This window comes from Sciurus carolinensis, chromosome 11 (genome assembly GCF_902686445.1).
Source record: "Sciurus carolinensis chromosome 11, mSciCar1.2, whole genome shotgun sequence".
Taxonomy (NCBI): Eukaryota; Metazoa; Chordata; class Mammalia; order Rodentia; family Sciuridae; genus Sciurus; species Sciurus carolinensis.
In genome coordinates, this window is record NC_062223.1 from 114308081 (window position 1) to 114380169 (window position 72089).

The 72089-nt window shown below is 37.0% G+C and overlaps 1 protein-coding gene and 2 pseudogenes across 3 annotated transcripts; 1 reads left to right on the forward strand and 2 right to left on the reverse strand.

Annotated features, from left to right (window-relative positions):
• Nucleotides 1–2355: 2355 nt before the first annotated feature.
• LOC124959660 (NADH dehydrogenase [ubiquinone] 1 alpha subcomplex subunit 8-like) lies at nucleotides 2356–9875 on the reverse strand (annotated as a pseudogene).
• Nucleotides 9876–21029: 11154 nt separating this feature from the next.
• LOC124960357 (NXPE family member 4-like) lies at nucleotides 21030–35730 on the reverse strand. 3 transcript variants are annotated; one of them, XM_047519089.1, is made up of 5 exons: nucleotides 35635–35730; nucleotides 26537–27270; nucleotides 26000–26061; nucleotides 24463–24666; nucleotides 21030–21577 (listed from the first exon to the last, which is right to left on the reverse strand). In XM_047519089.1, exons 1-5 carry the CDS (start codon nucleotides 35728–35730, stop codon nucleotides 21042–21044), a joined length of 1632 nt encoding a protein of 543 aa, XP_047375045.1. In that variant the 3' UTR covers nucleotides 21030–21041. The 3 variants fall into 3 exon arrangements, with proteins under 3 accessions (XP_047375045.1, XP_047375044.1, XP_047375046.1); XM_047519088.1 differs by having other exon boundaries at nucleotides 24463–24669; XM_047519090.1 differs by lacking the exon at nucleotides 35635–35730 and having other exon boundaries at nucleotides 24463–24669; nucleotides 26905–26945.
• A 6892-nt stretch (nucleotides 35731–42622) lies between these two features.
• Nucleotides 42623–44916, forward strand: LOC124959661 (ferric-chelate reductase 1-like; annotated as a pseudogene).
• The last annotated feature ends 27173 nt before the right edge of the window (nucleotides 44917–72089 follow it).

Below are 72089 nucleotides of genomic sequence, written 5' to 3' on the forward strand. Positions count from 1 at the left end.
GTGTGTGTGTGTGTGTGTGTGTGTGTGTGTGTGTGTAAATGGAGGCAGGTAAGAAAGGGCAAGGGAAGAATGGGTGCTTAGGTGCTAGGTACAACAGACATAAGCATTACCCTGTTCTCTGTTATGGAGAGTCTTTAGGTCCAGTCCTATGAAAAGAAAGGTAGTATGTTTTCATCTTCATTGAGACTTAATCATAGAGATAGTTAATGTGTAAAAGAAATTTGGTGACTTGCTTCATTGGAGATAATGAGGAAGAAAGAGAAACTCAACCATGCTTTTACATGCTCAGAGTCATGCCCTATGGATCAGGAGCCAAAAGTTGCATACTGTGTAAGCATCCGGAATGCATGTTATTTTTCCATGGTTGGTGTTTACTTTTACTTTCTCTAAGCATATTTTTTAAAAGCTAAGAAAAACTCTAAACTTGACTTAGAAAACTGCTAAGAAAGGGATTGCTCAGAATCTAGCATTTCACTGTCATAAAGTGTAGGGAAAACAAGTCACTTACTGGGTAGGAGAATAGGCTTTGGAGAATGGAAAGTGAAAAGGAAGTGGATTGAAGCTTTTGGAAAGTGGCAAAATGAACAAAGATTCTGGGACTGATAGGTGTTTCAGGTCTTGGCTCACAGTTCTGGGATTTGTGGTGATAGTTTCCTTTTGAAAATTCTCAAAATGGCCCATGAAGAGACCCTGATAGTTCTTTCTAAGCAATGAAGTGTTTTTGCCATCTCAGTGGAGAACAAGGAGACCAGGGAGTGAGCATTTGTTTGTGAGCAGGAGGAGAAAGGCATGGTGTGGCTGCCGCCAAGACTGATAGGGGAAACGTGGGCACCGAGGAGGAGGCTGTTCAACCAGGGCTTCCAGGAACTGATGGTCAGAGTGTGGAGAGGGAGGACTCCTCCGCCCTGAGCAGTGTACACTGAGGCATCTCTGATCATGAGGTCAAGTGGAGATGACCTGTAAGAGTTGACTTTTTAGAAAGATTGCTCACGTGCAGTGCAGAGTGGGTTCAAGGAGCATATGATTGATGAAGGGAGGGAGATCAGGTGGGAAGCCATTATAGTCATATAAGTGAGATCATGGTGGTGGTCACAATTAGAATGGCAGCAGTGGACATGGAGGGAAGTGGATGATTGCAATGACTCTTAAATGGTGGAATCTGTTGAACAAGATATGGGAGATGACGTAGCCTGATGTTATCATACACTTACCAAGGAATCTTTTTTCAGTGAAGCATCTATGAACACATAGCAGAGATAGTTTTCCACAGAGTATATTTTATAAAACCTATGTCTATACTAAAATAGATGACCAAATGTTATAATACCAGTTGTTACGGAGAAGTAGAGACATGTTATTAGAACTCCACCGTGTGCAGCCCTCTTTTATTGAAGATGTCAAGGGAAAAGCAAACTATGGTGTGGAGTCATGAAAAGGGTAAAGGAGGCATCTGAGAGGATCACGCTCAGTATTGAAACAGGCGATGTAACTCGGCCTGGGAGCACCTCTCATTGCATTAAAAAGTATACTCACTTACGGAAAAGGCTTTTTTTCTTGACAGTAAGATAAGCAATTTCTTGGTTTGTGGTGGTCACATGGGTCAGGGCCTCACAGGGCATGTGTGTAGGTTTCTCGCAGTAGAAGTCTTCCTGGTCTCTCCCAGACAGGTATGTGCATAGTTCAGTGCTAGAGTTCAGGGTCAGACCACATTCAGTGAAGACTTGGGATGTGCCATTAACAAATTTATCTTTTTTTTTTTTTTCCTTTAAAATTTTTAATGGACAGGAAATGGTATAGAATAATTGCCAAGTCACATAAATTAGTTTTTTTGTTAATGTTTGTTGCAGAAGACATGTTTGGGTAACCTTAAGATGGTGGCTAGTGTTGAGCCAAGAGGTGGCACATAGTGTTAACACAGCATGATATACTTTTGCCTGATTAGTTAATGTCTCCTTTGTGCTAGTGGTCAACAGATGTTCCTTATTCTTAATTAGTACCATAGCGCATGCTCCAACCATGCTACTTAATCCTAAGATGATTGGCTGTCTTAGGTATATAAGACACACACCTATAGGAAGCACCATTGTATAAGTAGCACCTCTGATAGATAGCAGAAGGCAGATGGCAGATCACAGATCACGGGATGCACCATAGACATGCCTTTAGCACGCACTTCTAGCACGCACTTTTAAGAAGAAGCAGTAGGACTCTAAAAAGAAGTAGCATTTCTGAAAGTGTAGCCTCTCCGATAAGCAAAGATTCTCTCTTAAGCAAAGACTCTTATGCAAAGTGTTTCTCTCTCTCTCCTCTCAGAGCCTCTCTTCCTAGGGAGTAAACAAGCAAGAAAGCAGCCCACTAAAAAGAAAGATAGTAGAAGTAGTTCTTTCCAGTCCATCTCCGATAAATACCCACGCAATTGTTGCTGCAGGCGGTAACAATATCCGCGCGACTGTTGCCACAGGTGGCGACAGTTTGTGATTCAGGAAAGGACACACTATCGGCGGATGCAAACCACATGGGCGTTTTCACCAGCTGTCTGGGCGCGTGACCGAGCATGAGCCCTTGACCCATCTCTACATGGTCTAGAAAAAAAAGGCGGCTGCCATGCTTGGCAGTCTTCAGATCTCCTTCTATCTCAGGGTTGGGCTCTGGTCTTGCTCTTGAGTGATAGGGATTCTCCCGTAAAGGCCGATCTCTTCACTTTGGTGACCTTTGACAGTTCTCCCAGGTCAGGCCGCACCCAGCCCAATTTGTGCAGCACACAATCCTCAAACTTTGCCTGCTGTTTGCGACAGTAACGGAATAACTGCAGGCCAGAATGATCGATGCAGGTCCAGTATGCTGTAAAAGGTTCCGCACAGTGACACTTTATCTGCCTGAAGAATTCCAGAGCACACTTATTGACCATCTTGCCTTCCTCTAAACACCGCCTCGGATCCTTCCCAGTGGCACAGCATGAACTCCTTATTGGGCTTATCACACTGAGCCCCATAGTGAGAGGCTGCAGCTTTCAGCACAGTAGAGCTGACTTTCACCTCCTCCGCTTTCAGCTCTTCCAGAGTGTGCAGCGCCACTATCCCCGGCAAGTCGCCTTCAGCCGCTTCGCCCCCGTCTCCTTGAACTCCCCTTAAGACCGCCGTGGCCCAGCCTCCAAATTTACCTTTGAAAATAACTTTATCTTAGCCTTGGTTCCTTGCCCTTCAGAGAGCCGACACCCCTTCACTGGGGTGGATGAGCAGGAGCGACAGGGACACCTGGCTAGTGATGCAGGGAGTTGGATAAGTTTAGAGCAGACAAAACTGAAAGGATAAGATATGTGACGTATGATGAAATGAACGTGTTCCCGGTCATTTGTACTCACCATGAGTTTGAAATTTTATTTACGTTTGATGAGAAATATTATTTAAATTTCCTGAAAGTTTTACATACAATGTCAACATTTATGTTTTTACCTCAATATTTTACAGAATGAATGAACAGGTGTAGAAAACCATATTCAATACAAGAAATATAACTCAAGAATAAATAAGGATGATAAATTGATGTCAATGCATTTGCTCTTCCTTTTCAGATCCACCTTATAGTCAATAATTAATTTCTGTTAGTTCTACCTCAAAATATCTTTCACCTCTGACGAGCAGTCTTTTCCTCCCCAGCAACCATGACTTATTTCCTGATTGCTGTATTCTCCTCAAGGTTGAGGATGTTCTTCAGGCTTCATGAGGTCAGCCCTGCTTCCTCTGCGTTTAATTTTCTCCTTTGTAGTCAAGTCAGTTCTAAAGAAAAACTCTACTCACGTCTATTTTTAAAGCTGTAAGGAAAGAATGAGATATAATTAAAATTAAAGATGAACAGAACCTGACTTGAATCCTTGAGAAAACTTAGAAGACTGACAAACCTTTGGCAAAACCAAACAAGATATATAGAGATATGCAAATAAATAAATTTCAAACAAGAATCTTCTTTTATATATCTGTAAAATAGAAAACAGAATCTTAATTTTCACAATAGATGATAGAAAAATTGGTATAAAATAATTATGAAATGTCCAAAGTATTCATAGCTATGTAATCATGATGATAAACATTTTTACATTTACCCACCTCCAAAAGTCACAAACTGAGGAGTTTTTATTGGTGAGTACAAATATTGCTAACTTGTATAATGAGCAAAAACTGTCCAGTTCATTTAACATGATCTGAATATATTTGATACTACAATTTGATAAGCAAGGAAAAGTGTAAGTCTATTTCACTCATGACTATGAGCTTTTAAATTCTCTTTCCCCATAAATATACATATAAAATCTCTGAAAATCCATAGTTTAGTGAGATAGGGGCCTGTGTGTGTGTGTGTGTGTGTGTGTGTGTGTGTTTGCCATGTCTGTTTATGAATTAACTCAGGAATGTGATGATAGCTCAAGAAAGAAAAGTCCCTCAGTATAATTTGTATCTTAACAGATTAAGGACAAAATCTCATGATTTTTAAATTGTTTTCAAATTTATTGGATTGGGACTGTGGTTGTCCAAAATACATTTGATATATTCCAAAATTTATTTAGCATTAAAGGTCAATAAGTGTAAAGCCTGTAACACTTTCAACGTCAGGAGCAAGACAAGAATGTTGGCCAGAATCTGAACTCACGTTCAATACATTAGAATTTATGAGCATTAAAATCAAGCAAACCAACCCACAGAGGTATGAGAATTATAAGGGAAGATGTGGACTATCTTTTTACCCATTTTCTCTTCTTTATTTTGTTTTTTTAGATATAGTAAATGACTAAAAGAAAATCAGAGTTAGCAAGTTATTAGAGTTAAAGAGTCAGTTCTGGGCCAAATACAATTTAAACATATGACATTGATAGCATTATCTATACCAAAAATGAATAATGGAAAATGTAATAGGATGTTAAGTTCTGATCTTGATGAAACAATTTTAAAATACCTTAATGAAAAGAAAGGTATATAACTTTGAAATGTAGAAGGGATTCATATAAAATGGTTCATTGTTCTAAAAATAATTTAAACATACTCTATATCTAAATATATTCTAAAGAGGATGTTCTTGTGTGGGACAAAGGGACCTGATTAACTGATCCTAAAATTTTGTGAAAGGTAATAGTCTATTAATATCTAGGAATTATTTTAAAAAGTACTAACCCTGGCATAAATTACTGTAATCAAAACAGGATTATACAAATGTAATATCAATGAAGTAAACCGATCAAATAGAAAAAATTCCTCTAGAAAAGGCCTGTTTATGTATACAAGTTTATTATATGTTAGTGACAAAATTAGGAATCAGAAAATTACACTTAGCAAATTGTACTGAGAAAATTATTTACTCTATGAAAAAAACTCAAAGCTATATATCCCATGTTGAGCAATAAAATATATGATTGAAAGATCTAAATAGAAATATTTCAATTAAAAATACAAAATAAAAATGTTCATTATCCATTCATCTGTTAAAGAGCATCTAGGCTGGTTCCACAATCTAGCTATTGTGAACTGAGCTGCTATAAACATTGATGTGGCTGTGTTACTGTAGTTTGCTGATTTTAGGTCCTTTGGGTATAAACTGAGTAGTGGGATAACTGGGTCAAAAGGTGGGTCCATTCCAAGTTTTCTGAGGAATCTCCACACTGCTTTTGAGAGTGGCTGCACCAATTTGCAACTCCACCAGCAATGTATGAGTGTGCCTTTTTCCCCACATCCATGCCAACATCTATTATTATTTGTGTTCTTGATAAAAGCCATTCTAATTGGGGTAAGATGAAATCTTAGAGTTGTTTTAATTTGCATGTCTTTAATTACTAGAGATGTTGAACACTTTTTCATATATTTATTAATTGCCTGTGCGTCTTCTTCTGTAAAGTGTTTGTCCAGGTCCTTGGCCCATTTATTGATTGGGTTCTTTGTATTTTTGTTGTAAAGTTTTGTAAGTTCTTTATAAATTTTGGAGATATCTGGAGTGCGTGTGGAAAAGATTTTCTCCCACTCTGTAGGCTCTCTCTTCACATTCTCAATTGTATCCTTTGCTGAGAAAAAACTAGATGCCCTTCAACAGATGAATGGATAAAGAAACTCTGGTATATATACATAATGGAATACTATTCAGCCATAAAGAAGAATAATTTTATGGCATTTGCAAATAAATGGATGGAATTGGAGAATATCATGCTAAGTGAAATAAGCCAAGCCTAAAAAACCAAAGGCCTAATGTTTTCCCTGATAAGTGGAGGATGATATATAATGGGGTTGGGGGTAGGAGTAGGGAATGAAAGAATAATGGGGGAACCTTAGAATATGTAGAAGAAAATGAGGGGGCGTATGAAAAATGGTGGAATGAGACAGATGACAGATATCATTGCCCTATGTACATGTATGATTACATGAATGGTATGAATCTGCATTGTGCACAACCATAGAAACGAAATTATGTACCCCATTTGTGTACAATGAATCAAAATGCAGTCTGTAAAAAATTAAAAGCTAAATTTAAAAAAATGTTCAGTTTCTTGATTACCTCAAACCAGGAAGTATTTCTTGAATAAGACTGCAAAAATTATAAAAAAGATTTTACATATTCAATTACTTCAAAAATGAAAGTTTTATTTAATAAAGAACCATAGAAAAGCTAAAAGACAAAAAGTGGGATAAACTATATGTAACATCTAAATTCAGAAACTGTTACCTGGAATATAATATTAGGACTAAAAAGAAAAAGGAAAATGTCATTAAATCAATAGAAAAGTCAAAATGAATATAAATTGAAAGCATGTATAAAATTATTACATTATTAGGTGTATTGGGAAGAAAAGGATGTGGTTTATTTAGGAGAATGAATAAATTAAACTATGTATTTTCATACAATGGACTATAAGCAGTTCCCCTGAACTAGATATCATGAACTAGATTTACATATAGCGACATGACTAGATTTCAAAAAGCAATTTTGAATAAAAACTATACAGATTAAGATAAATGCCACACACACTTCAGATAGAGCACTTATCTTCAAAATCTATAAAGAACGTACAAAACTTTACACCAAAAATACAAAGTACACAATCAATAAATGGACAAAGGAATTGGACAGACACTTCACAGAAGAAGACATACAGTCAGCTAATAAATATATGAAAAAGTGTTCAACATCTCTAGTAATTAGAGAAATGCAAATTAAAACAACTCTAAGATTTCATCTTACTCCAATTAGAAAGGCTATTATCAAGAACACAAACAATAATACATGTTGAAGTGGATGTGAGGAAAAGGCACACTCATACATTGCTGTTGGAGTTGCAAATTGGTGCAGCCACTCTGGAAAGCAGTGTGGATAATCCTCAGAAAACTTGGAATGGACCCACCTTTTGACCTGGTTATCTTATTCCTCAGTTTATGCCCAAAGGACTTAAAATCAGCATAGTACAGTAACACAGTCACATCAATGTTTATAGAAGCTCAATTTAAAATAGCTAGATTGTGGAACCAACCTAGATGCCCTTCAACAGATGAATGGATAAAGAAACTGTGGTATATATACATAATGGAATATTATTCAGTCATAAAGAAGAATAGTATTATGGCATTTGTAGATAAATGGATGGAATTGGAGAATATCATGCTAAGTGAAATAAGCCAATCCCAAGACCGAATATTTTCCCTGATAAGTGGCTGATGATATATAATGGGGGTGGGGGTGTAGAAAGTGAGAGAAGAATGGAGGAACTTTGGATTATGTAGAGGGAAATGAGAGGGGGTATGAAAAATGGTGGAATGAGACAGACATTACCCTATGTACATGTACGATGACGCAAATGGTATGAATCTACATCGTGCACAACCATAGAAATAAAATGATGTACCCCATTTGTGTACAATGAATCAAAATGCATTCTGTAAAAAATAAGTAAATAAATAAATTCCAAAAATGATAAATGCTCTGTACTTATACAAAGAAGCTTTAGTTTGCCTTAATAGAGTTATCTTTGCCAAAAGCAAAACAACAATAGTAGCAAAAGGCACAGGTGGAATTTGTTCAATTAACCTGGAGGAATCCATGCACCTAGCACTCACCTCTTCATCCCTGACTTAGCTATCACGGGCATCTCACCAGATGCCAAAGAAAGAGTTGCTTTAATCAATAAATACATGCTTAATGAATAAAAAAATAACAGTGCAATGCAGTTGTAAATAAAAGCATTCACCTTTCTTCAAGATTTCAAGGTAAAGAGACTATAGGCAAGAGGTCCAGAGGAAGAACATTTGGCAATTTGGTTAACAATCCAAGAGGCATAGAAAACGATGTTTTTATGTTGTGTGAGAACAAGATGTCATCCTATTAAGGCATTCAGATGCTCTGAAAGAATGCTTTTGTTTTTCCAAGGGAAGACTTTCTGCTAAATGGAACACTCCCTGACTTAGCTCCACTCTTCTTGAGTTTTGAATTGAACCTTCTGCCAGTTTTACCTCAATGATATTTATCATTTTATATAAATCTTTGAAATGTATGTATATCCCATTATCAACAGCCTTTTCTTTAAAAATTTGGTCCCCTCTTCAGTTGTTGTATCTTTTGTTTAGAATAGAAAGTGTCATATTTAAATAACTCTTCATTTTCCTCTCCAAAAAAACAAATAAAATAAAAAGATAAATGCACATGCTAACACATTATTAAATATCTTTCAAGGCCACACATATGTGTATTGAGTAAGAGCTGGAATACTCCGAGGAATCAATAGAGTGGAATACATGCCTGTGGGAATAGGGGAAGGAGAATATGGGTGGGGAATAAGTTTTTTTTAAAGTCCATAAACTAAACCATAAATGATTTCTGTTTCCTGTCTACCCAAGTGACTTGTGACTGGCTCTTCTTCAGAAAGCAATTTTCAACTCTGAATCAAATACCAAAACAGCTATAATAATGACAACAGAAACAACACCCTATTTTGGATTAGCTCTATTTTGTAAATTGCCCCTTGTAAAGGTGTTCTTTGCTTTCTCCTTTGTTCAGTGTTGTAAATTCTAAGGAAGACTACCTTTGAATGACCGAGATAGTCAACTCTTGCATGAAAAGGCGCTAGAGAAACACTGACTCCGAGATAACCTCATCAGTAATATTCCTTTAGTTTTTCAGAGCCCAGGACATCTGATGGTCTTCAGATTACATAAAAATGTGGGCCGAGGACTTGCTCACCTTGTTCACTAATTAAAACTGGAATAATGTTTAATTTGCAGAGAATGAATGTGTTTGATTAAAGAATTCTAGGGATTGACTTAGGAGATGAAAGTTGGTTGCTATCTCACGGATGTTCCTACAGAAAAGAAAACAGGTCTCTAAGGAACCTCCATACTTCTTTCCATAATGGTTGTGTCATTTTGCCTTCCTATCAGTAGTATATGAGTGTACCTTTTTCCCCACATCCTCACCAACATTTTGAAGTATCATATTTAAGGGCATGATGAGAGTCCTAGGAAAGACAACTCAAGAGACAGAGTCATGTGAGATGTGATTTTCTTTTGTGTGTGTGTATCTTTATTTTATTTATTTTATTTTTTATTTCATATTGGATTAGCAACTTTTCTTTTTCCATATTTTTATTGGTACATTATAGTTGCAAATAATGGTGGGATTCATTATTACTATACTCATTGTTTTATTTTTTATGCGTAATTTACTCCTGAGATTTGGTTCCTCCTTGGAGAAATATTTTCTTCCTCCTTCTCCCAACCAATGACCCCATCACCAAACCCTTTGCCTGTTGGCTGTTTCTTATCCAAGTTCTGTTTAGGATTGCAACCTCCTTCTTCCGTGACCTCTGAAATGGGAGGCAGATGCCCCTCCAACCTTCTCTCACTGCACTCCATAGTTTCTCAGTCATAACACTTACCACAATCCCACTTAGCACCATTGCACCGAGAATCAGAATAGTGAATTTATCTGCATGTCTTTGTGGGCAGACTTGGGATAGTTGATGGAGCTACAAGAATTTGTTACCAAATGTAATCTATAAATGCACTTGGTGAAATTCGATTCTGTTAACTGGGCAAGTAAACAGAACAAGAGGGCCCAGTATGAAATTTGGAAGTGGCAACTCCTTTAGAATCAAATTATTCTGTGTAAAAGAAAAGAGATGATTCAACAAGTTTATATAGTACATGAGAAAAAGTGAAGAGAAAAGATAAGAAGAGGTAGTAAGGGGGCAAATTAGGAAGCAGAGAAACAGAGAGACAGGAGCTCCTCCCCACCACTTCCATGTAAAGTGGTTGTGGAAATAGAAAGAATGTATCTTTAAAGAGCTTATTATGGGATTTAAAATCTAAAGCCCTTCCTCTCTGTTCCTTAATGACCCCCCAGTGAAGTCTAAACTGTGTAAAAATACTTTTGTGTAAGTGGATTCATTTAGTAGAATACAAAAAGGTTCTTTTGAATCTGATTGGTGCAGAACAAAACCAGGTATTTCCATGCAAAATGCCATAGCAAAAAGGGTTAATTTAGAGCTGGTTAACTTTTGAAGAGTTGTTGCTGGCCCCGCAGCAACAATCCTGCGGGAAGGAATCGGAGGTGGACTGGGAATGAACTACTTCTATTATCTTTATCTGGGCTACTTCCTTGCTTGCTTGCTTGTTCACTAGTTTATAGAGGAAGAGAGGCTTTGCTTAGAGGAAGAGAGGCTTTGCTTAGAGGAAAAGAGACTTAGAGGAAGAGAGGCTTGCTTAATTTTAGAGGTGCTACGCTTTCAGAGAGGCTAGCTTTCAGAGGTCTACTGCTTCTTAAAGGTGGGTCGCTTCTTGGAGGTGTGGGGTGCGGCATGAGTCCTGTGGACTGCAGCCTGCGTCCTGCATCCTGCAACCTGCGACCTGCGACCTGTGACCTAGAGGTGTGTGCTTAGTCCCGCGTTCTGCGATCTGTGATCTGTGACCTGTGACTCCAACCCAGGTGATGAGAATGTCTTATATACCTAAGGCAGCCAATCAGTTCAGGATTAGCACGATTGGAGCACACGCCACCCACCGTACCAATTAAAAATGAGGAACATCTGTTGACCACTAGCACAGAAGAGACATCAACCAATCAGGCAAAGGTAGATCACGCCATGTTAACACTAATTATACGCCACCTCTTGGCCCAATGCCAGCTGCCATCTTAGAGCTACTTAAACATGTCTCTACAGAGAGTGGAGGATAAATTGCTTAAGCAGGATGCAGTGCACAGTCACAATTCATATTAAATCACTGTCTTATGATTGGATTCTGATTTCCCAACAGCTCAAGCATGGTGTGGGGGAACTTGTAGAGGTGTTGAATTCTGGGTCCAGATCAGTGTTGGGATGAAATGAGTGAATTCATCAAAGAGGACACCAGGGAAACTCCAGTCTACATATTGCAATAATTTGTTTACTTCCTGATTGCCAAAGACTGTCAATTACTAAAAATTGGAATAGTGTCTATCTCAGCATTATATGCCCAGTGCTAAGCACAGTGACTGACAAACATACTATTTGTTGGATGAATCAAAAAATCAGAATCCTGCTTTTCAATTTCTCTCTGCTGAAATTACATATTTTCTCAGAATTTAATAATAGCATGTCTAATAGGGCAAAACCTCAGTGTCAAAATGTTACTGAGTACCCCTCACCTCCCCATCCTGAGCCTAACACAGGTTTTCTGACTTTTAAGTGAATTCCATAATGTGAGTCACAATGATTAGTCTGATTCATTTTTTGATACTTAGAAAGTAGTTCATATCGATAAGTTTCAGCAATACTGAATTTAAACAAAGCATGATTACCTTTGCTCTTTGGTGCATCTTTGACTCTCAACCTCCTTTCCTAGGTCTTTGAGCTTATTCTTTTTATTCACTCATTTAAAAATTACTGAGCACTTACCTAATATGTGCCCAGGTGCTGTGGAATATACTGAAGATAAAGTGAACCAACAAAATGAATGACATAAATATTCATGAGGAATAGAATAGGTTAGCGGAAACACTAGTTTCTTGTTGGTCTCTGGATAAACCTTATTCCTCCATGCTTCCATTGCCTGCACCTACCTTGTTTCCTTGTTTGTCACTGCATTTCTTCTCTTTTTCTCCTCACAGTGGTTCAGCCTGGTTACATCTACCTGGTCCTGTGTCTGTCACCTCTATTGCTGCCTGGTTCAGGCATTGCCAACATATCGCTTACAAACTGCTTTTGTCAAAGCAAAAAATCTGTGTTAAAGCATAGTTACACACACTGCAAGCATTTTGAGAGCACAGTTTAAGGAGTGTTGACAATCTCACATGCCTGAGCAGTCACCACATTCAACATACCTAATATTACCATTACCCTCCAGATTTCCAGGTCAATTGTCCTTCTCTGTCAGTCAGCATGCTCTCCTTTTTTTTTTTTTTTTTTTTTTTACAACTTTTCATTTCTATGGTTGTACACAATGTAGATTCGCACCATACATGTACATAGGTAATACTGTCTGTTTCATTCTACTATCTTTATGTTCCCCACCCCCTCCCAACCCTTTTTCCTCTATACCATCCAAAGTTCTTTCATTCTTCTCTTCCCCTCACAACCCCCCCCCATTATATATTGTCATACACTTATCAGAGAAAACATTCAAACTTTGATTTTATGGGCTTGGCCTATTTCACTTAGCATGATATTTTCCAGCTTCATCCATTTACCAGCAAATGCCATAATTTTCTTCTTCTTCGTGGCTGAGTAATATTCCATTGTGTATATATACCACAGTTTTTTTTATCCATTCATCTGTTGAAGGGCATCTAGGTTGGTTCCACAATCTTGCTATTGTGAACTGAGCAGCTATGAACATTGATGTGGCTGCATCACTGTAGTATGCTGATTTTAAGTCCTTTGGGTATAAACCAAGGAGTGGGATAGCTGGGTCAAATGGTGGTTCCATTCCAAGCTTTCTGAGGAATCTCCACACTGCTTTCCAGAGCGGCTGCACCAATTTGCAACTCCACAAACAATGTATGAGTGTACCTTTTCCCCCACATTCACACCAACACTTATTATTGCTTGTGTTCTTGATAATAGCCATTCTAATTTGAGTTAGATGAAATCTTAGGGTGGTTTTAATTTGCATTTCTCTAATTACTAGATATGATGAGCACTATTTCATGTATTTGTTGATCACCTGTATATCTTCTTCTGTGAAGTGTCTGCCCATTTCCTTAGCCCATTTATTGATTGGGTTCTTTGTATTATGGGTGTAAAGTTTTATAAGTTCTTTATAAACTTTGGAGATGAGTGCTCTGTCTGAAGTATGTGTGTGGAAAAGATTTTCTCCCACTCTGTAGGTTCTATTTTCACATTATTGATTGTTTCCTTTGCTGAGAAAAAGCTTTTTAGTTTGAATATATTCCATTTATTGATTCTTGCTTTTATTTTTGTGCTCTGGGGGTCTTGTTAAGGAAGTCTGGTCCTAAACCAAAATGATGACGATTCAGGCCTACTTTTTCTTCTATTTGGTGAAGGATCTCAGGTCTAATTCCTAGATCTTTGATTAATTTTGAGTTGAGTTTTGTACAGGGTGAGAGATAGGGATTTAATTTCATCTTACTGCATATGGATTTCCAATTTTGCCAGCCCTATTTGTTGAAGAGGCTATCTTTTCTCCATTGTATGTTTTTGGCACCTTTGTCTACTATGAGATAACTGTACTTATGTGAGTTTGTCTCCGTGTTTTATATTCTGCACCATTGGTCTACCTGTCTATTTTGGTGCCAATACCATGCTGTTTGTGTTACTATTGCTCTATAGTAGATTTTAAAGTCTGGTATTGTAATACCTCCTGCATCACTCTTCCTGCCCAGGACTGCTTTGGCTATTCTGGGTCTTTTGTTCTTCCAGATAAATTTCATGATTGCTTTCTGTTTCTATAAGAAATGTCATAGGGGTTTTAATTGGAATTGTGTTAAATCTATATAGCGCCTCTGGAAGTATGGCCATTTTGATAATATTAATTCTGCCTATCCAATAACAAGGGAGATCTTTCCATCTTCTAAGGTCTTCTTTAATTTCTTTATTTAATGTTTTGTAGTTTTCATTGTAGAGACCTTTCACCTCTTTGGTTAGATTGATTTCCAAGTATTTTATTTTTTTGAGGTTATTGCAAATGGAGTTGTTTTCCTCATTTCCCTTCCAGATGTTTCATTGTTTATGTATAAAAATGCTTTAGATTTATGCATGTTGATTTTATATCCTGCCATTTTGCTGAATTCATTGATGAGGTCTAGAAGTTTTCTGGAGGAGTTTTTTGGATCCTCTAAATAGAGATTCATGTCATCAGCAAATAGTGACAACTTGAGTTCCTCTTTTCCTATTCATATCCCTTTAATTTCTTTAGTTTGTCTAATTGCTCTGGCTAGTATTTCAAGGACGATGTTGAATAGAAGTGGTGAAAGAGGGCATCACTCTCTTGTTCCAGTTTTTAAAGGGAAAGCTTTCAGTTTTTCTCCATTGAGAATGATGTTGGCTGTGTGCTTAGCATAAATAGCCTTTATAATGTTCAGGTATGTTCCTACTCTCCCTATTTTTTCTAGTGTTTTGAGCATGAAGGGGTATTATATTTTGTCGAACGCTTTTTCTGCATCAATTGAAATAGCCATATGATTATTATCCTTAAGTCTATTGATATTATGGATTACATTTATTGATTTATGAATGTTGAACCAACCTTGCATTCCCGGGATGAACCCCACTTGACCGTGGTGCACTATCTTCTTAATATGTTTTTGGAAACAGATTGTCAGGATTTTATTAAGGATTTTTGCATCTATATTCATCAAAGATGTTGGTCTAAAATTTTCTTTCCTTGATGTGTCTTTTCCTGGTTTGGGTATGAGGTTGATATTAGCTTCATAGAATGAGTTTGATAGGGTTCCCTCCTTTTCTATTTCATGGAATACTTTGAGAAGTGAATTCTTCTTTGAAAGTCTTGTAGAACTTGGCTGAGAATCCATCTGGTCCTGGGCTTTTCTTGGTTGGTAGGTTTTTGATGGCTTCTTCTATTTCATTGCTTGATATTGATCTGTTTAAATTGTGTATGTCCTCCTGGTTCAGTTTGGGAGGATCATATGTCTCTAGAAATTTGTCAATGACTGGTATTTTCTATTTTGTTGGAATATAGATTTTCAAAGCAGCTTCTCATTATGTTATGTATTTCAGTGGTGTCTATTGTGATATTTCCTTTTTCATCACAAATTTTAGTAATTTGAGTTTTCTCTCTCCTTCTCTCTGTTAATGTGGCTAAGGGTTTGTCTATTTTGTTTACTTTTTTGAAGAACCAACTTTTTGTTTTATCAATTTTTTGAATTGTTTCTTTTGTTTCAATTTCATTGATTTCAGCTCTGATTTTAATTATTTCCTGTCTTCTACTACTTTTACTGTTATTCTGTTCTTCTTTTTCTAGAACTTTGAGCTGTAATGTTAGGTCATTTAGTTGTTGACTTTTTATTTTTTCAATGTATGACCTCAGTGCAATGAACTTTCCTCTTAGTACTGCTTTCATAGTGTCCCAGAGATTTTGATATGCTGTATCGTTGTTCTCATTGACCTCTAAAAATGTTTTTATCTCCTCCTTGATGTTTTCTGTTATCCATGCTTCATTCAGTAACATATTATTTAGTCTCCAGGTATTGGAGTAATTTCTGGTTTTTATTTTGTCATTGATTTTTAATTTCATTCCATTATGATCTGATAGAATGCAAGGCAGTATCTCTATTTTTTTTGTATTTACTAAGGGCTGCTTTGTGGCATAACATGCTTTATTTTTGAGAAGGTTCCATGTGCTGCTGAGAAGAAAGTGAATTCGCTCCTTGATGGATGGAATATTCTATATATGTCTGTTAAGTCTAAGTTATTGATTGTGTTATTGAGTTCTATGGTTTCTTTGTTTAGTTTTTGTTTGTAAGATCTATCCAGTGGTGACAGTGGTGTGTTAAAGTCACCCAGAATTATTGTGTTGTGATCTATGTGATTCCTGGAATTGAGAAGGATTTGTTTGATGTACATGGACGCACCATTGTTTGGGGCATAAATATTTACCATTGTTATGACTTCCTGATTTATGGTTTCCTTAAGCAGTATGAAATGTCCTTCTTTATCCCTTCTGACTGACTTTGGCTTGAAGTCCACTTTATCTGATATAAGGATGGAAACCCCCGCTTTTTTACTGAGTCCATGTGAATGGTAGGTTTTTTCCCATCCTTTCACCTTTAGTCTGTGGATGTCTTTTTCTATGAGATGAGTCTCTTGCAGGCAGCATATTGTTGGGTCTTTCTTTTTAATCCATTCTGCCAGTCTATGTCTTTTGATTGATGAGTTTAGGCCATTAATGTTCAGGGTTGTTATTAAGATATGATTTGTATTCCCAGTCATTTGGGTTTATTTTTGATTTTTAACTTGACTTGGTTTCTCCTTTGAATGGTTTTTCCTTTAAGGTAGTTCCTCCCTTTGCTGACCTACATTGTTGTTTTTCATTTCCTGCTCATGGAATGTTTTGTTGAGAATATTCTGTAGTGCAGGCTTTCTATTTGTAAATTCTTTTAATTCTGCTTCTTGACCTTGGCAATCACAGACCTGGTTTCCAGTACTACAGATGAGATTTATTTTCCTTGGGTTTCATGTAAATGGAATCATGTGTCTGTAACCAGTTTGTGATATTGTGAATAGATGCTGTGAATATTCCTATACAGTTCTCTATACAAAATTTTCATTTCCTTTTGGTAAATACCCAAGAGTGGAATGACTGATTCACAAGTTAAGTAGATGTTTAACTTTTGGTATGTCTACCAAAACCAGCTGGACTGTATGGCTTTTATTTCATCTGCAGATATATTTTGGGAGAACTGCTCTAGTAATAATATTGAGTCTTCCAACTTATGAACACAGTTTTTTCCAAGCCTATTAAGGTGATGTGGGAAATGTTTGTCCAAGATGTCTCTGCCACTTTGTGCTGCTGGAATGTCCTGGTCTGTCACATTTCACACTACCGTTGATATATCTATGTGGTCTTATCTTACTATTTGTTTTTTATTTTATTTACCTCTTCTCTATTTCATTGTCTCCCTGTTTGTCTCTTTTTGCATTAATCAGAAAATTTCAAATTATTCTTTTGCCGTCCTCCGTTAGCTTTACAGATATACTAGCTGCTTTGTAATCTGTATTTTAGATGTTTCAGCATGTATCTCTGACTTTATATTGTCTAATATAAATTTGAACTTGTAATAATTCCTAGGAATGAAGGACCTTACAAAACTATAACCCATCTATGTTTAACTCCCACACACTATTTTTTGTTATTTTAATTCTAGAATGATATAGTTATTATTAGTGCTACATAATATGTAATTGCATTATTTGTATAATCCTTATTCTTTCAGTTATGTACACTTATTTTTTCCTCCTATCTTTTTATAATGTTTGGAGCATTTTTCTTGTTTGGAGAACTATCTTTAATATTCTGAGTGTCTAAATCGGTTGGTGGCAAATTCTCAAAATTACATTTACCCTTCTTATTTTACTTTCATTTTTGAGGTATATTTTTGTTGAGTATAATTCTGTTTTCTAGGTGTTTTTCTTGTTTCTTTTCCATTTCCTCTTTGTGTTTTGGTAGGAGAGAGCATCAGCACTTTGAATATGTAACTTATTTTCTTCTTACTTCCCTAATAACTCTTTGCTCATCTCTTGCCTTCTCTTGGGTTCTTGTATCTCAAGCCCTCACTGTCTGGGCAGATTTTTGATGCTTCAAATAGATTAAAAATAAAATTATTCAGCTTTTCTAGTTGTTCTTAAAGGGTGTTTCCAAGCTAATCTGCTATTTTTGGACATGAATTGTATATACACATATGTGTATATATTCATACTATAGAATATTTTTATGTTATAATATTGTGTTTCATTTTATTTTTATTTAATTTTCTAAATAGACTCTTGTGGCCGATATATAGGAATACCAATGCTGTGTTTTTATGGTGCTTTCATGTCGGCAAACATCCAGAACAAAGATGATTAGAAGTGGCCATTCTAGACACCTTCATCATGTTCCCACTGTTAGTTTCAGTCTTTCGTGATCTTTTATTAAATATGTGACATTGTAGTGCATGATGTTGTGTGCCTTCTGTTGTATGCCTTCGGTTGGGTTGAAGAAGTTCTCTTCTGAAAAACAGTTTGCAGAATGTTTTCTTATCAATGGAAGGAAATGGGGTTACTGTCAAAATCATCTTTTCCTGATTCACCGATGTAGTTGTCTGATTCCTTTTACTTATATCTTTAAATGTGGTGAATTGCATTAATATATTTTCTAAAGCTGAACGATGCTACCACTGCTGGTTGAAATCCAACTGGGTCATAATGTAGATTATAGTTTTAACACAATTCTGTTGCACTGTTGGTAAGAGTACAAATTAATGCAGTCATTTTGAAAGCAGTTGGACTGTTCTCTGTTTTCCTTCTTTTCTTTTTTGTAAGTTCTGTGTAGTCCTTAGTTGAAGCAATCCAATTTGAGTGTTACAGAGGATTTGTTGGTTAGATCCATAAAGAATCACATACAAAATTTTATTTTTTTTGATTGTGTATTGTGTGTAGTTGTAGGGAATTGGCTCGACTTAAATATGCATTAGTATGAAATGGCTGAGAAAAATGCAGGGGACATGTACTGGGAGACACTGCCCAGCAACAGAAGCCCCTCAGTGGGTTTAATGACAACATGGAGGGTTATTGCATGTAAGTGAAGAAGGCAATAAACATGAGAAATCTTTATTACCACATTCTCCATGTGAATTGAAATATACATATAATGCATACTGTAAGGATACACATATATTCAAAAACACAGAGTTCTTGCTTTTTAGACTTTATGAGATCCAACTGCCCACCTGGGTTGGGTTGCCCCTGCATCTATCCAAACTCAATGGTCTACCGCCAGTTTAGAACCCATCTCTTTAGAAAGCTTTTCAGCACAATTCTAGGCCATTCTGATGTCTCCCATATTCTGAATTCCTGTGGCACATTTGGACATTTTCCACCCAATGTCACATATGATACAAGGCAAAGAAATATCATCAGCCATAAAGAGGTATTTTTTTAACGTATTTTCTCTCTCTTCAACTAGATGTTAGCTGAGTGACTCTCCATGCTTGCTCTCCATGGAGCTCTGGGTACCACTGCTGGTTGGTTCTGAGGAAAATAGTTTAACTTCAAGCCATGTCAAACTCAAAACCAGCCTGTCCTTGTTAGAAGACAGGCTGTCACTTCATGTTTTGTTTTCCATGCTTTTCACCTAACTTTTCTCCTCTCTTGTATTTCTCTTACCCAGGAGAAGACCTTGACTGAGATTATGGGTGTGTACCATCACACCTGACCTGTTCATGATTTTGATACCACTTGAAGTGCTTTCCTAACTAACTTGTCACCTCCATCACCACCACACAGTACTCTATCACATTACCCTGCCTAATGCTTTGTTTTGTTATAGTTTTACTATGAATTTTGGAATTCTTCCATAATAATTATTATCTTTCTTTGTTGTTCTGTTTTTTTTTTTTTTTTATCCTTCCCCTTAAAAAGAATGCAAAGTCTTTGATGGAAGATATTTCACATGACATCTTGACCCCTGTATGCTCAAAGTTAGAATGGTATCTGGTACCTGATAAGGATTCCAAAAATATTTCTGATGATCTGGGAACTGAACTGCAAACTTCAGTTCATTGACAAATGAATATAAGCTGTATTATCCCCTTCCCAAAGAAAACTGGATAAACTGGCTTAAGATGTTTTATTATATCTGCTTTTTCCCAGATACAGCAAGAGTAGTTTGGAGCTCTTGGTATAAAATTAAGAAAGAATATGTTGCCAAATTATTATTATTTTTAAAAATTTTTTTTAGTTGTTGATGGACTTTTATTTTATTTATTCATTTATATATGGTGCTGAGAATTGAACCCAGTACCTCACATGCTAGGTAAGCACTCTACCATTGAGCTACAACCCCAGCCCCAAAATTATTTTATGATAATTAAATTGTCCTATTCAACTGATATTCTCATATCTGTCACTCCTTTTTGGTCACTATTTGGGAAGGCCTATTAAAATGCAAATGAGAGTGATTAAAATGTTAACTTTGCTGTTTAAGTTATAGGAACCGATGTTGATTTCGAACGTGTTTTACGTAGGGGAGCTTGTTTCCAAGGTAGAAGCTCACCCAGAAGTGCAATACACACATAGGTCAGAGTGACTGATGCTCAGGCTGAATTAGTGGGTGTGGAACCTGTATCCAGGCAACCAGTTACCTCTCCTGTCTCCTATCCCAGAATCACACAGTTAGGTCTTAAGATCATAAATTTTAGACTGATCCCTTCATTTGAGAAACTGTTGCTCAGAGAGCTGAAGTGACTTATTCAGTCTTAAAATTACTGACCGTAATAAGACTAAGACTCAGATCCTTCAATCCCAGCATATTGGACTTTCATCTGTGATATCCCGATATTCCTTGATGCTAAATACTATAGGGTAAATTAGAGTCTCTCAGTGTGAGTTCCTATAAGGAGAGAAAAGTTAGAGTTTTGGGATCCCAGGACCCTAGAGCTGTGGGAGAACTGCCTTGTAAGACTTAAGTCCTCATTTGGAAACCAGCTTGCATCTCTCTACAGTAGTAGAAATAATGAAATGAGACTTCTTTCTCCAACTGTTTATTTTACAGTCACTTGGTAGATTTTATGTACCAGAGAGAAGAGCTTTTACTCATTGGTGTCTTAACTTCCCATTGGTGAAGAGCAGCATGACTCTGATGGAAGAGGGTAGGAACTTTTCATGACTATTCTTAGTTTCATTTGTAAGTGAAATTCCACAGTAGAAATAGCTTACTTGGCTGAACTGGTGGATCTGTATCAGTCACAGTGCAGACTATCTTCTCAGCGAACTGGGAGTTCTGAGACAAAAACAACACCTGACAGGCTAGCAGATACTCAATGGATCATTGTCTAAATGAATGAATTTCAGAGATACATGCTATCTAGCAAATATAGTTTAAGAATATATTAATTTGATTTCCAACTACATACGGAGGTGGGTGCACATTATTTGTGCCATATGCAATTGTGATATCCCAGGTATCAATGATGCTCACATTGAGATCCTGGAAAATGTCCGTCATGACAAGGTATTGAATGTAACCATGAAAGTCACTAAATCTTTCCATGTCATTGTGCATCTCCCTGATGTTTTCTGTCTTAATAATGACTGTAGTATCTGGGCTTCTCAGAAGGAGTCGCTGAATAGCTTTGTGCACATTGAGGGCCCTTCGGATGAAAACATCAATGGGAAAGGGTCTGAAATGCTGGCCCAGAGAAATAACTATGACAGTATTTTTTTCTCCTCCAGTTCTGTCAATGACTCGGGCCATGTACTCGATATCTTTGACCGAATAAGCAGATGATCCAATCAAGGGGTAACCATGTTTTTGCCACTGGATATTGATATTCCTATCCAAGTCCACAGCTAGCTGATGTTGCAGTTTTCCATAGTCATGCAGATCCACTGACTTCAGCGCTGAAGACAAATAGGCAATTCCAAAATGAAAGGAGAATAAAGTTATAAGGATTGACAAGTCATGGTAAACGGATAAAAATGGAGAACATCATGCTAAGTGAAATATGCTAGACCCAGACAGTCAAGGATCAAACATTTTCTCTCATATGTGAAAGTTAGACCAAAATAAGTGGGAAAAGCAGGGAAGTGGGAATCTCATGAAAATAGATGAGAGATCAGTGGAATAGAGGAAAGGGATTGAGTGGAAGGGAGAAGGGACTGGAAAAGGGAGGAATGGTGTAATGAATCTTACCAAACTTTCCTAGGTACATATACCATAGTGAATTTCACCTTTATGTATCCAAAACACACTACTTTAAAAAAAAAGCATAAATAAATAGAAGATCAGTAGAATAGAGGAAAGGTAATAGGGGGAGGGAGCAGAGAAGGAACTGGAGCAAATTATATTTCATGCTTGCATAATTATGTTAAAACAAACCCAATATTATGTATAACTATAATACACTAAAATGACTGTCATTCATAAATACAAGAGAAAAGATTTGGTGATTAGATGTAAATAAGCTAATCATGTCTAATTTATTATAGGTTTGACGGAGGGGACACTTTCAAAATTTATTTGAAGAATGAAAAATGTTATACATATGTTATAGATTATGCATGTCCTCCTGCAGAACCATCCCACCGAATGGGTGGTGAGGCACTGGTAACACTGCATTGCAGGATGATGCGGTTAGTTGTGTAAGTATTATTTTTGTAAAACGTGCTTACTCTAGATTAAACTCATTTGAAGATGGAGAGAGTAACTAATGTTATTTGCATTAAGAAACACAAATAAACCTATTTATCCAAATACTTGCCAACTCCCTGAAGTCCGAGATTGTATTCTAAACTTCTGTGTTTCCTTCCAGAAGTATGAAATTGTCCCGAGTATATCATCTTTAATAATAGTAGTATTACTATTTGTTTGTGAAGTCATTCACAGTTTACAAAGCATTCACTTAGATTGAGGCAGTCACTCATGTCAACGTCCCTCATTTATGTATTTAATTGTCATGTCATAGGAAAAAAAAAAAAACCAAGAAAGCAAATCACCAACTGAAGACTACACAGCTTATAAAGAATCAGCCTTTAACAGGAAGTTCCCATCACTTCTTGTGAAACTAGCCTACCTGATCTTGACACTTCTGGAAATAATCATAGCCTGAGTAGAATAAGATGAAGTCCTATCATTTTTCAGCATCTCAATTACATCTTTATCTGAATATTAAGGCCAACTGATTAATAGCTAAAATGTCAGTGTGAACTGTGTATTAAATGATTACTAATACTTTGTCGCATGTTCTACCTGAGAAGTAAAGAGATAAATTTGAAGTCTTAACTCAGTGGTTAGGAAACAGACATACTGGAGGATTGGTTGGTGGAAAATGGCAGAATGATTTTCTTCAATCTGCTTCCAACCTATTTCAGTTTTCTCTTTCAAAGTATACTCTGCCCATAAAGTTCAACTTCAAACAAAACATACAAGAGATGTTTTCCTACTGCAACTTCCAAGATAAGCTAGGAAGGTAGGTAAATCAGTACTGCAGTACTATGTAGAACTTAAAGACCCACCATTGTAGAATGTGATGCTGAAGGTCATCACTAGACCTTTGCTTTTGTAGTTGAGGAAACTGAGGTCCCAAGGAGTTTTGTCATTTCCCAGAGGTAAGGACTGAAAACTACCCCCTCTGTTGGGATTTCTTAAAACTTGAAATCCAGGTTCTACAAAATTTCCCCTTTTATTAAGAGGATCAGCTTTCTTGCTAACTCGGAGGTGCTGAGTGGCTTCATATCTGGAAGACCGGGATGGAGCCACCATGATTGCGCAGTTCTAAGTAAAAGGAACTGGACCCAGGGACATATGTAGGCAAGTAGTGGTGGTATTCTAGGTGAGATCACCAAGATCTATTAGTGGATTTTGAGTTATTGTTGGTATACTCTTGGTTTTGTAAATACAGCAACTGGACTACGATTCTTCCATCTGTATTCTGTACTCAACTCTGTCATTAACTAATGATAATTGCAATTTCTGTAGTTTTGAGGGACCTATGTGCTAATGTGCCTTGCAAAGTGTTGAATTCTTTATATCCATTACCTGATTTCATTCTCAAAACAAACACCATTTTATTGGATGTATGAGGAAAATGGGGCAGAAAACATAAGAGGTCCAAGGTGATTTTTTTTCTAAGTGCTTGAGTCTAGTGTCTGTTAGACACTAAATCCAGTGTTTTTAAGCCCCGTGCCAATGTGATATAAATTTTTCCTTCCTCCTGCATCTGTCATACTATCAGGTAATGATAATAATGATGATAGTTTACATAAAAACCTTACCTCTTCACAGATAATATTCCAAATGCACCATCAATATTACCTCACTTTACCAGGTTCGCAGTTTTTTTTCATCTGTAGGTGACAGATGAATAAACTGAGGGACAGAATGTTTATGTAACTGGTCCAAGTTACTCATATAGGATCTGAAGTCAGATTTTGAACCCAGGACATTTGGATCTAGAGTTCACACCCATAATCTTCACACTAATTATAGAAAATAGACAATTTAATTTATTAAATCATCTTTAGCTCCATCAGTAATTTTCTATACTTCACGAAGTGTGAATTTTTCATAGGCAAGGAGGTAATATATACTTTTCTACACTGGCTCCCTTCCATTCAGATCAATGTTTTCTTGAAAAGGAAAGATATCTATGTCCTGTGAAAATTTTTGATGTATTGTGATGAAGAAATATGATAAAGACATGGTATTTCCTACATTTCTCCCTTTCCTTGAAAGGCAAGAGAAGTTTCTGAAAGAAATATAAATAAAAGCTTAGACTGAATCATACAGTTGATACTGGCTTTGAAGTATTCGATCCATTGACGGATGGTGGAATCTCCCAATAGATGTATGAATTTTCCTCTCAGGCACTCATCCATTTTGACTGGAGTCAATCTACAGGAGACAGGATTCCATGTTCCTTTCCAGACATGCCCACTGGGGACTGTGGATGTCATTCCAAGCTTGCATTTCTCTTTCAGTGAATCCGGGTCTTCTGCAATAATCAGCAAGAAGTTACCTTCTAAAACATCAAATTATCCACCAGTATTTCTAAAGAAATTTTTGTCTTTTCTAAGTGTCCTCTCAATAGGGGCAATAAGATGGTGGTCATAGTAGAAGAGCCTTACAGAAATATGCTCCTGTGGAATATCTATTTTTCAGAGAAAAATTCTCTGATGTGAGTTTCCTAATTGTATCATTAATGTTCATTATAATAGCATATAATAGTTTTCTCCCAGAAAAGAAAATTACCCTCTGTTAAAATTTAAGTATTTGTCAGTCTTTCTATAAAAAAATGTCATTCATTTTTCTAGAGTTACGAAAAATCATGCATATTATCATTTATTTCACTTTTTCCTTAAGTTTTTCACTGTCACAGTGTGCTAAAATCCACCAAAAAATCTATAAATTCATTGAGTTAAATTCAAGATCATATGAAAAATAATGACAACTTTAGAAACTTCCAATCTGTTTGAGTGTGTTTGTATGCTGGAGAGAGTCCTGAAGGTCCATGAAGGGCCTGGTTTTCACCTTCTAGTTGGCTCATGAAGGGTCTGAGGTGGCTATAATAGTGAGGTGACAGGTTTGGGGCACTGATTGTTCATTTAGATGGAGTACATTAGTATTTTTATGACTGGTATAGGTTTATTCATATATATGTGGGGTGAAAAATTGCATTTATACAATAAGGTACATATTTATACTTCAATGTGGACAAGTATGTTAGCAATTAGCAAATATTTAATGCCACACTGCCAGAGATATAAAAGATGTTACCTTAAATCATTTTAGATGGAGTTTTCCTAGGCTGTTTTGAGTCAAATAAATTAAAGAGAAACTGGTAAGTATAAATGTGGAAATTCTACTTTGTATATTAAAGTTGTTTGAAAGGTGAGAGATCAGAGGACATAATAATAGTAACCAAACTCCCAGGTAGCCGATTGGAAAGCTCTAGATGATGATTATTGGACTAGAAGTGATGCAGGAAATGGTGATGGACGTGATGAGGAGAAGGGTGGTGTTGTAGGAGAGGACCTAGGAAAGAGTTAGAAGAGAGTTTCACAGCTTGTAGGTTAGTGTGTGAGATGGGCAGGTGATCTGTTAACCTGATGGGAGGTTAATGATGAGAGATAGTTACTGAAACAGGCATGTGACATCCCAGTGATTCCAATAATTCACTTAGTATACAGTACCTTGACTCACCTTAGAAATATAAGTGAGCATTGTGCTTATGAAACTAAAACTATGAGCAAGTCCAGTAGAATGAGGAAAGCTTTTAAGTGGGTCTAGTACTAAGCACCATCCATGAACACAGGAGCACTTACTGTTGCATTTGGAGACTCTAATCACAGTGAAGTTTTCCATAATCTCCACACCCACATTTGACCTGCAAAAGACAAGTATAGAAATGAATCTGCTGGTGGCCTCAAATCAGGGAATACTCAAGAAGGCAGATCATCCAGTGTTTCTGTTATTCTTAGTGATTAGTCAAATATGGTACCCTTGATTCAGGCCAGTATATGAATCTCCATTTCTTTGCCTATTATTCCATGAGATCCAGGTAACCAAAAGGAGTGCAAAGACTTAGCAAGATGCAGAAAGAATATATTAGAGCACCCACATGTTTCCCATTCTCTTTTGGTTGTCATCATGCCTGCATTTTTCATTTCATTGACAAGGATTATAAAAGCTTGGGGGTTTCTGGAGAATGAACTCTGACCCCCAAACGAATTCACAGATCCTCTCCCAAATGACTGTTCTTAAAGAGTACATAAGTTGATGTGCTTACAGGACCTTCCTCTGGACCAACATATAGGACAAATTCACATATTGCCCTGGTATCTTCAGCAATAATTATTTACCTTATAAAAATGGTCCTTTCCTGTTTGCTAAGATAAGAAACTTCCTTGTTCTTGGAGTGCATGTGAGTGAGTGCAGCACAGGGAACATGCTGAGGCCTCACGCAGTAGAAGGCCTCTTGGTCGCGAGCATCCAGGTACTGACACAATTCAGCCCTTGTGTTTAGGACCAGACCACATTCAGAGAGGACCTGGGTGGTGCCATTAACAAACTGGCCTGTGAAGATCACCCTGTCATAGCCTTGGTTCCTTGCCCTCCAGAGGGCCGACACCCCTTCACTGGGGTGGATGAGCAGGAGAGACAGGGAAACACGGCCCTCCCAGAACAGAGTGAAGCTGACAAGGTAGGTGCCATTGTTGAAGTCTGTCACCTTTCCTGAGGCGCCTGCCTTCAGGGCTGGGGAGGACATCCTGGCCCTCAGGAAGTCCCCTCCATATTCCTTCCTTCGTCCCAGGTGGTCCCTGGCCTCCAACAGGATGTCCAGCTGGTCCCCCCGGCAGTACGTGTGTCTGGGGTTGAGGATGGAGACTGTGCTGTGTCTGGCGCTGGTGGTGGTGTTCACGTGGGTGAAGGGTCTGGGCGGGATCAACTGGTTGAGTTTCTCCAGGATCTCCTTTGTTCGCAGCTCAGTCTCGGTTAGTAATGTTGCTGGATTCAGAGATGCTCCAGGGAATGAGGACTCTGTGATCAAATTCCAATGATGGAGGGAGGTAGGTAACTTGAGAGTAGTCCATATCTCAAATGACAAGAAATGGAATAGAGAACATCAAAGATGTTCCTTTTTAATGTCACTTTTGTCTTTTATGGAATAATGAGAGGTACTAAAATTAACTGACACAGATTTTGTGTTCATATTTGTGTCATAAACAATAAATATACTTTTGATACTATGTTAGCATTACTATTGTTTTCATTGGTTCATCAATTCTGGAAGAACCATTTAACCCCAATGAGTCCTAGGATCTTCTTTCGTAAATGGTGGTTGTAAAATCTACCTTGCAGGCCAACTATGAAGATCAAATGAGAAAATGTTTTTAACTGTAGTGAATGAATGCTTATTGTCCTATTATTTTCATATTAAAACTAAAATTTAGTCAGAAATATTTAATCTCAGATAAACAAATCCAATCTGTTCATCACTATCATTTCTGTCTTAAAAGAAATGATAATGGTAGTTCTCTAAGCTGAAAGAAAAAATGCCATTAATAACATGAAATGTGCAAAAGCATAATGCTCATTTAAAAAATACGTTTGTATAAGTATAAAGTCAGAATCCGAATCCTCTGATAGAGTAATGATGATGAGGAAATCACTCACATCTTCATTATGAAGGTTAAATAGCAAAAGAATTAAAATAACAATGGCTAAACTAGTCTGTTAAAGGATACAGAACATAAAAGGATGTAGTGTGACATCATAAGTTTAAAATGTGGATGGTATAAAAGTAGATTTTTTTCATGTGATGAAACTTAAGCTGTTAACTTAAAATATGGTATTAGAACTATTAGAGTTTTTTGAATGTCTCAAGGTAACCATAAAGAATGCATTTCTAATGAATACGTAAAAGATAAAAAGTAAGGAATTGAAGCATACCACTAGAGAAAATCTCTAGTCACAAAGGAAGAAAGCAAGCATAGAAGAAAGGAATAAACACTCCACAAAACAACAGGAAAACAGCACAGTAAGTCTTTACCTATAATTACCTATCGTAATATAATTAAATTAAATTTTCCAAAGGAGATAGCATTATTGAATAGATAAAAAAAAGGACAACTAAATGCTGCCCACAAGAGACTTCACCTGTAAGAACACACACAGATTGAAAATGAAGGAATGGTAAAATCCATTTCTTGAAAATGGACACAAAGAGAGCAATAGCAACAGAATACACACTCTTCTCATGTGCACTCAGGATATTCTACATGCTAGATCATGTTAGGGAACATAACAAATCTTAAGATTAAAATTATATCAAGTATCTGGTCAACCACAATGTTATGAAACTAGAAATCAATAATGGAAGGAATTTCAGAAAATTCACAAATACATGAAAATTGAATATATATTTCTGAACAGTCAATAGGTCAAAGAAGAAATTAAAAAGGAATAAAGAGTGGAAAGTAGTTCAGTGGCAGAGCATCTGCTTAGCATGTATAAGGCCCAAGATCCAATCCCTAGCACCACACACACTTACACACAATAAAATTAAAAATATATTTTCAGATAAATTACAATGTACCCATAGTATACCAAAACTAAGGGATGCAGCAAAAACAATTCTAATTAGGAGTTTTATAGTAATAAATACATCAAATAACCAACCTAATGTTATACTTCAAGGAACTAGAAAAACAAGAACAAAGTAAACCCAAAGTTAATTGAAGAAGGACATAATAAAGATCAGAGCAGATAAATGAAATAGAAATGAAATAAAAAGTGATGGCTTTTTAAAAATACAAATTATTAGGTAGACTAAGAAAAATAAGAGAAGATATAAATAAATAAATTCAGAAATGAAAAAAGTATACATTACAGCTGATAGCACAGAAATACAAAGACCACAAAAGACCACTATGAATATATGCAACAAAGTGGATAACTTGGAGGAAATGGATAAGTCCCCACACACATAACACCTACCAAGACTGAATCATGAAGAAATAGAAGATATGATTGGACCAATAATGAGTAAGAAGATTGAATCACTAATGAATAGCCTCACATCAAAGAAAAGCCCAGGGTCTGAAGTCTTCACTGCTAAATTATACCAAACATCTAAAGAAGAACTAATACCAATATGTCTCAAGATATTTCAAAAAATTGAAGAGGAGTGAATACTTCTAAACTCTTTTCATGAGGCCATCTTACACTGAAACAAAAGCCAGATAAAGACACTAGAATAAAGAAAATTACAGGTCAATATTCCTAATGAACATAAATGAAAATATTCTTAACATACACTAGCAAACTGAATTCACCAGTACTTTTAAAGGATCATTCACTATGATCCAATGGGATCACTTTCAGGGATTCAAGGATGATTCAACAGGCAAATCTATAAATTTAATACAATGATACAACACATTAACACAATGAAGGGCAAAAGCCACATGATCATCTCCATAGATGCAGAAAAATCTTGTTAATATCTTTGTGTGTGTGTTGGGGGGTCGAACCCAGGAGTGCTGCCACTAAGATACATTCTCATTCCTTTTTAAATTTTTAGGTAGTTTCTTGCTGTGTAGCTGAGGTTGGCCTCCAACTTGCAATCCTTCTGCTCCACCTCTTCTCAAAGAGTTAGTTATAGAAGCATTGTACCTCAACATAATAAAGCCTACGCACAACAAGTCCACAGCTAACACACTCTATGCTGAATAGTTGAAAGTTTTCCTTGAACATCAGGGAACACTATTACCACTTCTGGTCAACATGATACTGGAAGTTGTAGTCAGATCAATTTAGGCAAGAGAAAGACATACAAGGCATCCAGATTGGAAAGGAGAAAGTTAAATTGTCCCTGTTTGCAAATGACATAATCTTTTAAAGAGAAACTCCTAAAGATTCTGCCCAAACCCTGCTAGAATGAATAAACAAGATTAGTGATGTTACAGGATATAAAATCAACACACAGAAACCAGTAGTGCTTCTGTACTCTAACAACAAATTATCTGAAAAAAATCAAGAGGAGATCTCATTTACACAAAATCAAGGAGATCTCAGCTATGCAAAATAAAATAAGATCAAATAAAATATTTAGGAGTAAATTTAACCAAGGAGGTGAAAGACTTGTACACTGAGGACTACAAAACATTGATGAAAGAAACTGAAGAAGACACAAATAAATGGAAAAATACTCCATATTCATGGACGGGAAGAATTAATAGTGTTAAAACATCCACACTATCCAAAGCAATCTGCAAATTCAATGCAATTCCTATCAAAAAACAAATGACATTTTTAATGGAAAAAAAATTAATCCTAAAATTTACATGGAATCACAAGATCCTGAATAACCAAGGCTATCTTTAACAAAAAGAAAAAAAGCTAGAGGTCATAGTACTTGACTTCAAAATACCTAACAAAGGTCTAGTAATCAAAACAGTATGGTACTGTCATAAAACAGATTCATAGACCAACAGAACAGAGAGCCCAGAAATAAATATATGTATTTCCAGTCCTTTGATTTTTATAAAAGGTATCAAGAACATACAATGGGAAAATAACAGTTTCTTTAAAAATAGCATTGGGACAACTGGATATCCACATGCAGAAGAATGTAATTATACCCGTACATCACACTTTATATAGAAATCAACGCAAAATGAATTAAAAAGTTAAATGTAACATCTGAAAGTGAAAAACTACCAAAAGAAAACACAGGAGAAAAGCTCCTTGACATTGGTCTACAGAATGATTTATAGATACAAACGCAAATGATGGTGGTCACAAAATTTCACTTAGAAAAAATAAGTTCAAGAAATATATTGTCTAACCTAGTGATAACAGTTAATAACAATGCATTTGCATTCTTGAAAATTGCTGAGGCTGGAACCATAGCTCAGGTGTGGAGTCTTGCCTACCATGTGTGAGGACCTGGGTTTGTTCCCTAGTACCATCAATGCCCCCCAAATACCCCAACAAAACAAAATTTAAAACAAAAGCAAAAAAAAAAATTGCTTAGAAAGTAGATTTGAAATAGTGTCACCACCACCAAAATAAAAATTAATGAGGTAATGTTAATGTTAATTAGCTTGATTTAGTTATTCCATGATGTATATATATTTCAAACCATGTCATGCAAATATATACAGTTTTCATTTGACAAATATTCATTTAAAAATAAGGAGTATTTAAGATGCATGGGCTTTTATGTAAAATGTCATTATTTCTGTTTCATCTTTTATACTTTGCTTGAACTTTCTGTTATTTTTAGTGTTTTTTCAGATTTTTTTCTCTAACACAGGAGATACAGAAAAATAGATTTATAGAATGTTTATTTTCTAATCATAAGAAAATACCAATATATTATTAAGAATTAAGAGACTTCTGAAAGTGTATAGGAAATAAAATCAGCCCATAATCATGCCAACAATTGATAATTACTGTTAAAATTTTGGTGAATTTCTCATTCCTTGTATATTGCTTTGCATGATAGTAAATAACTATTTACCATTATATTTTGACTTTTAAGCAGTGACATCAAAACCTCTCAACCTTATGTCAAAGTCCTATAATATTCCATCCTATGGATATAGCCTAATATTTTACCTGTTTTTACCTTTTTGGATATTTCTTGCTTTCAGTTTTTTTAATCATATATTTAATACTATAAAGAATGCCTCCTGTTGCAAGTGATTCTTTGCAATTCAAGAAATTTGCCAAGAATTTCAGAAATAGAATAATTAGTAAAATGTAGTGAACATTGTTAAAGGATTTGACACATACTGTGAAATTGTTAAAAAAGTTGCTCCCTTTTCCATCCAGACCAGAAGTGCATGAGAATTCTAGTCTTACTGTATGCTCACAATAGTTGGTAGCTACTTTTTAGAGACATTTGCCTTTGATGGAAGTTTGGCTTTTCCCCACTGGCTAGCTATGCAGTTTAGGTCACGTTCTTAACCTCTCTTGAATCAGTTTTATCATCTGTGTATCAGGTCATACAAAATAAACACCTTATATTGTTACCGAGAGGATGGATGGAATAAATAACATGTGAAGCATTAGGAATGATACTGGCACATGCTAAGTGTTCATTATTACTACCTCTATTTGATGACTAAAGATTTTTTGTTAAAAACATGTCAAATAATAAAATAAAATAGTAGTAGGCTGGATCATTACTATTAATCATTAATAGGGATTTCCAATAAAGGTAGAGTAATTTGTGCTGGACCAATTCTCCTGTAGCTGCTAATAATAAACTTTGAACAAATATAAATATATATATTTAAAAAACAACTCTCTGAAAGCAGTGGAGAGTGGATACAAGCAGAAAGGAATTGGAGGGATGTTGGTCCCTGAGATAAAGGACAGCACAGGACTTGCATTTTAAGTGCCGACTGGAGTTCTTTAGGCTGAAGGAAACTCAGCTACTCAGCACCAGATGCAGGAAATATGTAGATAAATATGAAAGACTATTTCTCTCTATTTCTTTGAAGTACCTATATTTATTTAGGAAATTAAAGATTATAAATTTTTAATAATATGACAACTATAGATAAAAGAATAGGATCAGATGTAAATAGGTCTAAGTGGCTGGAAGGTTATTACAGATTACATGAAATAATATATTAATAATTCTAAAAGTTAAGAAGTGTGATATAATTCTTAGAGAAACTAATGAAAATGCAATATAAAAACAAAAGGAACATATACAAAATTTCAGTAAAACTCAAAATAAGGCAGGTGAAGGAAAACAGAGGAACAACAACAACAAAATTAGAAGAACCAAACAGAAAATAATAGTACAGTGATAGATCTAAATCCTCTCATTTTAATAATTCCATTGAATATAGTGGACTGCATGCCTCACCAAAAGGCAGAAATAAAAAAGCAAGAACAATCATTTGCTTTCTACAAGGAATACCACTCAGGTGTAAAGTAATATGCCATATTCCATGTAGACAGTAATAGGCCATATAAGGAACAAAGAGTATCATTAGAATAAAGATGACTGTTTCATCATAATAGAAGGATCAATTTGTCAGAAACCATAGCAATCATACATGTGTATACACTTATATACACATACTTATAAATGAAGCAAACTTTGACAAAGTAAAGAGAAAATGGAAAAAATCCACAACCATAATTAGAAATTTAATAATCTCTCTCAGTAATTGCTGTGTGAGCTATATGAAGAAATGAGCAAGAACCCAGAGGATTTAAACAACATTTTCATAGTAAGATATTTGAACCATCATACCACATAATCAGATATTTATATATTATTACAGTCTTCATATAAAAGTAAGTGATTTTAGAGTGGTAGAATAATTTTCTGTGCTTACAAATTATGGTAGAAATAAAACATAAAAAGCCTGATTTAAGATGAAGGACTAAGTACATATTGTGGTCTCAATTTCTTGCTGTGAAAATCTTATAAAAGACAGAAAAGAACTTCACAAATCTCTATTCTGGGAAACAGAAAGAGATGCCTAAATTGAATCAGAATTAATGGGGAATCTCCAGAAACATTAAAGACAGATGAGATTAAATCAAGAAAGAAAATCCTAGCTCCAAACACAGATAAAGAGTTCTGCAAAAGATGGAAGCTTTAGTATAAATATACTTTCCATTCTCAAACAGATGCTGGTGCCATTAATGAATCAAGTACAGATCCTGGAAAGTTAAAATTTTGCTGTTCAATATGCAAAAGTGAATTGCATTCCTCTACACCATCAATAAGCAACTAGTCTCATTTTTAAAAGAACAGCATATACAAAAAATATTGTAGCAACATATAATTATAAAGTAACTAGGAATAAATCTAATAGAAAATGTACAAGACCTGTAGGCAAGAACTGTAAGATTTACTGAAAGATTTAAAGAAGACCTAAATAAACAGTTATTTGATGTTGCTCAATAGAAAAATATAAACATATCAATTCTTCCAATTGGACATATGTAAGTTGAGGTCAAGGTTATAAAACTCAAATAGGGTTCTTCTGCAGATTTGATAGGCTGGCTCTAAAATGCACAAGAATGAAGATCACAATAGGCCAAGAACTTTCTGAAGTGGAAAAAACAGTTGTAACATCACCTTCAAAGCAAGGCTATTTATGAAGCTTAATTAGTACTAGCAATGTAGTATTGGCACAAGGAAGACAGATTGGTCAATGGAATAGAACAAGAGCCCTGAAAGGGACCTTCACTTGTTGGACCATTTGAGATACAAAGTGGCATGCACTGGAAAGAAGGACTACAGTAAATAAAAGGAGGCGGCTATCTATATGGAAAAAAAAGAACAACAGGAAGAAATCCAAACACAATAAAGCATGTGCATTTAAAGCTTAAATGTTAAAAAAAACATTTTTATTAGAGCATTATTATTATACATAGTATTTGGGTTCACTTACACAAAATCACACATGCAAGGAATTTGATTTCAATCTCCACCCCCTTTGATCTCCCCTCTTCCCTCCCCCTGTACTCCCTCCTCTTGTCTACTAAACTTCCTTTCTTCTACATATATATAAAAGCAAAATTCCCTTTGGCACCTTTATATATGAACGAACATACCATGTTATTACATTCATTCTATTTATCTTCCTCTTTCCCTTCCACCTTCACCCTTGATCTCCTTCTTCTACTCCACTGATTTTCCTTGTGTCTTTATGATGTCCCATCTCCTCCCTAATGGCTTTCTTTCCTTTGCTGTGCTCTAGCTTCCACATATGAGAGAAAACATTCAACCCTTGTTTTTCTAAGTCTGTTTCACTTAGCATGATTTTTCCCTATTTCCATCATTTACTGGCAATTTCCTTGTATCCATACTACACAATGGCAAATGCCATTATTTCATTCTTCATTATGGCTGAGTAAGACTCCATGTGTATATATATCATATTTTCTTAATCCATTCATCTATTGATGAACATGTGAGTTGATTCTGCAATTCGTCTATTATGATGCATGAAGCTATAAACATTGAGGTGACTGTATCGCTATAATATGCTGATTTTAGATCTTCAAAAGCAACTTTTAAAAGTTTCAGTAGAATATTTAGACAAATAGTCTGATGTTGGAGATGGGAAATATTTCTCTTCAAAGTAAAAAGGCAGATAATTTTACTGTAAAAAAATAAAAATATATTGTTCTTCAGATGTTGTGTTAAAGAAGGTGAAAAGATAGTTAAATGTGAAAAGATAGTTGTGATGCATAAATAAGCAACAAAGGAACAAGGTCTGTGAGTAAACACACACAGTGTCACCCTTTCACATGCTGCTTAATGATTTTTCAGACACTCTGCTTCTTACGTGCAAGTCTTTGAAACTCCCCTACTACATTCTTTAGGTCTTGTTGTTTGGACTTTCCTAGAAAAGATGAGATATCATGTAAAAATATGCTTTTGCAAACACAATAAGAAAGCAATTCCTACCTTCCTGGACTTTGGGAGAACTGTAAAAGTGATCAAGAAGGCTAATATAAGCAGCAGTAGCCACAGCGATTTGCGATTTGTCAGAGTTGTTTTCATGATGAGGATCCTAGGACAGACAACAAAAACAAACACTCGAGGAAACAAAGCAGAAAGTAAAACACGGGAACACGTGAAGCGTTTATGCCTCCTGGTTATCCTTGGAGAAGTTACTCCCAGAGGAAATCTTGGCTCTCCCAGCTGCCCCTACTGCTGCCCCTACTGTCTCCCAGCAGCCGTCCGTGGTGGTCAGCTTGCGCTTCGCACAGGAAAGTGATTCCATGCAGCCCACCATGGACTTTAAGGAACTGAGCAGCTAAGCACCTAAAGGACGCAGGGATGATCATTTATTTTAAGGTGAAGTCACCAGCGTATATGTCATCTCACATGCCTCCAATTCTCTTGCCTTAAATACGAGGAGCAGAAGAACTTGAGTAAATAGTGACCCTGAGATTCATATTATCTCAGTGACTTTCTAATGTAAATTGACTTCCAACTTCCTTAATCCCTGTCTATAAATTTTTTCTGCTTCCTTGTCTTTCTTTCAGACTTAGTAGCACCCATTGACCTTGAAAACAATTATTTTAAAACTTATATTTATTACTTCCTTTTAAAATTGTTTCAGGCTTTATCAGCATTTCCTTTAATTGAAATGATTTGTCTTTGACCTGGAATTAAAATTTGTCATTTAAAATCAGATTGACACTGAGGGTGTCACTCAGTGGTAGAGGGACTGTCTAGCATGCACAAGGTCCTGGGTTTGATCCTTGGCATCATAAAAAATAAAATAAAATAAAATCAGGTTGCTTGATTGATGCCCTTCTAAAATAGTTCATCCCTGAAAATTTACTGTCTTTCTGAGAAGTACCTCCTACCCTGGACTCTCAGTTTACAAATAGACTTTAGAAGTTTCTGCACTCAATAGTAAATGTTACCACTTTCCCTCACCTGCTCCACTTTGAAATGTTTTCATACCTTTAGTTGTAAAGGCTTGTTCGATCCCATACCTGGGAACTCCTGTGAGCTGGGTGTGGAGGTTTTCTTCTGAAGTCCCCAGTGTGCTACTGGGGCACCTCTTCTCTGCAACAAAACAAATCACAAATATAAATTGCAGTTTGGATACTTCCTTCTGTGTGATTCAGCTTCAAAATGTCAGGCATGACAACTCCCCCTTAAGGAGGGGCCTGAATCACAAAGGTTAATCATCAGGTCAAGTAGACATAGGAAGGAGAAATGAAATGCTTGGAAAAGTAGGTGAAATGGTTTCTGTCCTAAGACTCTGGGAGCCTAATTCTAGTAAGAATATGATAAATACCTGACAAGACAAAAATGAACATAGCCAGAAGTTCGAATGATTCAGTAAAAAGTCACCCATGGAGAGTTAAACTTACTGTTTTCTATGTGAACCTTGTTATGAAGACCCCCATTGCTTTGTTATAAAGACCCCATTGCATATTATCTTGTATGTAGTATATATTCAATAAAATTTGCTGAATCGAACAGAAAGAACCTCAAATTCAATAAAGGCAAGATATTTCAGTCTGAGAGAACAACAGCTTACATTCACAGGTTTGAATTCATCTGGGATTTGTATTCTTGCTGTGATAGGAATGGTGCCAGAAAAAGCAGGTTCCTAGGATGCATGCCCCAGTGCCCATGGGAAGCAACAGCTGGTTGCCTTGTAGCTCCGTGGGTCTCATTTATGCTGTCCTGTAAAACATATGAAACACGTCCATCAATCCTTCCAGTCTTTTTTTACTGAAAAGTAAAAATCAAGAACTGTTTCATAAGAATCTTCCTGACTTTGATTATCCTTCCAACATCCTTGCTCATGTTCTACCAAACTAGCCTGAGCAATATCTTTTTATGTCTTTACATGGATGGTTGAAAAAGCTGTTTTAACTTTATGTACCTGGGTCTAGGATTGCTCAACTTTGCTCCAAAGAACCTACAATAAAATAAAAGTATTTGCAGTGGGTTTGGTTTGGCTGCTCCTTAGGAGACAGATGCCAGCAACCACCCAAGTTCACAGCCTACTATGAGTCAAACATTTATAGATTTTATTTTAGTTATATAGATGTTGGCATTTGATGTGAACTTAGCATCTTTATTTTTTTATAAGATAAGCATGCTAGTTCTGCTTGACTTAAAAAACTGGGAGCACAGAAGAGGGCTTAAATAATTTGTCCAGGTCATCCAGTGAGGTTTGAGTTGATTCCTGTGATTTTGATCTCTGATTCAGAGAACTTTCCACTATTCAGCATAACTCTAGCACATATGATAGAACCAAGTTCAGTTAGACTCCACGGTTCATGCATTTATTGTCCATTATGCTTAAAAGAAAAGGCTCTTTTAAAAACTGTTTCTTTCAAATGACTGGAAAAGCCTGGCACAAGCAAGATGCTTTGTCCTCAGTAGAGTGCTCTTCTTGCAGGTAATGTTCATTTTATCCTCATCTTTGATTATTTTCATTTCCCCTAAACTTGTGAGTCTAAATAAAGGGTCTAAATATGGGAGCTAAGTTACAGGTGGGATTATGGAGTTATGAGTCTATAAAATAAAATACCATTCAGGAGATCACCAGTTCTTTGAATAATGAGTATGTTAAGAGTAGTGCTGCCTAGGATCTAAAAGCGCCAGGCAAAACGGGCAAACTGTGCGCATCAGGCAAAGTCAAGGAATGCACACTGGGGGTGGAGCCACAAGTCTGGGAAATGGCCACTCTTTCAGAAACCAGACAAAAAGACCCCAATGCCAAGAAGGCTACCTTATGTGGTAGGAAGTCTCATTTCCAAAGGACTTGAGCATAGGGGGAGAGTCCTTGATCCTGCAAAGATGACTGTAAAGACTAGAGAAGATGCAGCCCCAAGAATGACTCAAGACTCCAGCAGTGAGAACTTGGCTTAGGACCCATGAAGTAGCAACGAAGGGCACAAGTTAGTGTCACTCAACCTCCTCTTTACCAATAGAAGGTAAAAAGGTCAATGCTGTGATCAGATAGCTCACTGTGGCCCCATATTTACCAGTCACGGAGGGTCAGGGGTGCTGCAATTCAGTTATGCAATGGGGAAAAGCAGTATGCAGTTCACAGCAACTGCCCTGTCACAACCCTCTTTGGAACAGTTAGTGGAAAATGCCAGGCCTAAGTCACTTGTTACCTTGCCACCCTGAAACAGAGAAAGGCATGTTTCAAAGGCAGCAGAGTCTGGTGGTGGGAACCTATCTGAAGGCTAGCATGAGCACCTTGTCAACTGGGGTACTTCCTTTTGGTGGTGATGCCTACCACAGATAGCCTCATTACTGGACTTTGAACAAAAGGTATGTGTCTGGAAAAAGAAAAGCATTGGTGGATGAAAGTGGAGAGACCTACAGATAGGAGAGCAATAACTAATATTTCCTGAGGATTTACTACGTGCCAGGCTCTCTTCTGAATGCCTTCCATACTTTAACCCATTTAACCCTCAGAACTATACTGTGAGGTACTTTCATTTCCAGATAAGGAGAATGAGGCACAGGATGCCGAAATACACTAGCAAAGGTGGCACGGGTCGTTAATGGCAGAGGCCAGCCTTAGACCCAGAGCTCCAGAGCTGCAGATTTAACCACTTCAGGTACTGCCAGAAGCTGGGAGGGAGGAAGACATGAAGCAGAGGAAGAGAGGAGAGATTAGATGTTGACAGCGGAAGTAGGAGGAGCAGAGACCAAAAGTGGGGTGTCACTAAACTGGTGGAACTCCACAATAACCAAGGTCTGTTGCTAAGGTGATTTCTAAGTCATCGCCAGAGCAGCAACCTATCTCAAAGGTCCTTCCACTTTGGTCCTCAGTATCACTTAAGATCTCTGTGAGGCCTTGGGCAGGTTGGGAATCTGGAAGAATTATTTACCTCTCAGGAGCATTCTAAAATGTGTGAAACTGCCCTGATCACGCAAACCCTGCTTCATCACCCTATACCCAAGTCATTATTTTTGTTGACTGGCAACATAAAGCAACATGTTTCCCACGAGGATGAGAAATGAAACAGGAAGACTGTGAGCCTTGTATTCAAACATGCCAGACTTTGACACTTTATCAATTTTAGCAGCGCATGTCTGATGTTTTCTGTTATGTTGGAAAAGTATATTAACCTTTTCATTAGGTAAGCAAAGATGTTTGTTTAGATAGTGATGTGGCTGATTTCCTGAATTTTAATGGATTTGTACCTTAACAGGAGAATATGGGCACTGGTCCATTTGGTCAATTTTTCTTCAAACTTGTTATATTTGCATGACCGAGAACTTATCACCACAATTAAAAGAGAAATTTAGAATTTACAAGCACATATGTCCTTCTGGATTAACTAGAACTCTTTCACCACCAAGGTCCTTTTAGTTATGTAATTGTAAAGCAAGTATATTCCCCCTTTCTTGTGGAGAACATGGGTGAATTGGAATAACACAAAGGCAGATATTTTAGAATGAAAAGCATTCCATTTCATAGTATAAATAGATGCATGGTTAAAGCGCGTCAGTCATTTCTCTACAGGATTTATTTCTTCTTTGGAGGTAATCTTGCCTGATTCTCAGTATGAACTTAAATTGCTCCATATGTGTGAATGACTGACTACTTATTCTTTCAGGGTTGTTTCTGTTCTCATTTAGACAGATGGTATAGTTGATTGGAAATGGAGGTCCTTACAACTGTAGAAAGCAATGCAAACCTGATTCCCCAGTCACTTTTGACTGAAGCAGAGGCTATAAAGACTGGGATAAGATTTATCAGAGACTAGATTGGGCTATTGGTGTTCATGACTCAATTTTCTCTTCTCACTGGGTCCCTAAGAGTCAGTTTGGTCTGGAGTTCAAGATAAAGAATTCAATTCTCTTTGTTTCCAATAGATAAGCTTGTGTCTAGGGAGGTGGAGGTAGATGCTAAAGGTCTAGTTAAGGTTTTGAATCTCCTAAATTTTTAATAGAACTTAGGGGTTATTTTTTGCTTTGTAATGCCTGTCTGTTACCTTTGAACTGATAGTAATATTGAAAATTATAACCTCAGTTTCTGCTTTAAAAAATGAAAGCAAGGGTCCTAACATGTGCTTGAGACAGAGCAAAAGGGAAATAAATTGACCTGAAACTTACTCAGAATAACAGAACCTTCTATAGTCCCTCTACCCCTACCACCAGGCCAACAGATACTAAGCAACAACTGACTGTAAGTAAATACTACAGCAAATATGGAAAGTGAAAGACTCTCAGACACAGCACTAAGGTATGAACTAAAGCCCTAGTTGGAATAGATGCTGAGGAAAACACTATGGCAAACTAGTTCCCACTCCAAACACTGTATATTGCTAAAGGAATTTGAAATTCTTGGTACATTTAGGGCAACCATTGTAGCAATAAACTTCAAGTTCATTGCAGCTTCTACCTAACACAATTCCCCACACTAATAATCGAGCAGAAGGAAATATAAGCCTGTTTTTAAAAAACTGTAATTATTTACTCAAGTCTCTACTATTTTGTTAAAATTGCAATTTCTTTTAAAACAACATAAGGCATATCTAAAGGTAGGGGACAAATGACACAGTCCTTTGAGGCAGGAAAATGAGCGGAAACCATTGGAATTATATAACAGAATTTTAAATGTAATATGATCAAGTCTTTGATAGGAAAAGTATACAACATTTAAACTGTTGAAAACAAAAGACAAAGAGAAAAATCCCAAGGTGGTCAGAGAAAAAGGGGAAATAACCTGTAATGAGAATTACAGCAGACTATCAGAAATTATGCAACTGGAATGAAATCTTTAAGGTTACTAGAAAAAAACAAATCTGTGAACTGGAATCCTAAGCCCAGCAAAAACTCCTTTCAAAAATGAAGTTAGAAATATGCTCTAAGATGAAAACAGAACTCACTACCAGCAGATGCTCTGCCTTTAATATAAAGCAATATGATATCAGACAGAAGCTTGGTTCTGCACACAAAAATACAGTGTTGAAAAGAAATAAAGTTTAAATACAACTGGTTTTCTATACTTTTAATTGCACTAAAAGATAAATGGTTTTACAAAGCAAAGTAACACTGAACTATACGTTTACAGTACACATTAAAGTAAAACCTATATCAGCAAAAGCACAAAGTGTGTGTAAGGTATAAAGCCGCCCTTCTCTTCCGTTACAGGAATTTCTGGCCTCCCCATCACCTGTCAGTCTGCAGTTCTGCCCACCTCTTACATTATAGGAATTTCCGGCATAAGCTGCCGTCATCTCCCTGCCTCCCACGTTATGTCCTAACATGTTATTGGTCCATCAGTCAGTCTGCAAGAATTCTCCTCCGCGATTGGTTCCTCCCAGCCCACGAAATTCCAATATCTGGGAGAAGCCATACGCCATCTTCTCTCTTTCTTTTTCCTTTTTTCCACCCCAAGCAGACCTTATCCGTCCACATAAATAAAGTCTTTTGCATGAGATCTTGCGGAGCGTTTTTTCTGGCAGCTACCAGCGAGCCACAACTGAGTTAGCGACCCCTAACAGTGTGAAAGGTAGGAAGTGGAAAAAAAATCTTAAAGCCTTTATGCCACATAGTTAGTAGTAGATTACTTGAATGTTTATTAAGGAAAACATTGTAGTGCTGTTTGTCACCATATGATGCTCTTTATCACACTGGGACCAAGCAAGGAGTGGTGGTACACACCTGTACTCCTAGTGACTCTGGAGGCTAAGGCAGGAGATTAACAAGTTCAAGGTCAGTGTCATCAATTTAGCAAGACCCTGTCTCAAAATAAAACATAACAGGACAGTGGATGTAGCTCAGTGGTAGAGTACCCCTGGATTCAATCTCCAGGATCACACACACACACACACACACACACACACACACACACCACACACAAGTCATTACCAGATTCAGCCCCTCAACCTTTGGCCAGATCCTTCCTGGATTTACCCTTGACATTAGTTCTGTGGATAATTATACCATGGAATGCCATGGAATGATTCCTAAACATGGTCATAGTTCAGAGTCTGATCCTGCTCTCTCTATGTCAGTGAGTCAGATAACATTAAGACCAGCGGTAAGATCAAAGTTACTTTGTCAGGGAAATCATTTAAAGGCTTTCCCATAGAAGCTTGTGATTTTGAGAATTTGAGTCATCTCCTTCACATTGATTGACTGTCAGGTGTCACTGGTGGCCTGTGAAGATCTACAGGGATCAGCTGTGAGTTGCAAAAGTTCATTCAAAGAACCAGAAATTAAAGTCTGCTGGAATTCCCCCATGACCTGAATCACATATAGTTTCTATTCACAGTTGTTAAGAAGTATAAAATCTAATGGGTGGAGATACCTGGTCTTATAATTCTACAACCAAATACACTTCGTTTTACAACACCGAAATCTTCAATACTGCCTTTGTTAGCGTCCAGTCTCCCATTTAACCGAATCACTCAGTGCCTAAGTCTGTGGGAACATGAAATTCTATATAAGCAGTCCTTTGGATTGTGAACCAGAGAAGGCACATGACTGTGTCTTCTTGTCCTTCACAAGATGACCAATCAGGGATGGTTGAAATGAACCGTCCTAATAAAGGCTATTTATTTTTTGCACTTCTTATGACCAATGATTGGGTGATGATGATGATTATATGCATTTTTGTGAAGATCAGACTGTGCACATACAAATTTTGATGGGGCAAAGTCACCCTGGAATGGACTTCCAGTGATATTCTTAAGATTATGACTTGGAGGTGATGGATGGTATTACACACTGTTGGTTCAGTAGAAACATCACACCTGGGGTTAAGAGTAGACTTTAAACAGAAACTACTACATATTCCTAGCAAATGGTGCGGCTAATGATGGTCAAATTTATAAGCATTCATAGCAATTTTTGATTGCATATGAAAAACATGATGTGCGAGACTATCCAAAGAACAGAAGAGGATCCATTCTTTATTTTTTCTGAAGGTGCATGGTACCTTAATATCTGTGGCATGGATAACTACTGTTAGCATAGGTGAATGCCTGGTTCTTCAAAGCTATTGGTCACAAAGCTTTCTTCTTTGGTAAGCAGCTCAGTTTCAGGTGCATTGAGTGCTTGTGCTCACCAAACCTGTGCTCATCTACTTTGCTTTTGTTACACCTTTTGTATACAGAGGAGGCGGGAGTTGGAATGCAGGTTACCACACATACCTTGATGTATAGTGAAGACTTTAGCAGTTCCTCAGCTTCTTGCTGGCAGTCTTCAGGCCACTGTTACGTGCCCCAAGAATGCAGATGTTCCTTGAGCTCACTGGATTATGGGAGCAGCTTCTAGAATAATAGCAGTGGTAGCAATGTTCCTGGAAATGGATTGACCAAGACTGAATCTTCCTGATTAATGATGCAATGAATGAGTTTGTAGCCTGGCACATAAGTATTGAGGTTGTTCTGGAGATACATTCTTACTGGTTCTCTTGAAATGTTAAAATACTGGAATTCAGATCCTTCAGTCATTTACTATTGCAGAAGCAGAGAGCCATCATTTTAAAAAGGTGGTGTTAGGGGGTAATCCAAGATGGCGTACTAGAGGGAGGCTGCTTTCCTTGTCACTCCATGACTTGGGATTCAAGCAGAGGAAATGCTGTTTCTTTGTGAGGCAGCCTTCGCTGTCCACTGATGCCCTGCTGTTTACCCCCGATTCCTCTGCTGTGTTGCTTGCCATCTGCCAGCATATCACCTGCCTTTTGAGCACAGATCACTCGCTGACCACCACCTATCATCTGCCATTTGCCCATTTGCCCACTTCTTGCCTGACAATCACCCACCTTTCACCTACCTATCACCTGCCACCAGTCTTCTACCCACCCATCGCCCCCTGTTAGCCTGGAAACTGCCTGCAGACCACCAGCAGATCTTCTGCTGCCTGCTGCCCACTGCTGCCTGGAAGTCCACTGTCACAGTATCCACAGGTTTGGTTACACACAGTCACTACCATCTTGGGACACTGGCCAGGACCTGCAGGTTTGCCACTACCACTCCACCATCTTGGGGTGCAGCTGCCTCAGTCTGGAGACACTAGTCAGAGCCTGAAGATATATTATCAGGGTACTTGCAGGTCTGGTTGCACCTGAGGTCTTTCTGCTGGGTGTGCTAGTGGCTGTCATCCAGTTGCCTCTTTGCAGGGTCGCTCCTTTGTACGAGTGCATTCCTGGTGATCTCTTTGCAAGTTGAAAGAGCATTGAAATCTTGGGACTGCAGCAAGGCAGAACCTGGGGAAGCTAAAACCCAGGTCTAACAGAATGCGGCTGGGTTTTTGTGGGCCAGTCTGGGTCTGGTAAGCCTGCAGAAAGCTGGTGACAAGGGGCAGTTTCCTAAGGGGAGCACAGGTTGGAGTAATTGGAGAAAACTGGGTTCTCTCCAGCTCAGTGAGTCCTGAAGTGTGCAGGGATGGAAGGGACCAGCTACAATGTTTGGGAAGACTGGAAAAGGGTATGAGGGCATTTTACTATTGGTTTGCCCACCCAATTGGTCCGGCACTCATTGGACTGGAGCTAACATCAAACTTCAGACAACCCCACCTATCAGTGGAGTAGGGAAACTGAGAAAATATTTTTGAAAGCCAACGGAAGCAATCATTCACTTTTCCATTGAGACTTTCCTTTTTTTCCCCCTCTCTTTCACACCTCTACCATCTTTGAATCCAAAATATTTTCAATGCATCCATTTACTGAGAAAAGGGATGTCTGAATAGTATATTATAGTTCTGTTGTTTATTCTTATAATTTTTTTAAAAAATCTGTTTATAGTTTTTCTCTCACCTACCTGTCTCTCTGAATTCTCTTTCCCACTTCTCTCATACTAATAGTCAACCTCTATTAATTCCTGCCTCACTCTTACTATGAATTTTTACCTCTGTCTTCTCTTCTTGTGCCTCATAAGCATCACATCTTACACTACCTCTGTTCCCTCATTGTCCATGTTTGTAACATTAAACCCTTTTAGCAAACTTAATGTTTTTGTTGTAGACAATAATTGAACACATCATTTCTGTTTATTGAGACAAAATTGTAGATGCCTAAATAGGAGCCATTTGGCTTAAGGTTGTATATTGTTTGCATTGGATGCTATTAATATTGGTCTTCCTCTTAAAGGTGAGGTACTGGAAGTCTTCAGGAACACTATAAGACTACAGGGTAGAATCTGCACTGCCTCAAATCCATACTTGTTAGATGGGAAGACACAAAAACAACATGAAAAAAAACCAGGGAGCAAAGTGCCTCAAACAAACAAAGATGTTCCAACAATAGAATCCATAGACAGCACAGTAGAAGAAATATCAGCAAAAGAGTTTAGAAAAATACATAGATTATACAGAAGTGAAAGATCATTTTAATAAAGAGGTAGAGATTATAAAATGTAATCAAGTAGAAATCCTCAAAATGAAGGAAACAATGAACCAAATTAAAAATTCAATGGAAAACATCACCAACAGACTATACCACTTAGAAGACAGAACCTCAGACAATGAAGGTCTTGAAAATAAACTTGACCATACAGAGAAGGTGGTAAGAAACCATGAACAGAACTTCCAAGAATTATGGGATAACATGAAAAGACCAAATTTTAGATTTATTGGAACAGACATAGGCATGGAGATACAAACCAAAAAAATGAAAGGAATATACAATCTTTTCTCTTTTTTTTAAACTTGCTCCCTGTTTTTTAAAAATTGTTTTCTTAGTTGTAGATGGACTCAATACCTTTGTTTTATTTATTTATTTATTATGTGGTGTTGAGAATCAAACCCAGTGCCTCACACATGTTAGGCAAGCGCTCTACCACTGAGCTACAACCCCAGCCACCACAATCTTTTAAATGACATAATATCAGAAGATTTCCCAAATCTAAAGAATGAAATGGAAAATCAACTACAAGAGATTTAGAGGAACACAAATGTACAAATTTACAGCAGATCCACACTGAATCACATTATAATGAGAATGACTAATAGAATAAGGATAGAATTTTAAAGACTATGAGAGAAATTACATACAGGGGAAAACAATTCAGATTTTAGTTGATTTCTCAACTCAGACCCTCAATGCCAGGAGGTCCTGGAATAACATATACCAAGTTCTGAAAGAAAATGGATCCAACCAAGAATCATATATCCAGGAAAATTAAGTTTCAGATTTGAAGATGAAATAAAGACCTGCAATGATAAACAAAATTTAAAAGAACTCACAACTAGATAGCCAGCACTATAGAAAATTCTCAGCAAAATATTCCACGAGGAGGAAATGAAAAACAACAATGAAAACCAGCAAAGGGAGGAACTACACTAAAGGAAAGGTCAATCAAAGGAGAAACTAAGTCAAGTTAAAAACCAAAAATAAACCAAAATGACCGGTAATACAAATCATATCTCAATAATAACCCTGAATATTAATGGCCTAGACTCATCAATTAAAAGACATACACTGGTAGATTTGATAAAAAAAAAAAAAAATGACCTAACAATATCCTGTCCTCAAGAGACTCACCACTGAGGAAAAGACATCCACAGACTGAAGGTGAAAGGTTGGGAAAAAAAATATCACTCACATGGACTGCATAAACAAGCAGGGTTTCCATCCTTATATCAGATAACATAGACTTCAAGCCAAAGTTGGTCAGAAAGGATAAAGAAGGACATTTCATATTGCTCAAGGGAATCACACATCAACAAGACATAACAATTGTAAATATTTATGCTGTAAACAATGGAGCATCTATGGTCATCAAACAAACCCTTCTCAATTTCAAGAATCAAATAACAACACAATAATAAGAAATACTACCCTGCATTCTATGAGATCATAACATAAGAAAACTAGAAATCAATCATAAAATAAAAAATAGATGCTACTCCAACACCTGGAGACTAAATAGCATGCTAGTGAATGAAAAGTGAATAGCAGAAGAAATCAGGGAGGAAATAAAAAAAATACTTAGAGGTAAATGAGAACACTGATACAACATATCAAAATCTCTGGGACTCTGTGAAGGCAGCGCTAAAAGGAAAGTTCAGTGCATTGAGCTTATACATTAAAAGAATAAAAGGTCAACAACTAAATGACCTAACATTACATCTTAAAGACCTAGAAAAAGAAGAACAAATCAACACCCAAAGCAGTAGAAGACAGGAAATAATTAAAATCAGAGCTGAAATCAATGAAATTAAACAATTAAAAAATTGACAAAACAAAGAGTTGGTTCTTTGAAAAAATAAATAAAATGGATAAACCCCTAGCCACACTAACAAAAAGAAAGGGAGACAAAACTCAAATTAGTAAAATTCACAATGAAAAAGGAAATATCACAATGGATACTACTGAAATACAGAAGATAATTAGAAACTATTTTGAAAATTTATACTCCAATGAAATAGAAAAATCTCAGAAACATTGACAAATTTCTAGAGACATATCATCTACCCAAACTGAATCAGGAGGACAGACACAATATGAACAGATCAATGTCAAGCAATGAAATAGAAGATGCCATCAAAAGCCTACCAACCAAGAAAAGTCCAGGACCAGATTCTCAGCTGAGTTCTACAAGACCTTCAAAGAATAATTAACACCAAAACTCCTCAAATTAGTCCATGAAATACAAAAGGAGGGAACCCTTCCAAATTCATTCTATGTGGCTAGTATCACCCTGATAGCAAAACCAGTCAAAGACACATTAAGGAAAGGAAACCTCAGATCAATATCCCTAATGAACACAGATGCAAAAATTCTCAATAAAATTCTGGCAAATCACATACAAAAACATATTATAAAGATAGTGCACCATGATCAACTGGCATTCATCCCAGGGATGCAAGCTTGGTTCAACATCTGGAATTCAATAAATGTAATACATCACATCAACAGACTTAAAGATAAGAATCATATGATTTTCTCTATAGATGCAGAAAAAGGATTTGACAAAATACAGCACCCCTTCATGTTCAGAACTCTAGAAAAATAGGGATTGTAGGAACATACCTCACATTGTAAAGGTTATCTATGCTAAGTCCATGGACAATATCATGCTAAATGGAGAAAAATTGAAAGCATTCCCTCTAAAAACTGGAACAAGGCAGGGATGCCCTCTTTCACCACTTCTATTCAACATAGTCCTTCAAACTCTAACCAGAGCAATCAGACAGACAAAAGAAATTAAAGGGATACAAATCAGAATAAAACACTCAAACTGTAAGTATTTCCTGAGGACATGAGTCTATATTTAGAAGATCCAAAAATACTCCACAAGAAAACTTCTAGAACTTATAAATGAATTCAGCAAAGTAGCAGGATATAAAAACAACAGGCATAAATCAAATGCATTCCTATACATAAGCTATGAATCCACTGCAAGACAAGTTAGGAAAACACCCACTCACAATAGCCTCAAAAAAAAAAAAGTACTTGGGAATCATTCTAACAAAAGAGGTGAAGGACCTCTACAATGAAAACTACAGAACACTAAATAAAGAAATTGAAGAAGGCTTTAGAAGATAAAAAGATCTCCCATGCTCCTGGATAGGCAGAATTAACGTTGTCAAAATGGCCATACTACCAAAAGTGTTATACAGACTTAATGCAATTCCTGTTAAAATCCCAATGACATTCTTCCTAGAACTAGAAAAGGCAATCATGAAATTCATTTGCAAAAATAAGAGACCCAGAATAGTCAAAGAAATTCTTAGCAAAAAGAGTAAAGCAGAAGGCATCACAAAACCAGACCTTAAACTATTTTACAGAGCAATTGTTAAAAAAAAAAAAAAAAAAAAAAAAAAACAGCATGGTATTGACACCAAAACAGACATGTTGACCAATGGAACAGAATAGAAGATACAGAGACAAACCCACATAGATACAGTTATCTCATACTAGACAAAGGCACCAAGAACATATTGGAGAAAAGATAGCCTCTTCAATAAATGGGGATGGGAAAACTGAAAATCCATATGCAGCAAAATGAAACTAAACCCCTATCTCTCACCCTGCACAAAACTCAACTCAAAGTGGATCAAGAACCTAGGAATTGGACCAGAGACCCTGCACACAATAGAAGAAAAAGTAGGCCCAAATCTTTACCATGTTAGCTTAGGACCTGACTTCCTTAACAAGACTCCTAAATGGCAAGAAACACAATCAAGAATTAATAAATGGGAAGGATCAAACTAAGAAGCTTCTTCTCAGCAAAGGAAATGATTGATAATGTGAAGAGAGGACCTACATAATGGGAGAAAATCTTTACCACATGCACGTCAGATGCAGCACTAACCTTTATAACTTGAGTTATAAAGAACTTAAAAGACTTAACACCAAAAAACCAAATAACCCAATCAATTAATGGGCTAAGGAACTGAACAGACACTTCACAGAAGAAGGTATGTGACTTATCAACAAATATAATAAAAAATGTTCAACATCTCTAGCAACTAGAGAAATGCAAATCAAAACTACTCTAAGATTTCATCTCACTCCAGTCAGAACAGCAATTATCAACAATACTAGCAACAGTAAGTTTTGGTGAGGATGTGGGGGATAAGGAATAACCGTACATTGCTGGTTGGACTACAAAATAGTGCAACCACTATGGAAAGCAGTATGGAGATTCCTTAGAAAACTTGGAATGGAACCACCATTCATCCTAGTTATCCCACTCCTTGGTTTATACTCAGAGGACTTAAAATCAATATATTATAGTGATGCAGCCACATCAGTGTTTATAGTAGTTCAATTCACAATTCCTAAACTGTGGAACCAACCTAGATACCCTTCAATGCATGAATGGATAAAGAATCTGTAGTATATATACACAAAATATTACTCAGTCTTAAAGAATGAAATTGTGGCATTTGCAGGTGAATGGATGGAACTAGAGAATATCATCCTAAGTGAAATAACCCAATCCCAAAACACCAAAGGCCAAATGTTTTCTGTGATATATGGATGCTGATCCAAAATGGGGTGGGGATCATGGGAAGCATGGAGGGACTTTAGATTGGGTAGAGGAGAGTGAGTGGAGGAGGGGCATGAGGATGGGAAAGATGGTGGAATGAGATGGACATTATTACCCTATGTACATGTCAGATTACACGAATGGTGTGACTCTGCATCGTGCATAACCAGAGAAATGAAAAGGTGTGCTCCATTTGTGTACCATGAATTGAAGTCCATTCTGCTGTCATGTATAACTAATTGGAACAAATAATAAAAAGAAAAAAAGAAAAGGAAGCCAGTCCAGGGCAGGAAAAAAACTTCGAGCCATACAGGGAAAGTACTCAGTGAACATTCTGAGTCCTTTGAAATCCCTTACGGTGTTCTGGTTAGAACACTGATTGGCACCCTTCTACTACAAGGTGGCAGAGAAATTGCATCATTATGCTGTACAAACTGGAGTCAGTGCAGTGACATCAGTCAGCACTAGAGACCACTGAAGAGGAGAAACCTATGTACAAATGAATGAAACGTTCCTTGACTTCCACCCTCCCCCAACACTATTACCATTTTGTTTGGTATAGTACTTCATTCTGTGGGATTTTTTCCATGTGTTGAAATGCTTAGCATTCTTAACCTCTTGCTCTGAATCGTATAGAAACCCCAGAAATTCCCAAATTTTCTTCACACATTTCCAAATAACATCTTTGGTTGAGAACCTGTGGTCTAAATGATTCAGTTTCAAGAGGGTACTAGCCCTTGGGAAAACTGCTGGAGTGAAGGTAGAGAAGATCACTTCAGGTCAGTGTCATATTGTGTGTGAGGGAGAGAATGGGAAATGGTGGAAGACAGATCCAAACAGAGGGTCTTAACACTAAGGAATCCTGGCTTCATACATCTGATGGAAGGAGCATTTTTAAAATCATGAGCAAGTACTAAGAATAACCTACCACTTTTGCAAAGTTAGATATACAGGATATATTTTCAAGGTACATAACTATGAATTTGGTTGGAGGAGAAATAGAAAAACCAAATTTAAAAAAGGTGGTAATTATTCTGTGCATGGTGACTTACAGCACAGAAAGGAGGAAAGAGTAACTTCTGCAGTGGAGCAAACTGATCATCACTACACCTCAGCAGATGACCAGTGTTAACATCCACAGTGTTCAGTCATAATGACACACCCATGATATGATGTGATGAAAATGGCACTTCTCTTCTGTGGTCTTCTTCCACAAGACCCTTATACAAAATCTGACCAAGAGAAAAACACCAGAAAAATCCTAGTCAAGAGACCAATACAAATCATCAAAAACTAAAACAGTCTGAGAAAGTGCTACAATGAAAGGAGCTGGGAAGACATGAGTACTAAATGAAAATGGGTTCCTGGAGAAAAAGAGGACAGTCATGAAGGAATGAGGCAGGAAGGTAGACCTCCCATAGGTAGCCAGGACAAGGGCCTTGGAGAATGGAAGGAAGGCAGAGAGGAGAACATCAGGACATCCTGAAAGGAGACATGGGGTCTGGAGAACATCCTGCTACTTGCTGTTCCTGACAACTTCAACTGCAACGTCTTCTTAGCTAGAGCATCTGATACTGCTCCTAATGGCTTCAACCACCATAGCTCTTCCTTAGCTACCCCTATCCCTAGCGATGGTTGACCACCAAATCTTCCCTTATCTGAAGCACTTCCTCTCCCCAACAGATGTGCCAAACCACAAGGTTGGGCTCATCCTCTTAATTATGTAAATAAGAACTTATGCACTTCTGTTTGGTTTATTAAACTTGGAGCTTGAAGATCTTGATTGGTCTATGCTAGGATCCCTCACTCACCAAGTTGTATTGGGCCATCAAATATGTCTTTAAACACCCCTAGACAACAGAACCAGTTGGCATCCCTTTGTTGGGACCCCTCTGTCTTCAGGAGCTCTGTTTTCTATTACTTTAATAAATCCTGTTGCATTGCTCTCACCCTGGTCCATGGATTTCATTCTTCAAATTCACAAGACAAAGAACCCACCCATCCATACTCTGTGTTATCAATAGGTAAAAACTAAGAAAATTTTTTTTTTTTTTTGCGGTACTGGGGATTGAACTCAGGGCCTTGTGCTTGCGAGGCAAGCACTCTACCAGCTGAGCTATCTCCCCAGTCCAAAACTAAGGAAATTTAAACATATTGTAGATTTTTTCTCAATGACAGTATACATTAATATTGACTCATTAATTGTAACATGTGCTATATGAACTATGGTTCATAAAAGTTAATAAAGACTTACCAAATATTCTTACTAGTATTCTTCCTTGCTAAGAATACTGGTCCTAGCCTAACAGTGAGAAAAAATCCAACTAACATAAAAAATTAAAACTTTCTCAAGTACATCAGAGGGCTTAATAGCAAGACAATCAAATGACCTGAATTCCAAAGAGGAGCAAGTTTCTCTAAGAAGAGATGAGATACACAAAGTATTTCATTACTGGCAGACACAGGAAGAAGAGAAGAGAGCAATAGAAGAGGGAAAGAATAAACCAGCAAAATGGCATATGACTTGTTAAAGACCAACTGTGGCCTAGAGTGCTGACTTGGAATAGCTGGGGTTGCCAGAAAAGGCGAGGTCACCAGTTCCCACGGGCAGTTCCCTATGGTCCTACCAGTGGTGCATGTGAGATAGGTTGAGAGAACCCTCCTACTTGTTGTGGGCATGAAGGTAGTAATTGGCAGCCTGGGAGACAGGCATAAATCCTTAGCCTTAAGTGAGTTCCTAAAGTCCATGGAGGAGGGGCAGAAAAGGCTATGGTCCTGAGGATACGCACACAAACCTGTTGCTAAAAAGGGTATAAATGAGATATGTCTGCCTTGGGGGAAGGTAACTCTTGTTCCCATGTCGAAAGCCAAGACCCATGGACACCACGGGAGGAGCTAGAGGAATAAACTCTGGACTCCTGTGGAGGAGCAGGAAGCCATCTTTGATCTATGCTGATAACAAGTGGAGGTCTACTACCACCCTGAGGAAAGCAGGCAGTTCCCACTAAAGAACAACTGGGGATCCAAGGCAGAATGTGGCTGCTGCAGCACAGAGGAACAGAAAAGGGTCTCTCCAAAGTCTAGGCACAGAGAACCTGCCAAACAGAGAGGCTGGACCAGGAAAGCAGAGAATGCCCGAGTCCTCGCCCCAAGCTTGGCATCCATCAATGACAGTGAGTGCCACCTCCAGCTGGCGAAGGGGGAGTGTGGTGATACCAATACTGACTTACACAGATAGCTGAGAGCAGAGGGGGCGGCAGGAACACCCCAGAAAAACATTCCCACCTCTCAGCCCCCAGGCTAGAGTAAGGCAGCAAAGAACGGGAAGTCTCTGAGGCACTGAGGTAATAATGGGGGGGGGGGGAGTTATTAGAATGTTACTAGAGTCACAGTGACACTGTGTTCTGCTTCCCAGGTTGAAGGGGAACTTGAAACGTAGCTGAACTTTGGAAGGATTTGTCACCCAAATGTTGTTTACTTTTTCCAGCACCTACATTGATATTTCAAATTGTCCTTTTCTTTACCGCCTAGCATTTCACATCTGTGACAATGCTGGTCGGTCAGATTCCAGTTGGAAAAGCAATGAGAGAAGGGCTGGGATGACAGGGGCTCTGGAACCTCAGTAGAATTAGCAAGCGAATCCATTTTGTGACAGAATATTTATTGAAGCTGAGCATCCAGAATGGGGAACTATTCCCTGAAAGCATCCTGCTCATTTCTACCCAGGCAACTAAGCTCCCCAGATCAGACTCAAACTCTTTAGATGGTGATTTGTAGGGCCTAGAGTTAGATCATGACATGCAGGATGTGGAATCTTAGGCTGGTGTGTTGAACATTTTAGTGTCTTGCTTTTCTTTACTGTAAATGAGGATTATGGTGAATTTATCTCAAAGGGCTGTTTTGAGAACTGAGATGCTTCACACAGTGAGTGCTTCTCCATTTATGTTTGTTCTTATTATAATTATCATCAGGAAGTCCTGGACTCAGTTTCAAAAGTTAGACTGAAAAGAAGGAGATGGAAGACAAGGAGTTTGTGGAGATTGAATTGACTTGACTGAATATGAAGGGTGAGAGACAGATCAAGGTCAAGGATAGCTCCTCACTTGACTCTTGGGAGTTGGCAGAGCGGTGATACCTCTAAAGGCTCTGGGATGCCTGCACCGGATTCTGTAAAAGGCAGGTCACTCTGCTCAGCCCATTCCATTTGGAACTGCAAGGTTTGCAAACACCAACCAACCACTTCTTCAGTTGAAGCCCGAAGTCCAGATGATTCAATGCAATCTGAATTTTCAATATTCTTAAAAATCTGGAGCAAACCAAAGGTGACTGTGAGGTGCAAATTTGCCACCTCTGTGTAAGATCATAGAGGCTATGCTGCTGTAGATCCCATCGTTAAATGTCCCAGAGTGCTTTTCACCGGATGGATGACTGAATTCTCAAGGACAGAATTTTCTAAGATAGGTCTATACCAATAGGCACTGGTTTTTTAACTTTCCAAACTGTGGAAGTAGTTGAAGAAAGGGATTTTAAAAGAACAAATTTCGTGTTCTAGATTTAACAACTTAAGATCAAAGTTGCCCAAGGACATGTAGGCAAACATTATAAACGTATTATATAAGGGCTGAACCCCAGGTGGGGTTGTTCAAAGAAGAAGCAGTGTTGTTAGTCAGCTTATGGCACTTTTGTTTTTCCTGGAAACTCATGAGTCTCAAAATTCAGGCAGTAAACTCTCAAAGTGTGTTCTTATTTTCCCATGGTTCTACCTTTTTTTTTTTTTTTTTGACCCTATAAGGCAGGTTTGAAAACATTTTCCCCTTTGCAGCTTGGGTTCTATATTGTTTTCTCCCTTCTTCTAAGGACCACCCTCATGCTGCTGTCCTTTCCACCTACCTCTAGAAAGCTCAGGAGTCCAGCTTTCCTAAACAAGGAACTACAGAGGAACTTCCCAAGAAGTCTGAAAAGATGTGTTCCAGTTATTGGGGGAAGGAGACATACCTGGAGGAGGGAAAAGCAGGTGCAAAGCAGGAAGGTGGGAAAGTAGAGTTATGTTTGCTAAAAGTGGTGAAGGTGCATGTGAAGAAGGGTCAGATGAAGCTGGAAGGGAGACTGCAGGCTGGCTTTCAAAATGCAATCCATTTGCCTTAGTCGGGCATTTGAGGCTTTTCAACCCTGAGGATTTCCAGACTGAAATGCCTGACTCCTACACAGATAAAGAGATACCCCAAACTCCTTATGAGCTTTAAAAGAAAAAAAAAAAAAGTCTGGGTTTAAATACATGCTCTGTCACACACAGCCATCTTCTCTTATCCATGGTCTTGCTATCAGTGGTCTCAGTTACTTGCCGCCCACTGTGGCATTGTTTCACCTTACATCATCACCTGGATAAGGTACAGCACACCAAGATCGTTTGAGAGAGGAAGAGGGAGAGAGAGAAAAAGGGTGGGCACACATTCACATAACTTTTATTATAATATGTTGTTTTAATTGTTCGAGTTTATTACTTGTTGCTGTTAGTATTTTACAGTGTCCTATTTATAAATTAAATTATAATATAGGCATTATGTATTTGCAAACACAAAGTACAGATGGGGCTACCTCCCAATACACCCATTGGAAACTGAAAATATCATGAGTCGAAAATGCATTGGATACTCCTAGCCGACTAAGTATCCTGGCTTAACAGCACAGTGCCCTGTGGCATACCAGTTGCTTCTCTCGTCATTGGGAGCTGACTGACTGGGAGTTGTGACATGCTGCTGCTGCTGCCCAGCATTGTGAGAGAGGTGAGAAATTTCCATTCTGAATATTGCTCAGGAAAAAAAAATCAAAATTTGAAGTATGGTTTCCACTGAAAGTGCACGGCTTTTGTGTCATCATAAAGTCTAAAACTACTCAGATAAATCATAATAAGTCAGGAATTGTCAGTAACTGTAAGGTGTGGTACTATCTGTGGTTTCAGGCATCCACTGGGTATCTCACATAGGGTGGAACTACTGTACAAGCTACTGGATCTTAGGAAAGTTGTTTAAAATTCTTGGATCCTGTTTCTTCATCTCTCAAGTGAGGATCAAGTGCATCACCTTAAAGATATGCTGTGAGGACTTAATTACATGAAAAATATTTATAATATGCTCAATACAGTACTTGGTATCTAAAAAGCCCTCAATAAATACCGTTCCAAATAGTCATAATAGTGTTCCAAAATAAATTACTTTCTGTTTTCTGAAGTACTATACTCATCCTCAACTGCACACTTTTGGCCTGTTTTTAATTGATGCATATTAGTTATGCAGAATGACAGATTTCCTTATGGTATATTGGCACATGTATATAACATAATTGGATCAATGTCACCCCCCATAACCTTCCCCTACTGTCCCCTTCACCCTCCCCTGCTCCCTTTTTTCTATAATATTGTTTTCACTGCTATTTTCATGAAGTTCTCTCCTTACTCCACTAGCTTCCCCATATGAGGGAAAACATATACTTCTTTCTGAGTCTGGCTCATTTCCCTTAACATGAAACTCTCCAGTTTCATCCATTTTCTTGTAAATGACATAATTTCATTCTTCTTTATGGCTGAATAAAACTCCTTTGTGTGTGTGTATATATATATATATATATATATATATACACACACACACACACACACACAAAGGAGTTTTGATATGATATATACATCATATTTTCTTTATCCATCTATGTGTTCACAGACACCTATCCTGATTCCATAATCTGGTTATTTTGAGTTATTCTGTGATGAACATATATGTGCATGCATCTCTAAAGTATTGACTTTAGTTCTTTAGGGTAAATATTAGTATTATAGCTGGATCATATGGTACTTATATTTTTAGTTTTCTAGGTAACTCCATGATAATTTCCATCATGGCAGTACTAATTTACATTCCCAACAATGGTGTATACAAGTTTTTTCCCTTCCTTGTCAGCAGTTATTATTATTTGTATTCTTGATAATTGCCATTCTGACTGGAATGAGATGGAATCTCAGTGTAGTTTCAGTTTATGTTTTCCTGATAGGTAAAAATATTGAGCATCTTTTCATATAATTGTTGGCCATTTGTATTTCTTCTTTTGAGAAGATTTTGTTTTGTTTTGTTTTTGGTATTGAGTGTTTCAAGTTCTTTACCTATTCTGAATACCAATCCTGCCCGAAGGGTATATAGCAAAGATTTTCTCCAATTCTATAGCCTCTCTCTTTGATTTTTCTTTTACTATGCAGAAACTTTTCTATTTGATGCAATTCCATTTGTTCATTCTTGCTATAATTTGCTTTTCAGGATTCTGTTGTCTGTGCCTATATGTCTATGCTATATGTCAAAGTATCACCTCTGTTTTTTTTTTTTTTCCTAATTGTTGCAAAGTTTTGGTCTTATACTTGTATTTTTGGTTCATTTTGAATTGAATTTTGTACACAGTGAGAGATAGTGATCTAGTTCCATTTTTCCTACATATGGATATCCAGTTTTCCCATCAACACTTGTTAAAGAGGATGTCTTTTCTCTAACATATAATTTTGATACATTTGTCAAGAATAGGATGAGTATAGCTGTGTGGGTTTGTTTCTTTGTCTTCTATTTTGTTCCATTGGTCTGTGTGTCTGCTTTTATATCAGTACAAGACTGTTTTCCTGTAGTATAATTTGTAGTCAGATACTGTAACACCTCCAGCTTTGCTCTCTTTGCTCAGAATTGGTTTGGCTATTCTTGTCATTTATTTTTCCGTATGAATTTTGAAATTTTTTTCTAGATCTGTGATGAATGTCATTGGCATTTTGAAGGGAATTGCATTGAATCTGTAGATCACTTTTGGTCATATGATCATTTTAACAACATTAATTCTGCCTATTTATGAACATGGGAGATCTTTCCATCTTAGTGTCCTCTTCATTTTATTTTTTCAGTATTTTGTAATTTTACTCTTAGAGTTCCTTCACCATTCCTACATATTTTTTAAAGCTATTGTGAATAAAACTTTTTTCTGATGTCTTTTTCAGTGGATTCATTGGTGTATAGAAAAGCTATTTATTTTTATGTGCTGATTTTGTATCCTGTTACTTCACTGAATTTGTTTGTCTGATCTAGAAGTCTTCTGTTGGAAACTTTAGGATCTACTAAATATAGGATCATATCAGAAAATAGGAATAATTCGACTTTCTCATTTCCTATTTGTATCCCTTTTATTTCTTTGTCTTGCCTAATTCCTCTAAAATTTCAAGTATTATGTTGAATAGAAGTGGTAAGAATAGACAACCTTATTTCTTCCTGATTTTAGAGAAAATGCTTTTAGTTTTTCTCCATTCGGTATGATGTTGGCTGTGGTTTTTTTCATAGAGGCCTCTTAGATGTTGAGGTAAGTTCCTTCTATCCCTAGTTTCTTCAGAGTTTTTGTCATGAATGGGTGCTAATTTTGTCATAAATTTTTTTCTGCATCTAGTGAGATTATCATGTGACTTTTTCTCTTTGTTTGTATTTATGTGATGTATTATGTTTATTGATTTGTATATGTTGAACCATCTTTGCATCCCTTGAATATAACTAACTTGATCATGGTGTATGACATCTTTAAATAAAAATAACATGTGTTGTTAAGTTCAATTTGCTAATATTTTATTAAGGATATTTTGCATCTGTGCTCATCAGGAATATTCATCTGTAGTTTTGCTTCTGTGATATCTTATCTAGTTTTGGTATCAGGGTGATACTGGCTTTATATAGTGAGTTTTGAAGAACCTCTCTTTTATTTCATGGAATAATTTGAGGATCATTGGTGTTAATTCTTCTCTAAAGATTCAGCAGGATTCAGCTGTGAACTAATCTGGTCCTGGGCTTTTATTTCATTAGGCTTTCTATGACTGCTTCAATCTCATTGCGTGCTATTGGTCTGTTTAGGTTTCCATTTATTCTTGGTTCAGTTTTGATAGGTGATATATGCCAAGAAATTCATTCATTTCTTTTAGATTTTCTGATTTATTGGAATATAAGTTTTCAAACTGGTCCTTAGCAATCCTCTGGATTTCAGGTGCCTATTGAATTATTTCCATTTTCCTCTGTAACTTTATTAATGTGTGTCTTCTTTCTTTTGGTTAGTTTGGCTAAGTGGTTTTCAATCATTTATTTTTTCAAAAGAACATTTTTCTGTTTCATTGATCCTTTATGTCATTCTTACAGTTTCTATTTCATTTATTTCATCTCTGATCTTTATTACTTCTTTCTACAGGTTTTGGTTTGGTTTGTTCTTGTTTCTTTGAAGACTGGGAGATGCATCTTTAGGTTAGTTATAATCTCTCTATCTAATGCAAGCACTCATACCTATAGAATTCTATCTTAAAATAGCCTTCACTGTATTCTACAATTTATGTTATGGTGTGTTTAAGTTTTCATGTCATTCTAAGAATTTTTAAATTTCTTCCTGATGACTTTGGTGACCTACTCATCATTCAAAATTGTATTGTCTATATATTTGTATAGTTTTTGTAAGTTCTCTTGCTATTGATTTCTAATTTCATTCCATTATGATATGAAAATATGGAGGAGATTTTTTTTTCTGAGACTTGCTTTATGGCCTAATATATGATAATTTTTGGAGAAAACTCCATGACAGAATAAAAGAAAACATATTCAGCTGTTTTTGGATAAAGTATTCTGTAGATGTCTGTTAAGTCCACTTGATTGATGATATCATTTAAATCTGATGTCTTTGTTGATTTTCTGCTTAAATGACCTACTAGTGAGATTGGTATATTGAAGTCCCCCACTATTTTTGTTATTAGGGCCTGTCAGTCCCTTTAAGTTGTGTAATGTTTGTTTTATAAAATTGGGTGTACCCATCATTTGGGGCATAAATATTATAATCATTATAACTTCTCATTGGATTTTTCCCTTTACCAATCTGTAATGACCTTCTTTGTCTCTTTCACTAATTTGAGCTTCAAGTCAGCTTTTCCTGAAATGAAAATAGCTGTTTTGATTTCAGATACAATGGAATATCATTTTTCATCCTTTCACTTTCAATCTGTCAATGTCTTTGCCTGGGAATGTATTTCTTGGAGAAAACTTACAACTGGGTCTTGTTTAATACAATTTGCCAACCTATGTCTTTTAAATGGAGAGTTAAAATCATTTATATTTAGGATTATCATACAGAGGTATGTTATTTCCTATCATTTTGCTTTATTTCTAACGTTTGACTCATTCATAATTCTTAATTGCTCATTTATCTTTCTAATGTTATTTATTCTTTCCCATGTTTTCCTGGTTGTTTTTTATTTTTCTTTTCTGTACGTAAGATTTCTTTAAGCATTTCTGCAATGTTGGCTTAGCAGTCATGGATTCCTTTAGATTATGCTTATCTTGGATAATTTTTATTTCTTCTTCAATACTGAGGGATAACATTTCTGGATAGTAATGGTTGGCAGTATTTTCTTTCAGAACCTGAAATACATCATTCCATACCCTCCTGGATTTTAGAGTTTCTGGTAGGAAATCTTCCTCTATTCTAATGAGTTTGCCTTTATGATTTACTTGCTGCTTTTCTCTTGTAGTTATTGAAATTCTTCATTTTGAATTTTTGGTATTTTATCCATAATATATCATGGAGTGGTTCTTTTCTAGTCCTGCATGTTTGGAATTCCAAATGCCTCCACTACCTGCATGTCCATCTCATTCCCAAGATTAGGAAAACTTTGTAATATTATTTTCCTGAACATGTTTTCTATGCCATTAGTCTGTATCTCCCCTTCTTCTGAAGATTCATGAGTCTTAAGTTTTGTTCTTTAATGTTTTCCCAGAGCTCTTGTATATTCTGCTTATAGTTTCTTTTTTTTTTTTTCTTTTCCTTTATTTCTATCTGAGTGTTCTAACCCTTCCACTTGGTGCTGAGTTTTTATTTGATTAATTGAATTTTTTATTTCCAAGATTCCCATTTGGTTCATTTGCAGAATCTCTATCTCCTTATTGAAATGCTCTTTCATATCCTATGTTTTATTCCTTAGTTCATTCCTTAAATCTTCTTTTAATTCATTAATCATTTTAGCAATCAACTTTTTAAAATTCCTTGTCTGACATTCCATAAACTCTGATATCTATAGGTTCAGTTATTGCAGTGTTATGAACTTCTGGAGGTTTCTTATCACTTTGTTTTATCATGTTTCTGTATTTCTATGTTCTGATTTTTTACATTTTCTAGAATGAATCTCTTCTACTGGTATGTGAGGATCTTTTTAGTGAGCTGCTTTCTCTTTTCTATGTTCCCTGCGCAGGAAGTATATCTCACTGACTAAGCATCCACTCAGTGTGCTCACAGTGCTAAGATCAATCCCTAGCACAACATTAAGAGGAAGTGATAATCACTAGTAACTGCAAACACTTGTGAGTAAACCATATACTAATAAACTATAAAAACTTATTAAAAATGGTCTCCACAACTCCACTAGTACAAAAATGTAAAGGCAGAGTAATGCCATGGAATAAGCTAAAAAGTTATCTATTAAAGAAAGTAAAATTGTATTAAGCTATACAGGACATCGAATAAAAAATGGAAATAAGAAGCAAAATCAAGGGGGGGCAGAAGCAGAAAATGCAACAAGAAAAAGACAAAAGAAGAAGAAAGAGATAAAATAGGAAACAATGAAGAAAATGGAAAGAATAAATCCTATTTGACACATTAAAACATTTAAAATACATAAAATTGGATTCAAGTATGCAATATCAAATAATGGGGGACTCTATCAAATTAACACAGAAGCCAATACCAGTAAAATAAAAACCCAACATTAAAGAATCTAAAATTAGTCCTTGATGAGGTATTTGAAATGGAGAAATTTCTTACTGGGTCTTCTAGATTTGGATTCTGTCAAATATTGGGAAGCTTAGTAAATGCTCACATCTCCCTGGCTTTGCCTGTAGTAAGTTTGGGTGTGGAGAGAATGGCCACACCCATCCCATCCACACTGGGTTAAGGAGCTGCATATTCCCCTGCCTTCAACTTTCTACTTCAAAAACTGAACAGAACTCAGGCCCTGGTGCCTATCCCCATAAATATCCTCCTGTCCACCTCTGATGTAAATTTAGGAAGCTCCTGCAGTTCTTTGGCATATCTGGGTACCAAAGAGCTCTCTGGAGGGTCAGAGGATATGGTTGTCTGTGGCCTAGAGTCCAGATCTCTCCCTGACTGGATCTGCAGCCTGTGTGTCTCCCTGTAAAAAATGTCACACATGCCCAGGGCTTTCCAAGCAGACCCTATCTTGCCCTTCTCTGGCAAGATCAAGGAGAATCTGAATGTTCCAGGATTAGCCTGGGTGCTTCTTATTCTTCTGCTGGTGGAAACTAAACTGTGCTGGGCTGCGATAGGTGTGTGCTTGCCTATGTAGTTTTGGTGTGCAGATCATGGCAGAGGTACCACTCCCTAAGTGCTGCACTTCCAGGCAGTGTTGTTTGTTCCACTTTGCTCTTTCCACTTGACTTTGCTGGTCGGGGATTGGCTCTGCTCCCACTGATGCTGGCTGGGCGTGGAGGCGTCTTGGCAGATTTCAGCACCCACTGACTCCACTACACATACTACTTAGGCAACTCAGTTCAAAGGTGTTTTCTATGATAATATTTGTTTGGATCTCTAGGTGGGATGAAGCTCTAGGAATTTAATCCTTTCCAGATCTACAAACTCAGGTGTGGTCTCTACAAAATGAATGCCCTCCACAGTTCCCCACCAATAAATTGAGAAAAGAACAGCTGGTCTCACACACCAGAATTTTTTGCAGCTTCTGCCCCAGATTAACTCAAACTTTCTCTTCTGCTCTTTCTGAAGTAAGCTTGTCACTTTTGCCTTTCTTTCTTAATTTGCTACCCCTCTCACCCCGACCTGCAGATACAGATTCTTACCTGCTTTTTGTTCCAGAAACCAGAATTTTCAAGTCTCTCCAACGTTCTGATTAATATTGTATCTCAGTGCATCCAGTCTGTCACCCACCTTGTCCATCAGATGCTTTGATTTCAGACAACAGAGAAGATATCTGCTGCCCATTCCTACACTGCCATGTGGATTTCCCTCAGCTGCATAATTTTGCAGATGCTGGGACCTCCAACTGTTAGTTTCTCTGAAGCCATTTTTGATCTTCCTACCTGTATTTGATTGTAGTTGATGACTGTCTCTTTCTTGTATAGAGGTTCTTAATCCAGGGGACCCTCTGGGGGATCTTCACATGGAATTCAGAAGACTCTGTGAAAGATTGTGTCTTTCCCCACTCTTAATCCCTTATATTTAATGGCAAACGTGGCCATTTTCATGAAATGTTTCTTCTACTGGGTCCATAAATAGCTTCAGAACCTGTTATGGTTTGAATCTGGAATGTTGCCCAAAGGCTCATGTTTTGAAGGCCTTGTCCTCAATTTGGCAATGTCCAGTGGTGGAACTTTTGGGTTTAGATACATGGTATCCCCCAAAAGTTCATGTGTAAGACAATTCAAGAAAGTTTAGGGGTAAAATGTTTGGGTTATGAGAGTCTTAGTTTAATCAGCTCATTAATCCACAGGAGTAGATTAACTGGATAATAAATGTAGGTAGACAGGGAGTAGCTGGAGACGGTAGGTCCCTGGGGGAATACCACTGGGATATATATTTTGTCCCCGGTGAGCAGAGCTCTCTCCACTTCCTGTTTGCCATATCATGTGTTGCTTTCCTCCTCCAGACCCTTCCATCATGATATTCTGCCTTACCTCCAGCTCAGAGCAATGGAACTGACCGTCTATGGACTTGGACCCCTAAAACCATAGTGCCGAATAAACTTTTCTCATTTATGTTGTTCTTGACAGGTATTTTGGTCACAGCAGAAAAAAAAAATGCTGACTAAAACTGAAGTGATTGGATCATGAGGGCTATAGCCTCATCAGTGGATTAATTAATTGATTGATTAATAATTTTAATGCAGTACTGGGAGGAAGTGGAAATGGTGGGCAGGTGTGGCATGGTTAGCAGGAGTAGGTCACTGAGGATGTACCCTTGAAGATTCTATCTTGTTCCTGGCATCTCTGTCTCTGTCTTTTTTTCCCCTCCTGGCTGTCATGGACTGAGTAGGTTTCCTCTTGCCATATCCTTCCTCCATGATGTTCTGCTTACCTCATGACTAAAGCAATAGAGCCAACTAACCATGGACTGAAACCATGAGTCCAAATCAGTCTTTCCTCCTTTAGATTGTTTGTGTCAGGTATTTGGGGCACAGTGAGGAAAAGCTACTAACAACTTGACAAGAGCCCTCGTCAACACCTTGAAACTGAAGTGAACACAAATCAGAAGGCATTTGACATAAAACTCACTTGCCGTCATTGATGTAACACCTCCCTCTCATTTTAGTTATATTTTTGATTAAATGAATTGTTAAAAGGCTGAGAGCGGGCTAGGGTGAGAGTAGAACCTCTGAGAATGTAGACATAAGATTTTGCACATAGAAATATTCTGTACCTACCTGCTGGCTCTTCCATGGACCTCCACTGAGTACTCATGAGGAAGCCTGGCTTCAGTCAAGAGACTGAAAGTCAAGAGAGTACAGAAAGCCTGACTCTGTGGAAGAGGAGAGGGCTGTCTATAGGAGAAAAGCATGACATTCCCTATACTCTTTTCCCCTAAGAACAAATGCCTTACCAGTGGGGAAAAGCAACAAACCCTGTGATTCCCAAGCACACTGTGGCTGGGAAAATGGAAAAGAAATGAACTGTGAGCTCCTCAGGGAAGGGCAGGAAACTGTCCTTGGTTGAGAGCAATAGAGATTTTCCTAATGCTGGTAGGAAGGAGAGAAAAAGGGGACAAGATCACAGAGAAAGACTTTTCCCTCCCCCAGCCAAAAACTCAGAAAAATCAGGCACAAGACATGCTTAAGATTGAGGCTGAACCAGAACAACAGAGTATCTCATTCCTTCTCCCCACTGGGCCTAGAAAAGCCCTAAGGAAAAAGAATTATAGCTTCCCAGGAGAGAAGAAACAGGGGCAGGAAGACTTTCTGAGATACAGGTGCAACAAGGAAGGACTAGGCTAAGGGTGAAATAGAAATACTAAGAAAAACCTCACACAGAACTGAAAGTAGCCACAGCAACCAAAACTCAAACCCAGCTAGACCATGTCAGTCCACATCCTCACCTACTAAAGGCTTAGGAGAAGACATGTACCTGTTTCTTGCATAAATTCTGTTTATGTAAGTCTGGGTTGTTCAAATTTTATGTCTGACATGTGTCCCATAATTTTTTTTAAATAATGGGATACAAAATAAAGGAAGAGAAATGTAATCCAGTAAAGAGCAAGCAATCAACAGACTCAAACTCAGAGATACCCCGCATGTTGAGATTATCAGAGACAGCTACTGACAGGAAGTATCCCTTTGATGGCCCTGTCAGTCATTTTACTGAAGATGAGGATGAATGTGAATGGGAATGTGAAGATAAGTCGAGGAGAATTATCCTACTCAAAGAAAAGGCAAAGAGTGAAGAAAAAGTAGTATGAGTTATCCAAGAGATGCAGGATAATATCATGTTTTCACAGAAAGAGATGTGGAAAAATCTCTCAATATACTGAAATCAAACCATAGACTTCTATGAATAACTCATAGGATAGACAGAAAGTCATAAAGGAAATTAAGTATTTTTAATGGCATGTAAGTAGAAACACAGTAATGTCAAAATAAGCGGGATGCTTGTAAAGCAGGGCTTAAAGGAAAATTCGTAACTTCACTTGTATTAGAAAAATAACAAAGGTCTAAAATCAATGAATTCATCTTTCCCCTTAAGAAACTAGGAAAGGATAATAAACACAAAGTAACTAGAGGAAGAAAATAATAAAGTTAAGATCAAATAATCAATGAAATTAGAAGCAGAAGCGCAAGAAAATCAATGAAATGAAAAACTAGTTCTTTGTTAAGATCAACGTAGCTTATCAGTCAAAGAAAAGAAGAGAGAAGCAACAAATGTCCAATATCTGAAATGATTGAGGGAACATCACTATCAATGAAATAGGTATTAAAGGCTAATAAAGGAATGTTAGAACAATTTTGCATCCATTAGTTCTAAAACTTAGAAGAAATTAAATTCCTTGAGAGGCACAGAATACCAAAATCTGCTCCAGAAAAGTGGATCACCTGATGAGTTCTGAATCTACGAGAGAAATTGTATCCAAAATCTGCCCCTTCTATCAGTAGACAATAGTCACAACCCCACTGCAAAACAAACACCACTCCAAGCATAGATGGTTTCCTTTTTACACTCTGAGTCCAACAATTTATAAATTAGATAATATATTCCAAAAAAGTGGGGTTGATACTGCTAACACAAACCTTGTTCAACATAAGTCGATGTAATCACCACATCATTAGGCGAATGGAGAAAAATTACATGATAATCTCAAAAAATTACTTCACATTATATTAATATCATACTGCAGAATAAAAGATTCAGTTTCTTAAAGATCAGGAAAAAGGCAACAATGTTTGTTTTGCTGCTTTTATTCAACATCATATCAGAGATCTTATTAAGAAATGAAATAAAAAACAAACATATTGAAGAAAAAGAAATACAAAATTCTTTGCAGTTACACTGACTACATAGAAAATTCCAAAGAATCCGCATAAAATCTACCAGAACTATTTAGTGTCAATGAGATCATAATGTTCAAGGTTGATAATAAAGCTTTATTGCTATTCTACCAATCATCTATTTAAAATTGAAGTTAGAAACATAAAACGATTTAGAATAGGATCAAATCCATGAAATATTTAGGAAGAAATCTAATAAAATACTCAAGATCTATATCCTGAAAATCATAAGCCCTGATGAAAGAAATCAAAGAAGACATAATAAGAGGACCATGTTTATGCATGGGAAGGCTCAATATTATTACAACATCAATTCTTCCCACATTGACCTATAGACTCAATAAAATTCACATCAAAATCCAGCAGGGTACTTTTCTATATAAACCAACAACCTGATTTTAAATTTTATATAGAAAGGCAAGGGACTAGAATAATCCATTTTTAAAAGGAAGAGCAATGTTGGAGGGCTCTGCAAAGCCTCCTGGACCTAGTCTGGTGAGACAGAACACTTTCTCCACAAGTCAGACAAAGCAACTTTATTACTCAGATGGGCAGCTGCGACTGCGGAAGCCTGAGACCCACAGTGCACTGGGCCTCCGACACTTAGGGAAGCTGCCCGAACCTCGTTTGCATGATCCCTGTGTCTTACTGTAGCAGGGGCACCTCGAAGCACTCCATTCTGGGTTTTGCCCCCTGGGTGCCACTGGGAATGCTGAATTGCATGCATTGATTCTGGAAATTATGAGGATGCAGCCTGAGTCTTTCCAGAGGATTCCTCCTTATCTCGGGATGTTGCATTCTGGAAACATTTTTCCCAAAAGTCAAAGAAGAGGGGGAAGACCAAGACCACCCAGGGACCATCCTCCTACAAACTTGCAGTACCTATTTCAAGACTTTCTTCAAAGCTGTAGTAATCAGGACAATACAGTACTGCTGAAAAGATAGACATAAATCAATAGAAATTATCATATTCCAGACCCCAATGCTCATGTACATACATGGTCAATGGATTTTGGATGAAAGTGCAAAGGCAATTAAATGGAGAAAATTTCTTTCTTTTTTTTTCCTTAAGAAACAGAATCATTGGAAATCATGTGTAAAAAGAAATTGAGACAACTCATGCAGGTACAAAAATTAACTAAAAATTAATCATAAATCTAAATACAAAGTTAAAAATAATCTTCCAGTATTAAACCCAGGAGAAAATTTCTGTAAGCTTGGATCATGCAAAGATTTCTTTGATATAACACCATCAGCACAATTCACAAGAAAAAAAGTCAATAAAATTAAAATTTTCTGTTTTTTTTTAAGACACTGCTATGAAAACATAGCCAGAAACTGGGATAAAATATTTTCAAATCACATATGTGATAAAGGACTTGTATCCTGAAAAAATATGTTTTTTATATAACATATATATTTATTCCCAAGATTCAATAAGGAAATAAACAACTGAAGCAAAACATGGGCAAAAATTCATACATTCCATCAAAGAAGAAAAATGAATGGTAATTGAGTATATCAAAAGATGATGAGCATCATCTGTCACTGGGGAAATGAAAATTAAAATCTCAGTGAGAGACTATTATGTACCTATTAGAACATCAACCCTAACATATAGCTGGGGGATGCAAAAATGGTGCAGATACTTTGGGACACAACTTGATAGTTTCTTAGAGTATTAAAATACTTAACACTAGCACCACCACATCAGAGAGATGAAAACTTAGATTAACACAAAAACCTGTTGGTGAATATTTATATTCACAATTGTACCAAATTGGAAATAATTCAAGTGTCCTTCAGCTGGGTGAACAAGCCAGGATACATCCATATGATGGAATACTATGCAGCAGTAAAACGTAAGACCCAAGTAGTATGGACCTCAAATACATGATGTCAACAAAAAGACCACAAACCAAAAGGGCTTTTGTGACATTCTAGAAAAGGCAAAGTCATAATAATAGAAAACCAATTAAAGGTCTGCCAGTGGTTGGGGGAAGGAAGAATGATTGGCCACAAAGAGATATGAGATAATGTCTTGGGTGATGGAACTCTGCTATGCCTTGGTTGTGGTTCTTACTATCAAAATTCATAAAACTATATATGAAAGACAGTGAATTTAACTGTGTATAAATTGTACCTTAATACATGGACTTTAAAAACACCTGAATGGAATGTCATTTTCAACATTTGCTTACTTGACAATCTATTCTGCAAACACTAAAAAAAAATGAGCTCGATGAAAGTACAAATTCCTTAAAGTGATATACACAATAATACTGTATGCCCTTAAATTTATGACATAGAGTATCTTACATTTGCTTCTGTCAAACAAAACATACTCTAGTGTTTAACTAGAGATATATAAATAGATTTGCATCTTTTTCTCCATTTTCTTTATGAGAATGCTGTTTTCTTGGCAAAATATAGAAAATATTTTCTATTTAAAATAAGTTAAAAAAGTTTACTTATTTCTAAAATATTTTCTCATCCATCTATATGATAAATTGAAATGTAAATTTTTCTTAACGGTTTTTCCAATTACAATGCTGTGTTTGTAAGGCTATCACAACTTGATTGATCTATTAACAATGATGTGTATCCTGAACTTGTTCAAAATTTAAAATTTTCATGAACATGGTGTGTAGTGTTTTATCACGTTCCTGGCAATATTCTGTGAAGACCATTATTATATCAATTCTCAAGATATCAGTACTGAAAATGAAGAGTTAGAAAAATCTGAAGGTCTCAAACCATGCAAAGGGACATGACCTTTTAAAATATTTCAACAATGTCTGTGTCAACCCATATGGTTAATATTGAGTGTCAGCTGGAGGGGACATGGAGAAACAGAACAGATACCTACTCAGTGTTGGTGGAAGACAGTTCAGGACGTTAGCATGATCTAGTTTTGCGCACGTAGGTGGTAAAAATCCAGAGGAAAAGTCAAGTCAGAATACAGGGACTTGGAGAAAGGCCGTGGGAAGTTAGAAGTCCCTTCTTAGGTTGCACAGCTCCAGTTAAATCTACCACTTATTGAACTGGGAACTTGGCTTGCACTTAAACATTTACCTCCATTGCAAACCTGTGTGCAGTAATTATAACATTCCTTTTACAAGTGAGGAAACTGAGTGGCAGGATTAGGAATTACTTGTACAACTCTCTGACCTCCAGTGTTTTTACTGTTTCCACACTATTCTGCATCGTATGAGAAACTGCCTAGCACTCGGACTTATTTTCCAGACTTCTGAAACTCTGGACATCTTCAGACAGTCATCCACGCTTCCCACTGGCCCTCTCTCCCCATCTGGGACCCTGGCATTTTCTTCCACTGTTCCTTTTTGAAACCCGTGCAACCTTTGCTCCCTTATAGCAGTTCATTCTTCTTTATAACATCATCTCCCTGGACAGACAGTAGCATTTTCATTTTTACAGCACTCTTTGCTGAAGTCAGTGCTGGGAACTTTTTATAATGAGAAGTTCCACAGCTCCATAATTACTCTTAATTTTGAGGCAGGAAAACTTTTTCTCGTAAAGGTAATTCAATTTGATTGTTATTATTAAATTGTAATGTGTGTATCCCTAGAGCAGTTTTGAGTTGTTTTAAAATGTTGTTATCTATGGACTTTCAGACAAAAGATAATTCTCTGCCCACCCCCAGAAATATTACAATGGAATTGAAATTCACTGGACAGGTAGTCAAGAGATCTGTTCTATCCCAAAGCTTTTGCTTAATCTGCTACATGGCCTTAAATCATGCACTTACTTTGTACTTTGGTTTCTTGATGGGAAAAAACAGGCATAGTTTCATCAAACAATTTCAAGAGAGGTCTTAAAGACAAATTGCTGTCATGTGCATGTGATAAACTTAAAAGTTTAGAGTATAAGCTTGCTTTGGATTGCTCTTAGTGCAATCGTGTTTTCCATGTATTTATAGTCTTTGAACTAAATTCTTATTTCAGTCCTAATTTAAAGAATTATCAAAGTAAAAATGAACAATACTTTCATTCACATTACACACACCTCTACATGAAACATATACGTACACATACCCCTACACAAACCACTCACATGTCACTCTACAGATTTTAGAAACATAGACAAGGTTAAACATTAAAGAATGCCTAAACTCATACCCTTTAAAATATGTCTCTGTTTATTCTTTCATTCACTCAATAAAATTTTATCGAGCACCTATTATGTGTTGGGTGTTATTCTACCTGTGTGGTGATGGCCATATGGTGCAGTGAGTTTTCTGAGTATCCAAAACTCTTCACATGAAGATCCAGATCCTTACTGACAGGAGAGAGCAATGGAACTGGTTTTCTTTTCCTAGAACTTGAAGAAATCTTTCTGAACTTTTCTTATTTATTCTTTTCACTTTACAAATCAGGAAACCAATGCAGAATGGCAGAGTAAATATAAAAACAGTAAATATTATTTAATAAATATAATTATATGTAATACCTGGACATGTCTCCTAAAATACTGATATGAAGATTAATTCCAATTGAGTACATTTATAAATGTTAATTCAACTGGTGGTCATTCATTAAAACATGCTCTACAAACAGTGATGATAAATTCCTTGATACTCCTTCTAAGAAGTAGAATCTAATTCTCCTTCTTTGGAGTTGGACTTGACTTCTAATAAACGTAATTTGATGGATGAAATGGTGTCATAAAAATCATATCAGTTTCTTCCTGCTTTCTCTTTTATATTGCTTGCTATGGGGGAAAGTCAGCTATCACATCATTAAGACACTCAAGCTATCCATGGAGAGGACCATAAATTGAAGAATTGAGGAAAAGAACTGAGACCTCCTGACAACAGTAGTAGAAGAGTGCCATCTCAGAAGTGGATCTCCTAGCTC

Coding starts and splice junctions, on each gene's coding strand:
- LOC124960357 (XM_047519088.1), bottom strand. CDS start 35,730: ATGAAAACAACTCTGACAAATCGCAAATCGCTGTGGCTACTGCTGCTT. Junction 24,670..25,999: donor TAGAGTCTCCAAATGCAACA/GTAAGTGCTCCT, acceptor TGATTATTGCAG/AAGACCCGGATTCACTGAAA. Junction 21,578..24,462: donor CTTCAAAGCCAGTATCAACT/GTATGATTCAGT, acceptor ATTTGTCTTCAG/CGCTGAAGTCAGTGGATCTG.